Here is a 72,089-nt window from a genome sequence, read left to right as displayed (position 1 = left end):
CTCCCCTCAATTACCTCGAAAGGTGCTTTTCCCGTGGAAGTATGTACAGTGTTATTGTAAGCATACTCCACTAAGGGTAAGTACTTCTCCCATTGGGATCTTTGATCTACTTCCGTTACATAGGCTTTTAGTAGATTGAGAATGGTTAGGTTAGCTATTTCAGTTTGGCCATCCGTTTGTAAATGATAGGCCGAAGAGAAGTTTAGCCTTGTCCCTAAATTCTCAAAGAGACCCTTCCAGAAATTACTGGTCATTCTAGGATCTCTATCTGACACTATGGACATTGGCAAGCCATGGTACTTGAAAATTTGTGAAATGAAGAGGGTTGCCATTTGATGGGCTTTGATAGTCTTTTTGACAGGTATAAAATGAGCTTGTTTACTGAACCTGTCTAATATCGTCCATATTCCCATATTCCCATGGATAGATTTAGGCAATCCAAAGATAAAATCCATGGATATGCTCTCCCATGGTGAATTAGGGATTGGCAGGGGTTGAAGCAATCCAAGTTGCTTCCCTCTATCAAATTTTGTCTTTTGGCATACCATACATTTAGAAACATACTCTTGTATGTTCACTTTCATGGTAGGCCAATAGAAAAATGTTTCAATTCCCTTTAAGGTAGACTGAATCCCTCTATGCCCCGCATAAGGTGGAGCATGTGATTCATACATTACTTTCTCATGTAGTGAGTTAGTAACACATAGTCTATTGCCGTAGAGAAGATAACCATCTTGTAAAGTAAATGGTTCTTCTTTCTTCCCTAATGCAAGGGCTGAAATCACATCTCTAAAATCGGGATCAATAGCGTACTCATCTATCATTGAAGATAGATCATTGTGAGTGGCTATGGAAACCGCATTCACTCTCGGTCATCTTGAGAGTGCATGAGCTACTTGATTATGCTTTCCAGCAATGTGACCAATATGAAAATGAAATTACGAAAGGAAATTTGCCCACCTCATTTGTTTGTCGGAGAGCTTGGTCTGCGTCATGAAGTACTTAAGACTTTGGTGATCCATTCGCAGAATGAAAGGAGTCCCCAATAAATAGTGCTTCCATGAGTCTAAGGCATGTAGAACTGCAAGGAGTTCCTTTTCATATATGCCTAGAGCTTGCTCAACAGGGTCGAGCCTTTGACTCTTATAGCCTATGGCGTGCCCTTCTTGGAGCAAAACAGCTCCAAGGCAATCACCACAAGCATCACATTGGACCTCAAATGGTTTTGAGAGATGTGGTAGTGTAAGCACAGGTTGAGAGATAAGCTTTTCGAAAGCATTGTTCTCCTTAGCAGACCATGTATACCTAACGCTTTTCTTTGTTAGGTCATGTAATGGTCCCGCAATTTGTGAGAACTTTTCTATGAAGCGTCTATAGTATGCACACATACCTATAAAGCTTCTTAGTTCATGAAGATTCCTTGGTTTAGGCCATCCTTTTGTTACCTCTAACTTTGATGGATCCATTTGGATGCCATCTTGAGAGATAATGTGACCTAAATACTGAATCTCTTGCAAGAAAAATTCACTTTTCTTTCGATTAACATAAAGTTTATTCTCTCTCAAAACTTGAAATATTACCTGGAGATGTTGCTTGTGTTCGTCTAATGAATTAGAGTAGATGATAATATTATCAAAGAACACTCCAGTGAAGGTTCGATGAGGCATGAATAGCTTCTCCATCAAGCGGTTGAATGTGGCTAGTGCATTGGTCAAGGCCAAATGTGGTGCAAAATGCGGTCTTTACAATGTCTTGATCAACTATCCTTATTTGATGATAGCCACTTTTTAGGTCAATCCTACTGAAGTAGGTCGATCCTTGTAGCTTATCAAATAGTTCTTCTACCCGTGGAACGGGAAACCTATTCTTGATAGTGATCCTATTTAGTGCTCTATAGTCGACACACATACGATATGTGCCGTCTTTATTTTGCACTAATAGCACAGGTGAGCAAAATGGAGATGAGATAGGCCTAACCATGCCCTTCTCAACTAACTCATGCACTTGCCGCATAATCTCCTCTTGTTGAGCTTGAGAAACTCTATAAGGAGGTTTGTTAGGTGGTGAACTTCCTGGAAGAAGTTCAATTGCATGGTCATCATTACCTCGTTTAGGAGGTAGCTCACAAGGGATGTCGTCAATAAAAACATCTTGAACCCCTTGAGAAAATTGGATAACTCTAATTCCTTTTGGTTGCTTTTATTTTCTTTTGCTAAAGCATTAGGTTCATTTTGAGAATCTTTAACAAAAATCATGTACACGGAAATAGAGCTCTTTATTGACTTGTTGAAAGCTGGTGTATGTACAATGGGGATAGTGTTACCCATTTCCTTAGCATCTATATACATGTCTTTTTCCCTGAACTTAAAGGAGATTCTCCTTTCAGGAAATTTAACATTGGTAGCCAGGCGGTCAAACCATGGTGCCCCTAGGATTACATCCTCATGCTTGAGAGGAGAGATAAAGAAGTCCTCTTTGTCCACATAGCTTTGAACATGAAGCCTCAATGTCCCGATTAAGGGAGTGATTGAAGCTTCTTGCTCTTTGAAAGCATTGTCTACGGGTAGGACATCTCCCATCTCGTAGGCTTGTATGCCTAGCTTGGTGGCCAACTCTATAGATATAAAATTGTGAGTAGAACCAGGGTCAAAGAGAATAAAAGCATCATGTTCTCTTACCTTTCCCCAAGCATGGCATAGAGGAGATCCTTTGTGGTGAGTTTGGTGAGTCTCCTCCTCTTGGATTTCAACCAAGGAAGCTCTAGGAGGATCTTGGCTGTTGTTCTTTTGGGGACAAGTGCGGTACACATGCCCTTGTTCGCCACACTTGAAACACCTGTTATCCTTGCGATAACGCTCAAGCTCTTTAGGAGAGACTTTGTTTTTACCTTTGTAAACTCCCTTCTCTTTAGCTTTGTTGGAGTTGCCCTTAGGAGACTTTTGGACATTGTCCTTCCCCTTAGGCTCGTTGGAATCCTTGTTTTCCATGGGCTTATTATTTCTTTTAGGCCCCATTTGGAAATTGATTCGAGAGGCCACCATAGTATGGTGTTTACCGCCGATATGGTACGTGGCCTTTGGGAGTTGACATACTCCGCCATTTCTTCGGTTGCCCGCACAAAATTGTTGCTTTTGCTCTCCAAAATCCAACTTTTTGAAGACAGTGGCTTTGAGTTGTAGGTCCCAAAACTTGTCTACATATTTGTGGATGGATTCATAGGGAGAGAGCTTTAAGCTTCACCATTCGGTGAGTACTTTGTCTTTGGCATCGGTGGCCAAAAACTGCTTCATAACGGAAGCTCTTAAAGATTTCCATGTTCGTGGAGCTTCACCGTTGGCTCGTAGGCTAGACCACCATTGCTTGGCGGACTTTTGAAAGTGCATAGCTACATGGCGTAGCTTAGAGGACTCCGTGAAGCCCTCATCTCCAAACGCCGCATCGAACTGTTGGATAAAGGCCAAGACTTTGTCCGTAGCACCAAAGGTACCATCATAGGTAAGGAAAGAGACGCTCTTCCCTCCCTCTTTGAATTTCTTCAACTTGGACGACCTCTTCCATGCGGCATAGGATTTCCTATGGTCTCTTCTTTTTGATGGTTCAAAGGTTGCACCATGAGTTTCTTCAGAAGGTGAAGAATTTGAAGAAGGTGGAGAAGATGGTGACCTCTTTCTCGCCTTTTTCTTGTCTTGACCTTCATTGTCTTCACCATCACTTTCATAAGAGGAAGAGGATGAAGAAGATGGAGAAGAGGGTGTCCTCTTTCTCGCCTTTTTCTTCTCTTGCTTTTTATCATCCCTCTTTGAATTATGGTGTGGGGAAGAGTGCGATGGTCTTCTCCGCTTTGGTGGTGATGGAGAGCGTTTAGCCCGCCGTCTTCGTGGAGCAATCTCCACCGAGGTGGCGGGAGACTCACTTCTTTCTCGTTCCTTCGGTGGAGGCTCTTGAGTTCTCCTTTGGGAAGGAGATGCATCATCAAGAAGTAAATTCTTGAGCCCTTTGTATGGATTCTCTTCTTCTTCCCGAATCGGAGAGAGACCTCTTTTGGGAGTCTCACAAGGAGGCTTCCTAGGTGTTCTCTCGTCATGGTGATGAGCTTGGAGAATCCCGTGAGCACGGAGCTGCCATTGCACTTCACTTTGGAGAGATGGATTGCCCATGGCTTGTTGAAGCTTAGAAACAAGATAGTTAACAAGCATCGGAGCATCATTAGTAGCTTGCTCATTAGCAAAATCAAAGTTATCAACATTAATTTCACTCTCTTTACTATTGTCAGCCATTCTAACAACTTGTAGGTGCAAAATTTTTAGGTGTACGTTGGCACTTCAAGCCCTAGTTGCTACTCCTTTTTACCCCTTTAGAAAAAGCACTCGAGCTACTGTACCCGCGGCTCGAATACCATTAATTGCAAGGAATAGAAGAGAGAGTCTTTCAACACCACAACAGCACCGGCTCCTGTCAAGCTTCTAATAGCTCAATAGTGGTTAAGCCGTAGGCAAGCCCTATAGGACTCCACTATTAAGACCATAGCTCTCGACGGTGATGCCCCGTTAACTGCACGAAGGCAGGCGCACTGCAAGGCTAAAAAATCCCTATTCTACTTACTCACAGGCAATTAATAATACCAACCATTTATGGCTAGCTTGAGGACCTCCCTTCTTGAGCAAGAAAAGAGAAACCTTGTGCTCTGATACCAATGTAACATTTAATGGCCTAAAAACTTGTGTGTAGCGGAAATTAGCGTAAACATAGTGGGCATTTCATTAGAATAGATTCCTAATGAGAATTACAAGAGTGCTTGGGTGGAGAGAGCAACAAAAAGCATAACACCTAGTTAGATAGCATCAACAATACTTTCAAAAGAGAGAGAAATTAAGCTATTGACAACAGTTGAGGACCGGATTTGCATGGAGCCGGTCCCCCCTCCAAAAGGCTTTGCATTATGGTTTCTCCCATCAAGAGAGACATTGTACAATACAATTCTTTGTGTTCCTTCAAGACTAGCTAGTGCAATGAAGATGAAAGCTTCATGCACTAAGCAAAACACTTAGCAAACACAACATCAATTATCCCCGGTCTCAGACCCAAGACATCACACACCTTCGAAGATGGTGAGAGCTAGCAGGGTATGAGAGTAGATTGAGAGGAAGAAGGAGTATCTTACGAGAAAGATGTACATCTCCTCACATAATCACTCATATTAGCATAGCTTAGCTTAGTAATTAGCTTGGTAGAGGAGATGAGCATGCATTGAATCTTGGCTCTTGGTTGGATTTGCATCCACATGCCAAGAGTGTGTCGATGTAGGCTTCTATCTCACAATCTTGGAGTAGGTGATGAGCTCTCCATTAAAGCTTGGGAAGAGATAGTCTTCTTTTCTTCACACATAGACTGTGTGTGAGTGTGTGTGTGTGGTAATGCCTTGCAAAAATTAGGCCCCTCTCTCTCTTGGGCGAGCCCTCTTGCTATTTTGCTCATGCTCTACCCTCATTGGACCTCCCCAAGTCAACAATCCAATGACTATTAAGCAACATAAGTGATAGCCTTCTCACATGTGTCCCCCTTTCCCATTTTGTGAGAGGTTTAGGTAATTTAATAATTCAACTAAACTCTCATTGGACCCCTTTGCCTCCTGGCCAATAGGAATCAGGCAAGCCATTGGGCTGCTGAATGCTCATTGGACCCCTTGGGAGACTGTCCAATAGTCATCTAGGAGACTTAATTCTCATTGGTTCTTTTATTAAGTGTTTTTAAATTAATTAAACTAGATTTACTCTAGCCTAATTCTCATTGGTCCACCTCCAAGGTCATCCAATAGGAATTGGGTACACCTTGTGGGCATCTGGCCTAGGGAGCTGACATGTGTCCCTCATTCCCTTTGTGTAAAGGGAGCTTGTGTGTGTGTGTGCGACTTTCTCTCTCATCCCCTACTCCCAAGGCTCGCCCCCTCCTATGTAGGGATTTGTAAAGACTTTTTGGGTCACACACAAAGCATCCAATTCCCCTAGGGTTGACCTTTGGACACAACCTTTGAATTTTGGAACCTTAGCATTTTGGAAGTCTTAATGGGCTGAACCTTAGGGTCTTTTTAGCGCATTGTTGCACATGGCTCTTTTGCAGATGGCCCCCCCTTTGGATCCCTATTTTACCTCCTTTGGATCCCTATTGTGGCCGGTCTGCTAGCTTAACCAATATTCTAGCTTTTTCTCCCTTGGCACTTCCCCACATTAAATGATCAGTTTAATATGAGAAAATCATTTAGGAGAATTAGATATTGATTATTATGACATCTTCTTCTTCAATAAGGTCCACAACCATTGTGAAAAATGATCCAAAATCTCCTAAGTATGGAGATAGCAACACAACCACTCAACCAACGACATCGAAAACCATGATCATGGCATACTTGGTATCATTGCAAGAGACTGTAAACTAATAAAGCAAAGACTTACGGGCACTTGCAATGGAGAATGGCACACTAAGGGTACTTGTGGTTGAGAATGAGAATCTCAAGAGGACACATTAGATGCAAACAACACATTTGATGCAACTTGAAGAGGGAGTCGAGGAATATAAACGCTCTCTTGTGGACTTGAATGCTTTGAAGGAGCGTATGAGCAAAGTAGAGCATGACCATGTATTGAAGAAATTTGACACCATGAGCCGGGATGTATACAACATGAAAAATGTATTCATAAACAAGTCTTTGGCTGATGTATGTGGTAACAATGTGGTTCTTAATTCCTCACTTATGCAAGCTATGGCTCAAACAAAGAATGTTGAGAATGTGGATGTAGAGGAGTTGAAGGAACGAGAACAACGTTCCAAGTACATTGTTATTCGTGGAATTCTCAGAGAGAAGTTAGACACACCTCCTTCTCTTGCCATTGTTATCAAATATTCCTTCAAAACCCACTTTGGCATGTCCGGAGTTATGGTCTATGGAACATAAAGTGGGTAAGCAAGGATATCCTCACTCGGGAGAACTGCCAATTATATGCACCATGCTAAATGAGACCAAACGAATGATTATCCTTGATAATAGTTAGATCTATTTGAGGGATACAAAATGTTTTGTATGTGAAGATCGCACTATTAAGCAACAAAATATGCATCGCAAGGCATATGCGGAAAAGAATAAGAAAAACAAGGAGATGTCTCACGAAGAAAATGTGCCCAAGGAGGAGGCAAGTCCCTCGAGCAAATAAGGATGTGCGACCTATGAGGCCGAGTTAACAATTGAAAATATGCTTTGGGAATTTCAAATGGATACCCATGGAATGCAGGGGTTGGCATCGATGAACTAACAAGCAAAGCCGATGTTGTACTTCTTGTTGAAACTTGGGAGCATGATACACAAAGGATTAACGGCTTGGAGGGTTACAATGTACATTCATTGATGTGGTCAAAGAATCTCAAGCAACGAAGAGGGCAAGGAGGGGTAGCATGTATGGTTAAGAAAGGATTGAAAGATTTTGTATTAATTGTGAAAGAATGACAAGTACAAACGTTATGTATGGCTGAAAATTATGACACCAAAATGAGCACCATTTTTGTAGCCGGTTGCTACATTCCTCATCATGATTCCCCCTTGTATGCTTGCATGGATAGAGATCATCCATTTTTTGATTTAGAAGAGGATATTGCTTATTTCAAAAATGAAGGTGATGTTAATTGTATTTCGGGATGTGAATGCTCGCACAAAAACATTGCAATGCGATACTCAACAATTAGATATGCCATACATTTCGAGGGAGTTGGAGGAAGTTCACTTATATGATCGTACTTCAATGGACGAGAAAGAGCTGGATCACTATGGAAAGTTACTTCTACACATGTGTAATAGCACGGGTATGCTCATTGTTAATGGTGTATCTTTGTGGAGTGAAACTAATGGATTTACATATAGAAAACATAATGGGGATAGTGTGATTGACTATATGCTACTCTCTGAAACCACATGTATCGCATAAAGAGTTTTATGTTTGGCCGATGGACCCCACAATCAGACCATCAAACCTTATGTATTGACCTTGCATGTGGAGAAGCACTCCATGTAGAAGAATTGTTGGTGTCAAGAACCCCTTGAGCCCCCTTGCCACTAATTTCCACACCCCTTGGGAGGTGGCACCAATGGCCCACATTAGGCATCATGAGGCAAGTGCAATCTGGGCCGTCCGATCACGTTTTGAACTAGGTGTGAACATAGTGTGAACTCAAGAGGTATGTGCACCACACCAAATTTAGTGTGAACTTGATGTGAGTTAAGTGTTGTGAGCTTGGTGTGAACTGAGGGTATGCACACCACACCAAATTTGGTGTGAACTCAATGTGAACCAAGCGTGAACTAGGTGTAAACTTATCCACGATGACCTAATCTTTAAATTTTAAAACACATGCACCTTTCAACGAGCGTGGGATAGCTTAGCAGTTAGAGTCGATTCCAAGGGAGAGAGAGGGAATGAGTTAAAGCCCTGGATCCAAAAAGTGGGAATCTTTTGCATTCTCTAGGCAATCCAGCGATCACAGTCAACTAGTGACCGTGAGCCGTTGATCCTACCTCCCAAAAGGAGGTGTCAATTAGTGACATTGCTTGACCCCGGTGGACATCCCACAACATGTGGCGCCATTGAGTGTTTCGTCTTGTGTTCATGTTGGCTTTGCTTGATGGGGCACTTGCAATGGAAAATTTTGGTAATTTGGGGTATGCTTCCTTGTGTTGTGGGCATGTGGTAAGCCCCCTTGCTTGGTGGCTATTCTCTTTTTGTTTTGTGAAGTTACGTATCTTCATAAGGACTAGTATGTGACCCATGCATTGCTATAGGGGCCAGAGAAATAATGCATCTATTCTCATAGGGCTATCTTCTCTCCAAGTGAAACACTATCAATACTCTCTTCTTACATGTATAATCTATTGCATTTCTAAAAATAATGCATGGCACAACCTCTTGACAGATTCTAACAAACATGAATATATGTCAAATGTTGCAAAGCATCCCTAAGATGCATTGCAAGGGCCATAGTGACTATAGGCTGATCTGCTCAGAGCCTCGCCATCCGAGCGAGCGCTACTTTGTAAAGGATTGAGCTGTTTACTTCAGTAAGCTACTAGGTACTTGTAACTAAACTCGGATGTATCCCTCTATCCCTCAAGGCTTGAAATGATATTGAGATTGATTTGTATATCTAGCTTCAAGTTTCAAAGAGATGAGTTGGCTTTCTTTTAATATCAAGAATGTGATTGACCCTCTATTTTTCTCTCTAGATGCCTCGCTTTCATCTATATCTTTGTTTTGTGCATAAGCATGATAACAGTGCACATCATCACCTAATCACAAAACAATGCATAAGAATCTTACTCTTACTATGATAAGGTGCATACTATTTTATAATGAACACTTTCATACCATTTTCAGAAATTGGCACTGCAGTTGAAGAAACGGTCCCAAGTTGACACATGGACACGGTGAGCGATCTTCTTTTATTGAATCTCTTTTTAAAAAAATTGGATGGCTATCATTGGTCTCTCTCTCTCTATATATGTGTGTGTGTGTGTGTGTGTGTGTGTGTGGTCCTAAACTTGAGACCATCGATTAGACCTTTGAGATCTCATTTGATTTGTTCCCACAACATTCTAAATCCTCCTATTATCAAGACTTCACACACACACACACACACACACACACACACACACACACACACACACACACAAGAAGAAGAAGAAGAAGAGAGTTTTAACGCCGTAGGAAACTATTCCAAGAGACCTTAAATATCTAGCCGATGAGGAGTTGAATTCAAGACTTGTTATTCAAGAGGTAAATGGCATAACCAATCTACCACACTTGGGTGATAGAAAGGTTATACCATTTTCCTCTTTTTATTAGCATACACACACACGAGAAGAAGAGAGTTTTAACGTCGTAGGAAACTATCCCAAGAGACCTTAAAGATCTAGCCGACAAGGAGTTGAACGAGAGAGAGAGAGAGAGAGAGAGAGAGAGAGAGAGGGGGGGGGGGGGGGGGGGGTTTAAAGTTACATGAACAATATAAAAAGACATTAAATCTCTACACAACAATTCTTTAACAATTGAATACCTATGGCAAGAGAGAGAGAGAGAGAGAGAGAGGAAGAAGAAGAAGAAGAAGATGAAAAGAGAATTTCTAATGCTATAGGAATAATCCCAAAAGATATATCCAACAATTCGGCTGAGAATAAAGTTATATAGTCACTATTTGCAATGCGGTAATCATGCTTTTGTTGTATGCGGATGATGTAGTGCTTCTAGCACACACTTTAGAAGATGCACAAAAGCTTATGGTTGTCCTTGAGAACTTTTGATTGCATAGTGGGCTGATTGTAAATGAATCCAAAACAAAGGTTATGCTTGTGAAAACCAACTATAAGGAGAAGCCATGCATTGTGTACAACAACGAGACACTTGAAGTTGTTGAGAGCTTTAAGTACCTTGGCCTTGAGGTTCCATCCAATCACAAGTGGCATGAATGTGCTATGCGTCGTTTGGAAGCGGGAAAGAGAGCATATTATGCATTTGAGAACATGTGTAATGCGGGAAACATCAAGTGTTGGGTTCTCAAGAAGTATCTTTTTGATGCATTGGTGACACCGGTTCTTCTTTATGGAGTTGAAGTGTGGGGCGGGAGCATCTCAAAGTCTACTTGGAAAGAGTTTGAGAATGTCCAAAAGCGTTTTCTTACAAACTTTCTCCAAGTTAAGACACAAACACCATATATGCTCTTACTTCTTGAGTCGGGATCTCTTCCAATTGAGGTTATGGGCATGGAAAGGGTTGTGGAGTACATGATAAAGATGCGTCAAAACCCCTCACATCGACTTCCTACAATTGCATGGGAAGCAAGCAAAAAAGTTCAAAAGACGCATAAAAGCAATATCTTGAGCACGGGATGGATGCAAGACATAAAGAAGTGGTTTGGGAGATGGGATGCATTACACTTGCTACATGATGCTTCAATTGACTCTCAAGTGAATGAAGCTTTTCTACAACGCCAATGTATTACGGCTTGGGAGAAATCCGGTGGGTCACGCTTCATACATTACACCACCTATATTGCCCCCAACTACAAAACCATGTTCTTCGCTGAGAGAGGAAACCGTACTCACACTTACATGCTTGAGCCTATTCCCTTGTCCGCGATACGCACTATCGCAGCAATTCGGCTTAGCTCCCATTTCCTTCGATGCGAGATAGGGCGTTGGGGCAATGGAGAAGAGTCAAATCGATTGTGCACATTATGCTCACTGCAAGTTCGAGAGTCTGAGTACCACACACTACTAGAGTGCTCAGCTTTTGATCACATCCGAACTTTCTTCTCTCACATTTTCAGCCATAACTTAGACCTACACACTTTCCTCTCCCAGCCAAAGTGCGGGCTCTCCATTGCGACTCTCATCACTACAATTTTGGAGCATCGAGAGTCACTCATCAGCCATACACATACTACATCACATGTAACTTTGGTCCCATAGGTCATATTTGATCTCCAAGGACGATAATAAAATCTATCTATCTATCTATCTCTCTCTCTTTGATTTTATAGACACCCTTGCCTATCAAAATTCAAAGAATTAATAGATTTTAAATTTTGGCCCACACTTTAAATCTTAAATAAAAAGGACAAGATACCTTAGAACTAGTAATAGACCCATTAACTAAGCAATCTCTCTCCGCATTCAGGGTGCCAACATGAGGGTTGGTTTTTGCCAAGCATTTTATCCATTTTCAAAACATGTTGTTTATTTACTACGGATAAAAAATGTTAGCTACCCTTTAAAATACTATAATGCCAAAGAAATCATAATATCTTGAAAATTTGAAGGGCAACAGTGCCCTTGGTGAGACAAGGTCCTTCTGAGCTTAACGGTAAAATCTCTCCCTCTCTCTCTCTCTCTCTCTCTCTCTCTCTCTCTCATGGTCAATAATGTGTATAACAACACTTTCATTTGCATGCATGTCTTAAAATAGAGAGACAACACCAAGTCAATGCATGGATAGGCAAGCGTCTCTTTTTTCTCAATCTCTTTAAGGAAATACAAACTTACAAAAATTTCTAAGAACCATTAATATTGATCTTGAACAAAATACCCTAAAAAAGATAAAGCTAAATATACCTTCAAAAATGAAATTTCCATTAAATAAAAGAATCTCCACTAAGATGGCCTTTTTTTGTTATGTGCATTTAAATTATAATAAGAACTATAAAAAGAGGAAACTATAATAACCATTGAGAGTGGTAGATTGGCTATCACAATTCCCTCTCAAAAACCGGATTACAAATTAAAGACTTGTCAGGTTAGAAATTTGAGGTCTCTTGATATGTGTGTTTCTATAATGTTAAAACCTCTCTCTCTCTTGCCATAGGTATTCAATTGTTGAAGAATTATTGTGTAGAACTTTAATGTCTCTTTATATTGTTCATGTACCCTTAAACCTCTCTCTCTCTCTCTCTCTCTCATTTTTGATAGAAACCCTTGTTTATCAAAATTTAGAGAATTAATAGATTTTAAATGTGTCCCACACTTTAAATCTTAAATATAAACAGGACAAGATACCTTAGAGCTGGTAAAAGACCCATTAACTAAGCAATCTCTCTTCCCATTCATGGTGCCAATATTAGGGTTGGTTTTAGCCGAGCATTTTATCCATTTTCAAGGCATATTTTTCATTTGATATGGTTGAAAAATGTTAGCTACCACCCTTTAAAATACCTATAATGCCAAAGAAATCATAATATCTTGAAAACTAGAAGGGCAATAGTGCCCTTGGTGAGACATGGTCCTTCTGAGCTTGACAAGTAAAATCTCTCTCCCTCTCTCTCTCTCTCTCTCTCTCTCACTCACACACACACACACACACACACACGAGATGTGATGGTCTCTCTCTCTCTCTCTCTCTCTCTCTCTCTCTCTCTCTCTCTCTCTCTCATGGTGGTCAATAACGTGTATAACAACCCTTTCATTTGCATGCGTGTCTTCAAAGAGAGACAACACCGAGTCAAAGCATGGATAGCGAGCATTGTCCTTTTTTTCAATCTCTTTAAGGAAATACAAACTTACACAAATTTTTAAAAGCCATTAATATTGGTCTTGAAAAAATCCCCTTGAGAAGATAAAGCCAAATGTATCTTCAAAAATTAAATTTTCATTAAATAAAAAATATCCACTAAAATTACCTTTTTTTGTTATGTTCATTTATACTAGTAGGTCCTCCCAATTTTGCTTGAGGGTTTATTAATTGGAATCTCAGAAGATCCCTTGAGTTGAGCCAAAGAGTAAAAGGTAAGCTTTGGCAGCTGGCACGTGAGCATAAAGGGGATGATGGAGGTGTCGCGCGAAGTTGGGGATCTGTTTTGTGTGCGAAAACAGAGATAGTGCCACCCGGTTGTTGGTTATACACGGTGCATAGGGATCAAAGGCGGCTATCTCTCTCTCTCTCTCTCTCTCTCTCTCTCTCTCTCTCTCTCTCTCTCTCTCTCTCTCTCTCGCTCGCTCGCTCGCTCGCTCGTTTTCACTTTGCAGGTGTCTTGTCTCTTTGCATTGCACGACAGAAAGTTGCAATGGGAGGTGCGATGGGCAAGATGTGAGTGTGATGGTTGCGTAGAGCAATATGTGGGCAATTGATAGGATGAAGGCAGGGAGAGAGTAGCGAATATGGAAGAAGCTGATGACTTGAGGGCTCGGAAGAACTTGGGGGCAACACCATAGCAAGAGTTGCAGGGGAATATGGACAATAAGGATCAAGGTGACGATGCTTGTGCCATGGCATTGGCAAAGGATGGAACAGCAGGCTGAGGCCAACGTGTTTGCTGCGATGGTGTGTTCGACTTGATGCGTGAATGGGCATGGCAAGATTTCCCTTGGTGTGCTTCCCTACATTGCGACAACTGCGAGCCATGGTCGAGTAAAGAGAACGTGTAGTCAGCGAGGACTAGGTGAGGCAGGGACGGCAAGTGCAGGAGAAGGAGCACGGTGCAACTAAAATTGCAGGAGGGAGGCATGGGCGAGGTAGGGGAATCATCGACAACACTGCAGACTGAGCGATGCATCAAGGCAGGTTTCGAAGACGAACTGTTCACGCAAGAATGGGCTCCAGATTGCTTTTGCTTCAAATTGAAAGATTCTTTAGAATCGAATCATACAAATTAATGAGTTTGTGTACAAGTTAGACCCACTAGTTTGAAGTAAAAAGAGGAAACTATAATAACCATTGAGTGTGGTAGATTCGTTATCACAATTCCCTCTTAAAAAGAAGCTTCTAAATTAAAGACTTATTAGGTTAGAGATTTGAGGTCTCTTCATATGTTCCTATGATATTAAAACTTATCTCTCTCTCTCTCTCTCTCTCTCTCTCTCTCTCTCTCTCACACACACACACACACACACACACACACACACACACACGCTGGCGCACAACCCTTGAATGACCCTCTTTGTCTCATTCCATCAATCTTTCTTCCTTATGGGAACATTCCAGCTTGTAAGGAGCTATAACTCTCTCTCTCTCTCTCTCTCTCTCTCTCTCTCTCTCTCACACACACACACACACACACACACACATACACACATATTGGCGTTCAATCTCTAGTCACCCTCTCTATCTCACTGCATCAATATTTCTCTTCTTTCGAGCAAATCGAGGCTTGTAAGGAGCTGTAACTCTCTCTCTCTCTCTCTCTCTCTCTCTCTCTCTCTCTCTCTCTCTCTCTCTCTCTCTCTCTCTCTGTGGGAATTGCAATTGGAAGCATGTCATACAATTTGTCTCTACTGTACATGTAATACACTTCTAACAATTGATCCTTGTTGAACAATGATACAATATGCTTAGTTGCATGGCCTTGACCCTATATGTGGAAGAAATTTTTAAGATAAACAATCCTTCAGAAAACGATGTCTCAATATGAAAGAAATATTCAAGAGTTCTATGTCAAAAAGAAATTTCTTATGTAGCACAAACGCAATAGCCTTTGAAAGTTGTTGCAATCACTATCTCAATATTTAAATTCTAGTGGTAGTATAATTTTGCACACACCACCTAAGTTCATGAGTCCAAAGCCGCATTCTCAGATAACACTTCTCATTTCCCTCAAATGCAACACCCTTTGCTTTATTTTGAGCCTCAAAAAATTGACCCCAATAGCCAACAGTGTAACCATCTCAATCCAACACAACAATTTCACCATCTTTTGGTGTTTGCAACCTCAGATCCTTGAGCAGTACTGAAGAATCTGTCAACGTATATTAGGATATTTTATCTTTGGCTTCTCACAATCTTTTCCTCACAAAATTAACATGTCTATAAACTCAAACATCGACACTCTCTTATTTTATGCAGTATTTGAAAGCCAAAGTAGTGAGTGCTAGTTAGATAAAGCATTTCTAATATATTGCGAAACACCTAACTTCCTTTTTCCTTGAAATGGTATGTAGTTTCTTTTAGAAGATTTCCATGGAATCTCTCTCTCTCTCTCTCTCTCTCTCTCTCATGTTGGTGTCCCAGTTGAGGATGTAATAGATTTTTGACAGGTGCACCTCTCCTCTTTGTGCATAGCTTGTGCCAAAGTTGACAAGAGAGTGACCATGGATATACTGAGCATCTAGCTTTTCCATACCTCTATTCACATTTTTAAAAAAAAAGATTTTAGTGTATTTTTAATCAGCTAAAATTGTAAAACCTTTACTACATTCCAAGCTTGCCTTGAAGAAAATTGATAAATTTTGCAATATTTAGAATACCGACAATCCTTAATATTTAACCTAGAAAATAAAAGAGTTTTATTTGTGCCCTTATTTATTAAATTACTTCATTTAGGAAAAACAATATAAGTAGATGAAGCATTTCTTATCGTAGAATTGACTCCCTTTTTTTTAAACAATATCTAAGTGCTTTTGAAGGGCTACCAAGTTGTTGGGGAAACCGTCTCTCTTTCTCTCTCTCTCTCTCTCTCTCTCTCTCTCTCTCTCTCTCTTATGTTGGTGTCCCACACAAGGGTGTAATAGATTTTTGACAAATGCACCTCTCTTCTTTCTTCATAGCTTGTGCTCAAGGTGGCAAGAGAGTGATGCTTGATGTATTAAGCATCCCGGTTTTTAGTGCCTCTGATGCCCTTTCATTTGGATCTAATAGAGACCTATGTTTATGAAAAAAAGGGTTTAGTGTATTTTTAAAACGGCTAAAATTGTAAAACCCAAGCTGCATTTCAAGCTTGTCTTGAAAAGAACAATTCTTCAATTTTAGTTTTTGCAAGTTTTAGTGTAAATACCAGCAATTCTTCAATTTTAACCTAATTATTGGAAGAGTTTTTAGTGTGCCCTATATTTAGTTTAAAATTACTTCAATTAGGAAGAGAGATTTGGAACCCTCTTTGAGACCTCTCTCTCTCTCTCTCTCTCTCTCTCTCTCTCTCTCTCTCTCTCACACTCACACACACACACACACACACACACACACACATGTGCTCTTCCATTTCAAAACCAATGTTTGTAAAAAAAATTGGGGTTTAGTGTCTTTTTGATGGGCTAAAATTGAAAAATCCTAGCTAGATTCCAAGGTTGCCTTGAAGTAGGTTGGTAAACTTTTGCTAGTGTAAATACAAACAATTCTTCAAATTTTGAACTAAAAACCAAAAGAATTTTTATTGTGCCCTTATTTATTCTAAAATTACTTCAATAAGGATTTTTTTTGGCAAGTCCTACTTGAGACCTCTCTCTCTCTCTCTCTCTCTCTCTCTCTCTCTCTCTCTCTCATGTTGTCCCACATGAGGTATAGATAGTGCCACTCTAGCTTCAGGGCCATCCAATTCTTCCAGTTTGTGCAAACCTATAGCATGTAATGTCAACTGTGTGAACAGAAGGTGCACTTGAATGGTCAGCATGGTAGTAGGAAAGTGTGTCTCGAACATGCAAACGACCTCCGGAGTGTTTTGTTTGGCGGATGGTATAGAAACTGCATCGATCTTCTTCTGGGAGATCCATTGCACCAATTTCGCAACTTTGTGAAGGTTAAACATTTTCTTACGCTCTTTAAAATAAAGTATAGAAGTTGAAGGCAACATGTGGATTTGTGTAGAAAGAAAAAGTGGTTTGTTTTTTAAAGAGGTACAACTGAAATTTGAGAGATGTCGTTGGATGTGTATCGAACCTGGGTGTTTACACACGTACACATCCACTCCCCCTTCTTTTTTTTGCAGAGCTCACAATTGTGAGTGATTGTATTAGAATGCCATCAATAAATATACAAATCAATCTCAAGCTCATACCGAGCCTTGAGGGGCACATGGTTACATCAGAGCCTAGTTAGAAGTACCTAGTAACATATTATTACCAAAAGCCCATTCCTTTACACAGCAAGGCTTGACCGGATGGCAAAGGTCTCTTTAAATCAATCATCCAAGTTTTACATTTTACTTATCACATGTATTATCGCCTTTCTTTCTTGTACAATCTCTGAGAAGCTAGCCATAGAGAGGTCGCTTTCAAAGAAACGACAGTTCTTGGCCTTCTAGATATTATTGAAGAAACAAAATCTTACAATTTGAGTGCAGATTAGAAGTGCGGGACTTCAAAATTGTTTCCCACCAAGTCACATATCCTTCTTGAAAAACCCTATCTTCCACGTTCTTTGTATCCATTTTCACACCTTCCCTGTCGGGCTTCTTATTGTTGGGCATTCCATGAAAAGGTGGGTGAGGTCTTCGCTAGCCAATCTACACCTGAACATCTATCAAACCCGATACCAAGTTTTTGAATCTTGACACCTGTCGGCAAAGCCCCCCAAAACCCTTCCATAGAAATACCTTCAAAAAATGAGGCCATTGTGGATTCCAAATGTTCTTCGTGACCTCATCCCATCGAGCTTCCAACCATTGTTTCTTCCATTGTTTGTTCAAAAAGGCAAACCAATCAGCCTCATGCATTAAAATTTGGTAAATGCCCTTGGTATGAGGCTTAAAGAATTGGATACTCATGGGCCATTTCCAAGCTTTCCACTCAAAAGTAGATTTTTAGATCGGCATCACAATGTTGTCCAGGCCTTCTACAGCTCTATTGACAAGTAGATTCTCAGTGCCATTGAGTTGAAATTGCACGACCAGCTGGTGAAAGGATTTTTAGCACTTGTTGCTTCCATCCTAGAAGTGGATCAACTGCTAGAGTCATTTATTGTTCATATTTCTTGCAATTTCTCTCAAATAAGGGTGTCAAAATTACATCAATAGCCCCATGTTGCTCTATTTCACTTTCACACCAGCTCTCCCGTGATGCCACCAAGTCTCAAGCTAGACCACCTCGGGGCTAATAGTTTGTCGTGCACCTTGATCCCTTTCCATTGTCCACATTTAGAAAAAAAAATTGCCCTGTCTACCATATCCTTGGTCATGATAGCCCAAGATTAGTCTTGTTGTGCGATTGAGACCACAAACTTTGCACACAGGGACGCAACATGAATAACAAGGTTGAGAATTTCAAGGCTAAGCTTGTAGTGCAAGCGAGCACTCATCTTCAAAAAAGGACGTCTCAAGACGATTGGCTTCCGGTTGGGGAATTTTTATATTGACACTCTTGAGCAAGTTTGCTCTGGCTTCATCTTCTTGAGAGCAGGTCTTTGGTTGGCCAATGATTTGGCTTAGATGATCAAGCATCATCCTTGCTATTTCGTCTTGGTCTTGCAATAGCATTCTCATTCTCATCTGTGAGCGAGTGGACGGAGCCTCGACTTTTCTTGATTTTCGAGGCCCTAAAAAAGTGTGCTTGATTAGCTGCCTCTGGCTGAAGGAAGGTCTCCCTGAATATCAATCTCGCCCTCCTGACCTCCTCGAGCTACTACTCGGTCAAGTTGGCTTTAGGTTCCAGCCACCTTTGTGTTCTTCTTTGCCAGTAGTTTTTTTGGAAGCTAGACGAGCAACCTCCTCTTTGATCTGCTTCCAATGTTCTTTTCGAGCCTTTTTCATCCTAGAGCCTCGACTTTTCTTGATTTTCGAGGCCCTAAAAAAGTGTGCTTGATTAGCTGCCTCTAGCTGAAGGAAGGTCTCCCTGAATATCAATCTCGCCCTCCTGACCTCCTCGAGCTACTACTCGGTCAAGTTGGCTTTAGGTTCCAGCCACCTTCGTGTTCTTCTTTGCCAGTAGTTTTTTTGGAAGCTAGATGAGCAACCTCCTCTTTGATCTGCTTCCAATGTTCTTTTCGAACCTCCTCTTTGATCTGCTTCCAATGTTCTCCTTCTAAACAGAGGGTCTTTGAACCATGTGCCCCAATAACAAGTAGCATCTTACTACCTCTGGGGGCACGTCCCTCCCCTTTGGCTTTCCCGAGTTTCATGTATAAAGGTAGATGGACTAACAAGCTCTTTGTTGTCAGCACCTTCATCTCAAGTAGCGACAAGATCAAGTCAGCTTGGTGAGAGCAGTAGTACATGTCAATCCGAGAAGCCGTGTGGGCATGATGTAGCCTTGTGTATAAGAATCCTCATGTTGTTCCAGGGACCCACCTCCCACAAGTCCATCATACCCATTTCTCATAGAGAACCAGCCATTGAGTGCTTTCAGAACCCTGTTCTATCCTTACTATTCTCCACCATATTAAAGTCACATACCAATAGCCACTCTCCTTCAATAGAGGAATCCCTAATGTGCATTCACAATTTGGCTCTATCATTGGCATTGCAGGGGCCATATATGTTTACTATGGTGATAGGTTGATTTGCCCAAATGACTCTCACTCCCAAGACTCTCCCAGAGGGGTGATTAGGACCACTTTGGGCTCCAAGTCCTTGCCCTAAAAAAATGCCCTTGATTAGCGGCCTTTGGCTAAAGGAAGGTCTCCCTGAATATCAATATAGCCCTCCTGACCTCCTTGAGTTGCTGCTTGGCTATGGTGGCTTTAGCTTCCAGCCACCTTTTGTGTTCTTCTTTGGAGACCAACCCGGAAGTTTTTTTGGAAGTTAGACGAGCAACCTTCTCTTCGAGCTTTTTCCAGTGTTCTTTCCGGGCCTTTTTTATTCACAGGTCCGAGCTTTTGATTGTTTGTATACTCTAAGCAAAGAGGTCCCAAGCTTTAGGTTTTTCAAGGTTAATATCTTTATTAAGTTTACTCACATCTTTCTTGGTAATCCTTCTAAACAAAGGGTCTTTGAACAGGTGTGCCCTAGTAACAAGTAGCTTCTTACTCCCTGTGGGGGCATGTCCCTCCCCTTTGGCTTTCTTGAGTTTCATGTGTAAAGGTAGATGGTCTGACAGGCTCTTTGTTTTTAGCATCTTCATCTCAAGTAGCGACGAGATCAAGTCAGCTTGGTGAGAGCAATAGCACCTATCAAGCCAAGAAGTCATGTGAGCATATTGTAGGCTTGTGTATGTGAAGTGAAGCATGCTGTTCTAGGGACCCACCTCACACAAGTCCATCATAGCCCATTTCTCATAAAGACCCAGCTATTTAGTTTTTTCAAAACCTACCAACAAATAGGCTGATCTTGTTCTATCCTTGCTCTTCTCCACCATATTAAAGTCACCATCCCTAAGGTTCATCCACAATTTGGCTCTATCCTTGGCATTACAGGGGCCATATATGTTTACTAGGGTGATACGTTGATCTGCCCAAATGACTCTCACTCCCACGAATCTCTGAGTGGGGTGATGTAGGACCACTTTGGACTCCAGGTCCTTGTCCACATTGGTCAGGTCAAGATGATGTCATTCCGATGGAAGGATCAACATTGCGGTCATCACTCATAGACGTAAAGTCAAGATAAGCCTTGACAAAGGGCCCAAACCAAGTGGATAATAAGGCAAGGTCGGTCGAGAAGTCCCCTTGATTAAAGATAAGGAAAAACTGATAGATCTACCAACAAAAGGAATCAATTTTGAGGTGAAGACACTCAAGGCAGGGGAGCCTCAGGGCTCGAGCTACACGATTATTAACAAGGTTGGTTACCGGTGCTACATCTTTCAAACCAGGCATCTCTTTTGCTAACATTTTGAAGGGTCCTAACTGTCTGGATACCGGCTTTGTCAGAATTGTTGAGGTAGAAAGTGATGGAGGCCAAGAAAAGCTGAAAAATATTAAGGCTCGTCTCAAACAAGAACTTAAAGAAGTTAACAGGCAGATAGAGGTCGGCCCCAATGGAAACAAAAGAACTAGCAGAGTGTAGTGGGCTTCTTGAAGATGAGTTTGTGGATCGAGCCTACAGTGCTCTAAAGAAGTATCTATTGCAACACGTGGAGGTGGCGGAGGTGGTCACTATTGTGATATTATTTTCACTCATTAAAAAGCAGCTAGCCATGCAAGCTAAGCTCACGCTTGTGTTTGGCTTCAATGGGAGAGTTTTGAATAGGTACAAGCTAATTTAATGGATACAAGGACCACAAATCATTGGGCATGGAGAAGCAGTAGAAAATACTTCCTACCTCGCTAAGGGCTTCTACTCAATTAAGTTCAAGGAGAACTCTCACATTTCAAAGATTCTAGTACCCTAGAAGCCAATATTTGATTCGGTTGAATTTCTCCAGGGGATCCATCCAGTCGGGGTCAAATTCATAGGGTTACCTAGTTGGCTCTGGGATAATATCAGGCTACTTGCCAGTCAGCTGGTTACCCCCATGTTTGTCCCCAGCAAGAGGGGTCTAGGCAGATCCTCTAATGAGATGTGCATAGGGTGGAATGTATCTAAGAACCCACCAGACAGCATGGTGATCAATGTTGGAGCGGGGTTAACCATTCCACTCAATTTTGGGACGTACTTTGGGGCTTGCTTTGAGTGTAACAAGTTTGGGAGCTTTGCTAAGGAATGTCTCATGAAGGTCAAAATAAATACCGATCTGATAGTGCAAGACTCTAGTTAAGGAGGCGACAATCAGAACCCTGCCAACGGATCATCTAATAAAGGGGGCGAGGTTCATTTAAAGTGTAGCATGTACGGGAACATTGCGGAGACAGAGCTTCACATTGAATATCCCCCAAGACCCACATTATGAGAACGGCTTTGTTTTTCCTGCTTCTTCACCTAATCTTTTGATTGTCACAACTTCGTCGGTGGTGCAAGCCCCAAGTCTGAAAAGGGTCAAATAGGTGAAGGCAGTGGCCAGAGAGGCCAGGTCACTAGAGGGTATTGGAGCCTCGAAAGGAAAAGGCTTTTCTTCCCCCCCCCCCCCCCCCCCCCCCCCCCCCTTCCCCCGAGATCAACTAACAAGTGGGACTTGTTTCATCCCACTTCACAACCCCTTTAACGTGCTTTAAGAAAAAAAATCCCCTCGCCAAGGTGATCCTCTAGATTCTCCTGGAATCAAGGACGAGGTGATGGGCAGGAATCAAACGTCGAGGAACTTATCCCATTAGGAAGAGGATGGGGTCTAAGAGGGCCTCTTTATTTGCCATGAAATTATGAAGGTGATTAACATTTTGACAAATAGATGCACGCCATGTGTGAAAGAATGGTGGGTGTGTAAGAAAGGTCAAAAGATGCACTTCCTCCCCTCCCCCCCGAAAAAGAAAAGAAAAGTGGACAACTTTATGATTTTTGGCCTTCCATAACTCCTACCTATAGTCTCTAATTTGAGTGGAGATTATAGACCTGTGATCTATACACTAAGCTCTTTCCATAGATATGCTATATGATATGGTTTTTCTCGCTAGATTTCAAATTTCAATTTGGGAGGGAAGTTTGAATTCGAATAAAATAGTCGTTTTGTATGTTTGAATGCAAAAGTTATCCTTTGATTGCTCTCTTAACACTAGTTTGGTACCAAAAAGGACACTTTAAATAAAATGGTATATGAAATCTAAAGAACATCTCAAGAGATGCTTTTACAAACGTATAAAATGTTATATTAAGTACCCATAAAAATTATAATCCATCAATTTTGTACACAATCAATAACAACTACACCCATGAAAAGCACCTACACAAAACAACAGTCAATGTTTTACTAAAACTCGTACTCTAGTCTAAGACAAAAATGAGCAGGGTGCATGCAATAATTCATGGTAACTACTTGTATATGTGTTTGAAGTTTTTGTAATTGTCATGTGAAAAAAAAATCTTTGTGAATAGATTTAAATATAGAAATTTGTGTGTTCAAATTTGCAACGTTTACCAATTAAATTAATGACCACATAAAACATTTAGTTCATCTAAATTTTCAATGTCTTATGATACATATATATTAGATCTACAACTCCATTACATAAGGAATGATAAGGTGATACTATTTGATGGTTAGGCAAGCCACATTTGGTGATTTATGTCATATTCCAAAAACTACGCATGTTGTAATTTTTTTATTTATTTATCAAAGATTAGCCTTAAAATAAAATCCACTTTTGGATTGTTCCATTCTCGTATATATATACCTCATATGGACACAATTAGGGACTTTATATACACACTTTCATTAGTTTTTTATAGCACATGATTTTTTTGCAAGAAATTATGCACTATATTTTTTTTTTAATGAGCTTGAATTACAAGGTACTTGTGAGTTTGAAACCTTAAAAATTCTTAGTTGATGGGTATTGTCCTATAGATACATTATAAACCTTAAGTTTTGCCCCATAACCTCTTCATGTTAATGAAAGAGTCCTTGAAAGACCAAAATTTCTCTCTTTGTCATCATTTTCAAGGTTTTTTTTTTTATTATAACAAAAAACTAGTCATAGAACTAAGTTATGAAGCTCTATTTCTTGCTATGATAAGTTTTTTCATATTCATACACCTTTCAATTCATGCAAAATCTTATTTTGATGAGAAGTTATATTCAATTTATGGAAATTTTGTAAGAATTGCATTGAGTTCTTATGATTTTTCCATCTCAAAACTTATCATCATAATCTTATTTTAATATTAATTTTGGCAAAATTAAAATTTGGCTATGTTCTTTGTATCGTAACTAACCTAAGGAGTTGCTGAAAAAACAGGATACTTTAGTGTCTGATTACAGAACTAATGTTAATACTAGAGATTTGACGCAAATAAAGAGGCCCTCCTAGACCCCATTTTCTTCCTAATGCGCTCTCCCAATGATGGAAGTTCTAGCTATCTAATCATGAAATGTGAAAGTATTGAAGATAAGGAAGTTAATTTTTGGGACATCCAAGAACATCATTTGGATGCTCACAGTAAAAAAAAAACAAGTGAAAGTGTAACAGTGGCTTTCTAAAACAATAAGAAAGTGATTAGGTTGACTTTAACTAGAATTATGTAAGGTGAAGCATTATTCGGGAATGTCTCTTTTGTTAAGCGACAAAGTTTCCTCCTTGCAAAGAAGCAAGCTGAAAATACTAGTAGAAATGCAAGATTTTTGAACTAAGTTCTCACATACTTCACCAGTTTTTCTTCCCTTTACCATGGTTTTGTCATATATATATATGTGTGTGTGTGTGTGTGTGTAGAAGAATTATGCAAGGTGAAGCTTCACTTTAGCATTCTAAAAGAATAGAATGCAAGAGAAGTCAAGCCACGTGAGGATGTGAAATAAAAGGTAAAATAAAAAGATTCATTTAATATTTTAAAATAAAAATAACATTTAAGGTAAGTCTCAATCATCACGAAAAACACTGAAAGTATGCCTAACTCAACCCCTTTCTAAGGTTTCTTTTAGAAAGCCAAAAACAAGCATTAGGAAAGAAGTTGGTGTTCTATGAAGAGAGGACACCCACACATTCACCTTAACCACTAGGTTACAACCCCATTGGCAAAAGGGAATTTTTTATGGCAATTGGACTTCAGGAAGCAAAGTTGAAGCACCCTTCAATTGGCTTTCAAAAGGAAAAGTAAAGTATGTCTTGTAAAGGAAAATTAAAGTCAACTCTTTTTTTAGAAACTTAAAAGGTTGAAAGTTAAAGGTTGAAAAGGTTCACAAGTTTCAAGTTTCAGGGTGAGACAAGTGGAGGGCTTCTTTGGCCTTGAAATTTTTAAGGTGCATTATATATAGTATAAATATAGATGGCTCCTTGCAGGAGAAGAGAAGCCAATGAAAGATGAAGAAATGATGGACACCCCACACCCTCTTCCTATAGTAAATATAAAGTCTTTTGGGTTTCCAATACCTTAAGCATTTAGACTTCCCAATAGCTTTAAGCTTTTCATCTTTTATTTATGCATTTTGAATTGTTTGCAAGGTCTTTCATTTTTCCAAAATTGTAGAACCAAAAATGTGCATGTGGGGGACTTATAAAAGTTCAAAGAAATAATTCCACCCTTGTACACCTCAAGACGCTATCTTTTTGTAAAAAACTTTTGAGCAAGCATCCACCTCACTAATAGGAACCATGGCCATCATGCTAGCACGATGCTTTCAAGGAACCACATCATGTGCTATTGGTCCTGCAAAGTGACCTGTGTTTCCTTTGTTGCTAGCATGTGGCATATGCCCAAATTGTATTGCAAGAAAAAAAGTTAGTTGCTACGGATTTTTCCATTTCTTGCTCCTCTTATTAGATAATGCCAATGGATTAGTGTGTGTGTGTGTGTGTGTGTGTGTGTGTGTGTGTTTTACTACCATTACATGTGTTATCTCTATCAGTTTGATTGCAAAATTGGGGTTCAAAACTTGGCATGCTAGATTGCTTAGTGTGGATTTGTACAGAACTATGGATGGCGGAGTGCTAATTTCATGTATGCCCCTCTGTGGCTTCATGTAAATTTTCTTGTGGCTCCTGTACAGAGTTAGAGATCACTAATTAAAACAAAAAAAAAACACTCCTTTATAGTGCGCCTTTGCTAGGCCTTTGCTCTTTGGGTTGTTTGTTACTATATGTTCGAATTTCTATGTGTATTTAATCATCGAAAAGTCATGGGTAATTCCTTGGAGGCCATTTCTGAAATCAAAACATGTTTATATGAGGATTTTGAGGAAGCTTAAAAAGCTTGGAATGGTCAGGCACATGCTCTTGAGGTGCGCATTCCCCGTGCAAGACCTCATGGACCCGGTTGTATAGTATGCTATGAATGCATTCATCTTGTTCTTCATAGGGAAAATGCCTACTACACAAGATGTTGGGCAATGAGTTGATTTTCTTCTTAAACGTCACATTATCCGTGGCGTTTATTTTGGTGCTCATGGATTTTATGAAGTCCTATTGGCAGACACTGACGCACAGCAATTTGTTGTTGGAGATGTCTCCTCCCTTTTTTAGCACGCAGATGACCCATGTTTTGTGTTGGAGGGAGGGGGCTACACAGCTAGGGAAGGTGATTTGCCCCTCAAAATTGGATGCGAATAGCAATAGGTTTTGCATTCTTTGGGATAATGATAAACCAACTTCGGAAGGCATTATGATTAATTCGGGGGACCAATGGGTGGGTTAATGCCCTTTCAAACTTAAATGGGGCAAGTTTGCAAACTCTTGTTTCAGATGCGGCAACACATGCAATCGAAATGTCCTAAACCTATGTTGCAACCCCCTCCTTCACTAGTACCATAATCTGCTCTTGTCCCTATGGGAAAATCCAGTGGAGAGACTAACAAAAATGGAGTTTCCACAACTAATGTGGTTCCTAATGTGGAAAAAGGAAAAACCAAGTCCTCTCAACCAATTGTTCCTGGTAATTGCAATGCAGTGAAAGGGAAGAATGTTGGGTCCAATGACAATTGTGCTTGGGTGGTGCCCAAAAAAGCAGTGAAGATTCAAACTCCACCCTCATCTTGCAATTATGTTCCACTTGTTAATGCGAATAAGAATATCGTTTAAACAATTCGCATGTAATGATAATCGCACGTTGATTGATGCATGGGAAAAAGTGATGCATTGTTACAAGGATGTACTCATTGGTGAGACTTTGAACCCCCATGCAAACTTTGTGGAACATTCATCTCTACTAAACTAGCGGATTGGACCTACCACAGGTGTGGTGGATGAAGATGTGTCCATGGGCACCTCTACTTGATCTCTTACGTTCCTTTGTCACATTTACATATGTTGTTTCATGCATATTTGCATTAGATGCATCACGTATAATGTGTGTGGGTTATGCAGATGATAAGTGGTGGCTAATCTAACACTGTGTGAATACATGTAAGGAAAATATAGTTGTTTTGCAGGAACACAATCAACATGAGTTTGTTGGTGAATGTTCCTATTTTGTTGGATATTGAATTGCTTATGCTATTTGCATGATTACTCAAGATTATTGATGTGGGTCGTCATGAACTTCAGCCACTTCTAGTGAGTAACGACCCATATGGCCACTAGATGATTGTGCAACGTTTGTCGAATGGCCAAACTTATGAATTTGGAGGCATCAATGCATACACAACTTGGTGTTATCTTCATTCAGATGTTTCAGGGTTTACTTTTCAGCATAATGCTCATTCATGTTACTGTGCACATTTGGATCGTTGGTACATACTCAACTTGCAGCAGTATGATGAATTTGTATGTGATACAAGAATGGATCACACCTTGCAGCTTTCGGATCATCACCTTGTTTTTTTGACTTTGTACTTTGGACAATCCCTTGTTGCTGATTGACCCCTTTTGCAGAAGCATTTGCTGCATATTAATAATGCTTATCTTACTTATGAGAAGTTTTGAGATATAATTTTTGGAATTATTCCCCCTTTGTTAGCCCACATGCATCTTAATCTTGATGCTACTTGGTTTCGCTTTGTTATCCGGGTGTAATGTGCTATTCACAATTATGGTAAATAGTACGTGCATAAGACTCGGGAAAATGTTAATGATGCCAAACGGGTTTGTCAACGGCTGCAGGTAATGACTAACTTGCGGCCTTTGACTAACTCTCAAATGTCTGAGTTGTGTGAATCTTGTGTATGTATCTAACATAATGACAAGTGAAAACTTGATAAATGGCAGATGCGTGCTCGTCAAAAGGATTTTATGGACAAAGGATGCGTCTCAAAACAATTGTTTAAGCATTTGCATCACAACTCAAGACATTAAGTGTGTAATGCTTCCTTCTAGTGCTTGGACTTCATCCAAGCAGGAACTTGTTGATGCCATGGTCTTGCATTATAAGCATGTGTTTGATGCTCCTCCTCAACCCTTTGTGGAAGTTTGTCAAGCTTGACAAGTGTTGCTCTCTTATGTACACCCAATTCTTTCTTCGCAGGATGCATAATGCCTTGAGGAACCTTTCACTGATTCTGAATTGTATTGTGCGTTGCTTGCATTGGGCCGTTGGCGATCCTCTGGCTGGGATGGACTTACTATGGAATTATTCATCTCCTTTTGGGATGCTCTAAAAGAGCCTTTTCTTTTCATGATGAATGCGGCCCGGGAGAAACAAGATTTTCCAATCTCATGGAAAGAGGTTTGCTTAAATTGTTGCCTAAGCAAGCAATTTGTGAGCTATTTTCTGATTGGCAGAAAATTACTTTGATGCATGTTGTTTACAAGATATTGGCTAAGTTGTTGGTGATCCAAATTAAAGATCATCTTCTTACTAGACTTATTAGGCCCTATATGGTTTCATTCCAGGTTGCCAAATCACTGGCAACTTGGCTAATATTCTCATTGGGATGGAATATGCAAAATACATGCAGCAAGATGTACTTGTTATGCAAGTTGATATTGAAAAGGTTTTGGAAACTATGCAATGGGATTACATTGCTAATCTGATGTGATGTCTTGGATTCTCTAATGTGCAACGGAGGTGAATGATGGTTTATGGTTCAGGATGAGTGATCAGTGAGTGCTCAAGATTCCTTTTACTGATGAGAAGGGAGAGCCTTCATTGCCTTAATGAGAGAATGTGCAATGACCAAAACAAAGAGAGTGGAAAACTATGAGTGCAAAGTGCATGAGAGTGCTAGAGAGAGAGAAAGAGAGATGACACCATAGGGGGTCCCTAAACCCCCTCAAAGGGCCCCCCCTCTCTAATGCTCGAGAGCTATTTGATTTAGATTGCACAAAGGTCTAGTACAATGCTTCTAGATATTGTGGTACTTGACAACGATGATGTCGATGACGATGACAAAGACTCAAGGTTGAAAATGAAAAACACTAGGCTGAAGGCTCGCTGAAAATTGAGCATTGTCCTAGGGCTGAATTCTGCAACTCTGCCGACGACAATGACGGTGAGGGCGACGATGAGGGCATGCAAAGATGCTAATGGCTGAAATCTAAAAATGCTACTGAAATCTGAAAACATTGGCTAAATTTGATGGCGTTAATGGATTTTGGTGAGGATCTACTACTGGATGGGTGACGTACGGTGAGGCTCTACAAAGCTATCCTTGCCAATAGAAAACATCGATGGCTGAGATCTACGAACACTGGGTCATGTTGAGAAAAACACTAGGAAGGCTGGTATGCTATCGGAGCTGCTGGTCCTCCTCTGTCTTTTGGCACCCCTAGCCTCCTTATATACCTGCAATTATATTGGGTCAAGTAGCCTTCATTTCAGCCCCACGATTGGAAAATGATAAGCCACTTAATAATAAAATGGCCTATAAGAGGTGTTTCACATGCATTTGCAAAATTGAGTTCATGAGGTGGAAAATGATAATGCTACATACTAATGCTAATGATCATGGGTTGTGCAATCAGAGGGTATGCATTTAATCTAAGTGCTTTTACATGCACGGCCTGCATACAGGATCACAAGGTTGCCAGAGCACTTCCTAGGCTACCTAACCCTAGAAGTAGGAATAGCTTGTCCACCTGCACATAGGGTTAGATGTGCATGTGACATCCCTCTCTTTTCAAGGTGAGGTACTAGTACCGAGTTGTATGGCTTCCATAGAGTCCGTCAAGAACTCTTGCGATTTTGCAAAATACTCATCGCCAACCCACTCTGTTCTTTCTTTTCTAGAGTGATATGCATACATCCGTGCTCATCCATGAGTGAATCATGTGCATCGTGCAGTATGGCATGCCTCTGAGAAGGTACCACATAAAGACAATGACAAAAAGACAAGAGACCGTCACGAATGAGAGACTCTGACAATGCATACTGACTAATCGTGCAATATAGCATGCCTATGAGAAGGTACCACATAAAGACAATGACGAAAAGACAAGAGACCATCACGAATGAGAGACTCGGACAATGCATACTGATTAATCATGCAAAGAAAAAATACAACCAAAATGGGTTTTTTGGAACTCGACTCGAGAGCCAAGATCGGTCTTGCATGACTACTAATATCTGCAATGAGGTTAGCTGTACTAGAAACACAATCATCCAAACCACCAAATTGCTCACGAAATTGGAACCATCTAGCTTGACGGTCACGAGTGGCTCAGTCTTTGAGAAGTGTACCTGTAGGATGAACTCCTACATGCGTTGGTCTCTCTATGCCTCTCTCTCTCTAACTCCATAGCCATGTTGTAACATTTAATGGTCTAGTAACTTGTGTGTAGCGAAAAATAGCATAGACATAGTGAGCATTCCTAATGAGCATAGCAAGAGTGCTTGGATGGAGAGAGCAACAAAAAGAATAACGCCTAGTTAGATAGGCATGAACAATACTTCAAAAAGAGAGAGAAATTAAGCTATTGACAATAGTTGAGGACCGAATTTACATGGATGTTAACCCTCACGGCTCACAGACACCCCATCAACTACAACGGACGTGTATTATGTATTTGGTAGAGTCAGGTACCGGGCTTGTCGGACCAATAGGAAAAGGGTAAGAGTGATCGCCGATGAGAGGCGCACTCTAACTGGGACATTCAAGGGATTAGTTGGCTAAGCATGGGCGCCCAAGTGTGAATGGGGTGAGCTCATATAAAAGCCAACTAAACCTAAAATTCACTCGTTCTCTCATTTGTGCAATAGAAGAGTGCTCTTGCTCCATCTCCATCTCCATCTTCTTCTTCTTCACCTCCTCGTGTGTGTGTGCATGTGAGAGAGAGAGAGAGAGAGAGAGAGAGAGAGAGAGAGAGAGAGAGAGGGAGAGTGTGTATGCGATCGAGCATTACGAAGGCACGACGGCGGCGAAGCGGTTGAGTGCGGCACGACTGCAGCTTCTTCTTCATCGCGGCCAGGAATCCTCCACGGCAGGAGCATAGAGCGGTGAGTGACACACCATTGCCCTCTTTTGAGCTTGCTAGATTAGTCTTGTTGTGTGCTTGGAGCCATTTGTGGCTCGCACACGGTGTATCGGCAAGTCCCTTGCTTCGACAGTGCGGCAAGGAGCGCACATTTTTGGCGCCGCTGCCGGGGAATCGCCCTGCACTAAGCCCAAGAGGCACTTTGTGCTTCTCCTATGAGTTGTTTGTAGTAGGAAAGAAGAGGAAGAGGAAGAGGAATGAGTTGTTTTTCTGCAAGTTGTTAATTTCTGTATTGTCTGCAAGTTCTGTGATTTCTGCATAATGTTGTGTTTTCTGTTTGCACACAGTCTTTGCACAATTAGTAGTCGTTAGCTTGTTTGCAGTGAATGAATGAGTAGGAAGGCAGTTAGCAATTTCTGCTTGCACACAGTCTGCACACAGTTTTCTGTCAAGGTTTGCCTGCACACAGTCTTTACACAGTAAGGTAGTGAGAGAGGAAGTAGGTGGACAGTTAGCTCACTCTCAATAAGCAGTTAACAGATTAGTTAGTAGATTAGTTAGTGGTTAGCAGCACTGTTAGTAAGTAGATAAGGTAGTGAGCTGTCTGTGAGCTGTGAGCTGTTGACTGGGAGGGTAGGTAGGTGACAGTGTGTGGTCACCAAAACCGCGCGCGGTCGTCGCCCAAAAATAATAATAATTATTATTATTATAAAAATTATAAAAATTTTATTTTAAAAAAAAATAAAAAGAAAATATTTAAGCGTGAGTGACTGGGGGGCTACACTAAAATTTTGATCGGGATCGGGATCATTTGCCCAAGCCCAAGCCCAAGCCCAAGCCCAAGCCTCAGTCCTCAGTCTTATGATATATACTAGACTCACTCTTATATATATACCCTACCGCCTCAAGAGGGAATGAGAGCATGTGGGGCAAGTCCTCCACTCTCCTCCCTTCTCTTCCCACTTGCACCCTTAGACTTTCTAATTTGGGCCTAGTTCCCTACTAGAAATTGACGGTTTTAGGAATTTCGAGGGCATAAAGTGACCAAACGGAGGGCTGTAAAGCACAGCACGTCCCTCTTACCGAGACGCTCGTTTTGAGCTATCATACGTTCTATTCTATAACTGGGTCAAAAAAAAAGGACCAAAAAATCAAAAAATAAGAAAAGACTTGGGTTGCAAAACACCCAAAATTACTAGGTGAGCAACCTTCACGGGCCCTCACTGACACTTCTAGGGGATCCAAGTCATATGAACCTATGCTCTGGACGAGTGTTAGAGCACGAGCATATTGGTAGTGCCTCCATTTATGCGGGCACCCATTATTCCTCCACCCTAAGTTCTGGACCTTCGGCCGGGACTCAAGGTAGCGCAACCCAAGATCCTCATATCGCGTCTAGTGATTCTTCCTCTAACTACGAAGTCATGGAGGGGTATCCTACACAAAATCCTGATAGTTCAAGTCAAGACATGCATGCCATGGGCTCACAGCCCGGGTCCAGCGTGTTTAGCCGCTTAAAAGAGACCCTTAGTAGAGCTACTCGCTCCGAACATGCGGTTAATGAAATAAATGAAGGGAGTGGGGAAGTAAATTCGTCATTCATGCCTAAAATGGACCCTATGCTTCTTGAGAGTGTGCATGTGAATGTTCCATCCACTGCACCTCCTGATCCTTTAGGACTATCTCCCTCTGAGGTTTTACTACCCGATGGTAGGAGTCTTGCCGAAGTGCAAGAGATCGAACGCTATATGCAAGCAACAAGGGAGAGGGAAATTGAGAACCTACGAGGGCTAGAACAAAGTTGAGCCCTGAAAGCAAAGGCTCCTATGACAACAATCATGCCAGCCAAGCAACCAAGTGCTCCCAAGGTAGCAGTCACGGAGGGGCAAGCTATGGGGAGCAATAATGCTTCCACTTCAAGGGAAACCTCCAGCACGCCAGGCCTAGATGGGATATTCCTAAACGAAAATTGGGAGTATGACCTACAAGCAGAAGCTTTAACTGATCGGTACACAGGACACACCTATCATGTGGGTTGGTTAGATGTTCTACAATCCACATCGGGTGCTACTAGCATAGATGAGCAACAACAGAAAGTCTGTGATGTCCTCCATAGGATTGTCGAGTTAGAAAGACAGAACACAGGGATCAACATGCCTTCAACAGGCCTAATGAGATTCTTGGATACGGGAAAGGCCAACCAACCAACCCTGTCACAAATGGAGACTCCCTCAGTGAGCCCCATTGATCCTCCATATGTTGTTTCGCGAGGATCCTCAGTACAATCTGAGCCCACAAGTGGCAGCTTTACCTTCCCAGATCTAGCTCATCTTTCTCTTAATGACACTACGGCTACCATGCATATCCCAATGGTGAGCATGACAAGAAGTACACCATGGAGTTCATTTGTTAACACGGCGCCGATGCCTAGTAGCACAGTGCCCCCAACTATACCTACATGTATGTATCAATCATGTGCACCTGTCGTACCTCAGCCTCATGTAGCTCCTACACCTCCGATTATTCCAAGAGCTTACAATCCACAATGGAATTATCCAAGCTCTTATACAGGTGGAGCCATGCCATTTAATAATAACATGCCATATCAGGCACCCCCTATGCCTAGGGCCACGCCTGTAAACTTTGGACCACCGTCTGGTACACCACCATACGAAATTTGGGACCCAAGAGACGCGTATGCCAAGGCCAAGGCCAACTCCCATCTCACATGTGGTTCTAGGAGCACATACACCCATTATACCTTCTCAAATAGGAGATTTGGCAGCATTTTCTCAAACTATCAGTCGCTCTATTGCGAAAAACATGCGTAGTGCACCTGATAGAGAGCCTAGGAGCAAGGCAGTTCAAGTAGCTAAGCTCACACAGAAATTCAATGGAGACGGAGATGCTAGAAAGCATATGGAAGTCTTTGAACATGTGTGCGATTCCTTGGAAGAGCACAATGAGCTACATAAGTGTAAGGCTTTGAGTTTGACCATAAGCGGAAAGGCTGGAGATTGGTATAGAACCTTAAGAGTAGAAGAGAAAATGATCTACTCTACTCTTAGGAGACTGTTCTTAAAAGAATATATACGAGAGGGAGTACTTTGGGGTGTAGCCTCTCAGCTCCAGAAAGCCCAACGAGAAGAAGGTGAATCCGTGAGAGACTTTATTAGTCGCCTAAAGAATTTGAATTCGCGATGCAATCCAAACGAGCGATTCAACAACAACCAATTGCTCGATAGATTCATTAGGGGACTACGACATGAAAGTATCTATAATGGCCTAGTCATTAGAGGTATCACTACTTGGGAAGCAGTCACCATGAATGCAATCCAATTGGAGGATAATTAAATGATTGCAGGAGAAAGAGTGTCTGTCGAGCCGAAGTCAAGTAGCTCGCAAGCATCAGGGCATGAGCCAATGAAGATAAAGCCAATCGTGAAAGAGCAAACGATATCTGAGATGACTTTGGCAGATCTCACCAAGGCCATCCAAGAAAGCCTTAGGGGTAATCGTGCTCCACAAAACACTCATATGTATCCAAGAAGGGAGCAACAATGGTGGTCAATTTGCTTGGGCCCACATACTACGAGTGAATGCCCTACTTTCAGAGTAAAGTTTAACGGGACTTGTAACGCGTGTGGTAGGTATGGCCATCAAGCGAAGGATTGCCTAATTCTTAAACGCATCATGGAAAATAGACCGCCTATAGCTTGGGCAGACTCACCTCGAGTTCCTGCATTGATGCCTACCCCACCCATGGAGCAACAGTTGCCATTACAGCACATGGTCCCTAGAACCCAAAATGTGGTCCAAACCACACCGTTGCCACCTCCAATGCTAGGACCGCAACCCCCTCATCCAAGAGTTACACCTATGAACCAAATAGGTTGCGAGTCATCTAGTACTTATGTAGATTGCGAAGAGGACATAGACTCTAGTATCACCTATGGAGTCGACATGCTTGAGGAGTGTCCCATGTACTATATGGAAGACCATTGGGGACAAATCAAACCGGTATATCAAGCTACTGCGCTAGCAGCAAGAGGCCAAAACATTAATAGTTTTACCAAGAGACCACCTCTTCAGTGCTACGAATGTGGTGGACCACATCGAGTAGCTGAGTGCCCCATTAGAATGCAAAAGAATGCCGCACTAATGCAAACAAGTCAAGGGAGTGCATTGGCAATGCCAATACTCACTTGTAATTGTTGTGGCATAGATCATTTGATCGCACAGTGTCCTAACAATCCAAACGCACCGAAAATCACACCATTGAACATAATAGAGATCGTTGATGGGACACCACCAACTATAAACATAGCACCAGTGAATGCACTCACACGGTCGATGCTCCAAAAGCAAAATTACATCCTCGAAGAGAGAGATGCTGCATCCATTGGCCGAGCGAGAAAGAAGAAAACACGAAGAAAGAAATCCCTTAATGCTTCTAGCTCAAAACCTAGTTCAAAGACTAACATAGGGACAGGAGAGGATCCCGTGTATATGAATGACCCTGAGGATGACTCAGATTCGATAGAGACCTCGGAGACCAAAACTATTACTACAAAGGAAAAAGCCAGTGAGGAGGATCATGAGAGGGAATTACGACGAGCACCAAAAGAGAATTCAAAGTTAGAACCACCATCATGTCCAAACTATATAAAGACCCCGAGCTAGTCTCAGCTCTTCGAGCCTTCCTCAATGGAGAATTACAGGCCGGATTACCACAGTTTGCACATATGAACAAACCTGACTCGGTAATGAATGATGAGGAACATTTAGCACCACCATCTGACCTAGCGGGACATGAATCTGTAATTGAAGTACCCGTTAACAAGTTGGGGCAATACTTTGAAGGTGATGAATCTAATGCTACTCTGCCAATCACTACTAAAGGATTAACTGTAAAGGGAGTCCTTGACGGTGGTGCGGGAGTCACCATGGTGACAAAGAGTTGTTGGGAGTCTATGGGGTGACCTCACCTTGAAGCCACAAGTGTAGTGGTAAAAATGGCAAATGGATCTATTGTTACGCCTATTGGAATGCTAAAGGATCTCAGATTCAAGGTCTTGGGATACAAGGTAAGGCAAACTTTCATTGTTATGGATTTTTCCAAGCATCCTATGTCATTTGAGATGATCTAAGGGCGTCCATTCATAAGGGAAGCAAAAATGGTGCATGAATGGTCCAAAAACCACGTCTACTTACAGTTCCAAGACTCTGTCATTCGAGTTGATCTTTTAAGTGGTCGAACGCATCCTCTAGGAAATAAATTCATCATTGATAATCGATCAGACACAACAATTCACTCAGCTCCATTACAGTATTGTTACACGTGTAACGAAGACACGGATATTGGGGAGAACTCTCCTTATATGGATATCCTACCCGGAATGGCTGAGTCAGACAATGTCGATTGGGTACACCTAGCGGCAACTATAGATACATGGGGAGCTAGAGGAACAACCTAGGTAACACCAGATGGGGAAGAGATACCACACATTGCACCAGTAAACATGTTAGGTGTAGCGCCTGTAACATCCGATGATAAGAAAGAGGCACACCTACCTGAGAGTGAAACCGATGATTCCTCAAAGGCTTCAGGCCAATACACATCAGAAACGGAATCTCAGGGAGAAATGGATTCAGAACCTGAGGAAACATGGAGTGAGCCAAGTATAGAAACTGAACACTCTCAAGGTCTAGTACGACCATCTATGGTAATTTATATGAGAGTGAAGAAGATACAAGCGAAGACCTATCAAGCGAGTCGAGTTCAAACATTTACCAAAATCAAAACCTTAACAAGAAACAAAGGTCATATAAGAGACGACGATATCGAGAAAATATGAGAGCTAGGATAAACAAGGAAAGATCTACTGCAGAATGGCTTAGCTATCTAGGGGCATGTGATGCTCATCGAAAGCTAGTAGACAATTGGGGTGAACATCTCCAGAGTGTCATGTGGTGCAGCCCGCGACCCATTGACCTCGCTCAATTGGAGGTTACAGAGCCGAAATTGAGTTGAACTATAAGAAGACGTCAAAACCGAGAGTTAGCACAACAACAAAAGGAGGCAGAACTAAAAGAAAGGTTTCCGTCAGGACAAGAGCCTGCTGACTTACATACAGCTCCTGAACATTTTAAATCTTATACCACGGGGGAGCGAAAGGTTGTGTATGCCAAGGCCCAACGAATACCTACCAATGAAAGCAGTGGAGTCTATGATGGTCCAGCGGTAGTTAAAGAGATAGAATTAGCAGAACCAGGTGAGGAGTCTAAACCAGTCTTTATTGCTCAAGACCTTACCAAAACTGAAGAGGCTGTACTTAAGGAGCTCCTCAAGGAATACAAGGATATCTTTGCTTGGACATATCATGACATGAAGGGCGTTCCACCTTCTGTGGTGCAACATACAATTCCCATTATCAACACTGCTAAACCCGTCCAGCAACGACCCTATCCAATGAATCCTAAGTACGCCAAAATTGTACAAGAGGAGATTGAAAAACTTATCCAATGTGGATTCATATACCCTATTGAGCACTTAGAATGGGTTTCTCCAATAGTCATTGTGCCAAAAAAGAATGGGAAACTAAGAGTGTGCGTGGACCTCAAGAAAGTTAATGCAGCCACTAGGAGAGATCATTATCCCTTGCCATATTCAGAACATGTGCTTGAAAGAGTTGCGGGCAAGGAAGCTTATAGCTTTTTAGATGGGTACTCTGGTTACAATCAAATCACAATTGCATTAGAGGACCAAGCTAAAACTGCTTTTATCACAGAGTTTGGAGTGTTTGCATTTCGTGTTATGGCTTTTGGCTTAACGAATGCCCCTGCTACATTCCAACGATTAATAAACACTGCGTTTAAAGAATTTCTAAGGGAGTTTTGTGAAGCTTTCCTAGACGACCTTTGTGTTTATTCTTCTTGGGAGAAGCATTTGTTATATCTACGAAAAATATTTGAAAGGTGCAGATTTTATCGCATCTCATTGAACCCTTTCAAATGCCAATTTTGGGTTAAGCATGGAGTCATTCTAGGGCATATAGTGTCCAAGAACGGGATATCCACAGATGAGAGTAAGATTAAAGCCATTGCCGATTTGCCACCACCTACGAACTATAAAGGAGTTCAAAGATTTATGGGCCATGTTGGTTATTATCGAAGATTTATTTTAAACTTTGCCGAGATAGCGCGTCCATTGTACAAGCTTCTTATCGAGTTTCACTGGACGGAAGAATGTCATCAATCTTATGAGTTATTAAAGAAGGCCCTAACAAGTGCTCCAATCCTGCGAACACCTGATTGGAATGTACCTTTTCATGTGCATATTGATGCATCAAATTTTGCTATTGGGTGTGTTCTAACTCAACCAGGAGAACATAAATTGGACTACCGTGTTAGTTTTGCAAGTCGCCAATTAAATGATGCCGAGATGAACTACACTACTACAGAGCGCGAAGGTCTAGCTATGATTTACGCAGTAAAAAAATTTTGCTATTACCTTCTTGCTACCAAGTTTGTGTTTTATGTTGATCATCAAGCATTGCTATATTTGGTAAACAAGCTGTGTTCCACAGGTCGAATTACACGATGGTTGTTAATTCTTCTTGAGTTTGACTTCACCATTTAAAGGATAAAGACATCAAGGTTGGTGATAAAGTTCTTATGTACGGGGTACGTAATGAAAAGAAGAAATTGAAATACGCTGGTAAGGGACCATATCGAGTGTGTGAAATTACCCCGCAAGGTACCATTCGTGTGGAGACTCTAGATGGAGTTGAAACCATTGGATTCCTTAATGGGAGTAAATTCAAAAGATATTATGATCCTCTAAGCCAGGAAGAGTTGCAAGCCATCCATCAAAAGAAGGCTGCCAAGGAACAAGCAGAGCTTAAAAAAATCCAAGCAAGAGTTGAGGCTCGAGAATGACAACAACGTCTTAGACGCCAACGAGAGGCTAATCTGGGAATCACGCAAGCATTTTTCGAGGACACAGATGACGACTCATTAGAATCTGAGCCACCCCTACGATACCCAATTGAGCTAAATAGCCCCTATGGGAAAGTACTATACAATGCCTTATTAGATACGGGAGCTAAATACAATTTGTTATCCTATGGAGTTTGGTGTCAATTAGGGAAACCGACCCTATCCCTGAGTACGATGCAAGTCAAGGGCATTAATAAAAAGAAAACTGCTATTCTTGGAGTCCTTCAGACCCCTGTTGTCTATGACAATGGAAGCATAGTGCAGAGGTTTCTAGTCATGCCCGCGGGAGCTATGGAAGGCAACGTAAACCTGGGACGCACGTGGATGTTGGCAACCAAATGCACTATTGATTGGGATACTGGTAGTGTCACGACGCGACCACCGACTCTTACCCCTATCATTCAAGAAAATTCACCTACGTTGCAAACTCTAGCAAAGTTGAAGGATAGCCAACATTCACAAGCCAAGGTGGTTAACTCGTCTTTGCTGGCTACCCATGAATCTAGCACTTCAACACTTGTAGTTGCAGCAAGCAGTAATATTGCAAGTACTCAACCTGCACGACCTAAGAGTACATATCAATGGGTCCCCAAGGCCTTACTTCCAACTACCTCAACCCTCCCATCCATTCCAAGAAAAAATTTCCCGGGAAAACCAAGAGCGCGCCCTAGGAGAGTCAAGACCAAATCACGATGGATTCCAAAACAACTATTAGAAGCCCAAGGCTACTATGATGGAAATGAGCAAATTTGGGTACCTAAACGTAAAATGTGTCCTTCCCTATCGACAACAAACCCATATGATTCAAACAGTGTAACGCTAAAGCCAATGGCAGACCGTGGGAAGGGAAAGATCACAGAATGCTACACACCTAGTCCAGAGCTAGTTTGGGCTCCAAGGCAAAACCAATTTATTCCACCTAGCTCAAGAAGGGAGGAGTTCCATGAAGCTTCTAGCTCCTCATGTAATACATCCATAGAGGTAAAAGCTTCTACACAGCCTCAATCTATAGTAGTGGACCTCCATGAAGCTACAAAAGAATCCACACCTCCCAGTGTTCAAGAATCACCTGATGAACCACTTCAAGTTCGATCCTGGGAGAGTACCTTACCACCCTTGCAACTTGACGAGGCACCTAGGGTAATAGAAAACTACTGGCAAAAATCCTCACCTATTACCAACTGGAACAATTGGTTTCAAAGGGTGACGACATCATTTCAAACGGTATGATCTACCCAAGGAAGGGGGGAGTGTTTGTGGACATCCATCATTCACTTGCTTCCCTCTCAACCTTTCTCCCTGAGCTCTTAATCTCCAATCTTAGGGAATGTATATATAAAGCCTTATACTCACAAAAACAAGATAAAAAAGTAAAAGAGCAAGAGCAAGAGCCATAACACAAAATCATAAAAACAAATTATGCACAAGAACACGACCCTTGTAATATTTGCACTCTAACCATCATCAATTTGCGTGTACAGATATGGATAGTACGCTAGAGTCATCCACTCCTGCCTTGGGTGAGAGGTACCCTCGTTACTTTTCACAAATATTTCACACGGTCTTTCCAGTGCTTGCATGTGAATGGGATTTGATAGGTACGCTAGCATGTGAGAGGAATTTTAAGGAGTTAGATTGGCTGATACGTCTTTTGACCACGTCTGATCCATACTTAGTAGAGAGCGTTTCTCCCATTGCACAAGCCTACCCTTTTGACCAAGATGCCTATAGGCGTCTAGTGACCTTCTTAGTAAACATGGGCACCTATGATGAAGAAGAAAATTTACATGACTACACGGATGGCACATATGGTCTCATGGATGATGACTTTGTTTATCTCGACGAGGATAGGGGTTTAGCCTTAGGGTTTCCCCCCAACCTCTACAATATCCTATTCCCTTGACTCTCTAGGGGGAGTGCAAATAATTAGGTTAGGGTTCCTTATGTTTTTTGTTGTGTTCAATAAGTGTTGGTACCTTTTCCCACTAATGTGCCTCCTGGAGGTATTCCTTTTGTTTCCTCGTGTGTACAGGAGTGTGTTGCTATTGATAGGATTTGGACCTTCATGGAATCTTTATCTCGACTCACTCTTCAAATCAAGCGCGACCATCAACACAAGGTGTTTCTTGTCCATTAGCATTGCCCCTTATCTTTTTTGCATCTATGATTGTCTGCTTTAATTGTGATTGGTAGCCTAATATTCACCGCATTTGCTTAGTATCAAACATTTAATTCAATGTAATTTTTTGTCATAATCACTTGTCTAGGTTTAAAAATCAAGCAGTCCGACTAAGCTAGTTTGACCAAGTTAGGTGTTAGAGATCTTCTCTTAATACCATGGGGAATGCCTTCCTAATAATCAATGGTTACTTAGGTTCTTAATCCGATTTAGGCAGCATTGTGTGAAATGTACTAGGGCTTTCTAGAGGGCTTGACCCTATTGACCTTTAGCTTAAGTATTATAAAGGGAGTTTACTAGTGTGATGAGCCTGGGGAGGTGTATCAGTGTTATATGACCCCCCAAAGTTACAAAATTAAAATGCTGAAAATGAACAAACAAAAAATCAAAGTGCCACACTGTAAAATCTTAAGCTGGAAGAGAAATCTCAGCTTGATTTGGTACTTCACTCACATGTATTGCCTATGGTACTAGAGCCCTAGAGGTTCCCAGTATGGGCGCTTTTACTTGAAAAGCAAAAAACCCAAGGCATACAAAATAAGCACACACATCAAAATTGAATCACTGTGAAAAGACTTTGGGGGGTCAAAGAAAAGTAATCAGTCAGGCGATGATTTCATGAGAAATTCCTTTTATGGTAGCTTAACTACAAGGTCTTCTAGATATAGCCTCTAGTCAGCCCTCGAACATGAATACTTGGCTCTCGCGATTAAACAACTTAATTGACCACAGAAAATTAAGAAGCTTACCCATGGTATTAATATTCGATCTCTAGTGCCTTTCGACCGTCAAATTAGCGACCTCATACTTGTTTAATTTTTTACCTTTACATCTATTTATGCATTTGATTACATTGCAATTTAATGTTCATTGCTGACAAATTGTTTGAAATTATTTTACCAATCAATTTGTCTACCTAAAACATATGCTTTTTAACCACTTATGAGAATGCAATTACTGTGCCAATGTTGTTTGATTTTGCAGTGACTGAAGAAGGCTAAGGACATTCATCTCAAATGCTCATCCACCTCGACGAACGAGCTTCAACTCAATAGCTTCCGAGGACGGAATCTACATCAGGAAGGGGGACATGTTAACCCTCACGGCTCACGGACACCCCATCACCTACGACGGACGTGTATTATGTATTTGGTAGAGTCAGGTACTGGGCTTGTCAGACCAATAGGAAAAGGGTAAGAGTGATCGCCGATGAGAGGCGCACTCTAACTGGGACATTCAAGGGATTAGTTGGCTAAGCATGGGCGCCCAAGTGTGAATGGGGTGAGCTCATATAAAAGCCAACTAAACCTAAAATTCACTCATTCTCTCATTTGTGCAATAGAAGAGTACTCTTGCTCCATCTCCATCTCCATCTTCTTCTTCTTCACCTCCTCGTGTGTGTGTGCATGTGAGAGAGAGAGAGAGAGAGGGAGAGTTCCAGGAGCACATACACCCATTATACCTGCTCAAATAGGAGATTTGGCAACATCTGCTCAAACTATCGGTCGCTCTATTGCGGAAAACATGCGTAGTGCACCTTATAGAGAGCCTAGGAGCAAGGCAGTTCAAGTAGCTAAGCTCACACAGAAATTCAGTGGAGACGGAGATGCTAGAAAGCATATGGAAGTCTTTGAACATGTGTGCGATTCCTTGGAAGAGCACAATGAGCTACATAAGTGTAAGGCTTTGAGTTTGACCCTAAGCGAAAAGGCTGGAGATTGGTATAGAACCTTAAGAGTAGAAGAGTAAACGACCAGCCCAATCTGAGTCCAAAAAAGCATGTAAATCTGGCGGCAATGATCCCCCCTTGGGATAAAACAAGACAAGATGTAAAGTGCCACTAAGGTAGCAAAAAACCCTCTTGACAGCCTGCCAATGCTTAGACCTTGGGCTATGCATAAATCTGCTGACCTGTGAGACTACAAACTGAATATCCGGCCTCGTGTTGCATACATAAATGAGGCAGCCAACAACAGTTTGATAAAGAGTGACATCAGTAGGATCACCAGCATCATGTAGACTCAACTTCAAACTTGTTTCCATGGGAGTGGCAATAGGTTTGCAATCCTGAAGTCCAAACTTACATAGCAATGTCTCTATGTAACTTTTTTGACACAAGGCAATACCACCATCACACTGCTTAAACTGTATACCCAAGTAATGATGCAACAGCCCCAAATATTTCATCTGGAAAGTAGCATTCAAATCAGCCTTAAATTCAGCAATATGTCTCTCATTTGGTTAAGTGATCAGCAAATCATCTACATAAAGAACCACAATGAGAAGTACATCACCCTCACACTTTACATACAATGTGATTCCTGTTGGACTGTTATGAAAGCCTTGTTTGACCAAATGAGTGTCAGCTTTCTCATACCAAGCACGAGGAGATTTCTTCAAGCCATACAAAGCCTTGTTACATTTGCACGCTTTGTCCTCTTGTCCTTTCTTGACAAAATCGCGAGGCTGTGTTACATAAACTTCCTCAAATATGTCACCATTCAAGAAAGCAGTAACAATGTCTGATTGATGTACATCCCAACCAAAATGAGCTGCCAATGCACATAGAAAACACACAGTAGTCATACGACAAGTGGGAGCAAATGTCTCTTCATAATCTATGCCTTTTTGTTGTGCATAACCCTTTGCAACAAGTCGAGCCTTATGTCGATCGATCTCACCATCTGGCTTGCGTTTCAACTTGTAAACCCACTTCGTGCCAATGGCCTTTTTGCCATGAGGCAAATCACATAAAGTCCACGTGTCATTTTCTATAAGTGCATCATATTTGATTGCATGGCAGCCATCCAATTTTTTGAATTCTGTGCTTCATCAAAAGACAGAGGCTCCTCAACATCATGTAAGCTAGACACAGCCAAAGCATAACAATCTGATGCATAAGATACATGGCGAGAGCCTGAACGAGTACAACTAGACAAAGGTGCCTCCAATTTATTGTCACGCAAAGTGTGCACCAGCCATTTTGGCATACCTCTAGCCTGCTCATTTTCATCCCTTTCCTCATTAAGTACATCATGTACATCTGCATCAGTATAATAGGCTGATCTGTAACATTTTCAGAAACTCCCATAGTCTATACATTTGCCTCCCTGGAACTTACATTCGTATTTCCACCACTGAAAAGAGGCAACAAAGTATCATAAATGTCCTATGAGCTTACATTATTGTCTCTAGTGCATGACAGCAAGGGCGGAACAAAATCGTCCACAAACACTACATCCCGTGAAACCAGAATCTGTTTTGTTTGCAAATCATACAACCTGTAACCTTTGCTTTCAGCACTATAACCAACAAAAATACATTTGACAACCTTATCATCCAATTTTCTGCACTGCACTTGTGGCACCAAAGCATATGCCAAACAGCCAAAAACACGCATGTGCTCAATAGAAGGTTTTCTATCATGCCATGCTTCATATGGAGTAATAGACTGCAAAGCTTTCGTAGGACACTTGTTTAGTACATAAGTGGCACACATGATGGCCTCAGCCAAAAAGAAAAGCTTGACTTATGACCATACATAGTGCCATTTTCATAAGTGACTTGTTTTTCCTCTCAGCAACACCATTTTGATGAGGTGTATAAGGCACTGTACATTGGTGTTTTATCCCACGACTAGCCAAAAATGCATTGAATTCATGAGACATATACTCCCCCCCTTGATTGGAACGGAGGGTGCCCATAGTAAATTTCGAGACATTTTCAACCATAGCCAAAAATTGTTTGAAGCACATAAAAACTTCGGACTTCGCTTTAAGCGGAAATACCCATGCATGCCTAGAGTAATCATCAATGAAAGTCACAAAGTAAAGGTAATTGCCCAAGGACGGAGTTTACATGGGCCCACAAACATCACTATGCACAAGCTGCAACTTGCATGTGGCTCGAACTGAACCATCCTTTGGAAACTTAGAACGCTGCATCTTACCCAAAATACAGCCTTCACAAACATGTTTGATAGGTGCTTCAAGAGGCGGCAAAGAAGCAACCCTATCAGATTTGGCAAACGCAGCAAACTGGCAAAATTCAGATGACCAAAACGTGCATGCCAAAGTTTTGCATCTAAAATAGCCCTTGAATCTGTAGCTGCATTTGCAAAATTTTGTCCACACTTGTCATACTACATAGTGAGCTTATACAGCCCACGGCACAAAAGCCCAAATGCAACAATTTCATCATCAAAACTGAGATCATGAACTATACATCTGTCATCCATAAATTTGACTACAAGTCCAAGTCTAGCAAGTGCAGATACAGACAAAAGATTCTTCTTGATCCCAGGTACATAAAGTGCATCAACAAGTGTGAAAGAACTACCATTTACAGCAGTAAGCACAATCTTTCCAACTCCCTGAACCGGATAAGAGGCATTGTTGGCACAAGTGAGTGAATTCCCATGAGGGACAGACTCGAGAGAGGTGAACAATTCACGATGTGAGGTAATGTGCTTTGTAGCACCACTATCAAAATACCACACATGTGAATCTGCAGTAACTGACAAGCATGCATCATGGACATCAGGATTGTAAGTGCACTCTACGCTAAAAGCCCATTCTGCATGAACATCAGCATTATAGCTCCTTTTACAAAAGACTCAACAATGGCTGCACTTGTAGTGGAACCAGCATTTGCAGTGGAACCACCGTCTTTCTTCTTAGCCTCTTTGGCCTTCAACTTAGGACACTGCTTGATCAAGTCATCATTAGCTTTACAATAATGGCAACGCATCTTCTTTTTGCCCTTATCACCAGAATTTCCAGATGAATTGCTGCCAGTAGAAGCATTAGGAATAGAAGTTTTGCCACTCGTAGCAGAACCATAAGAAGTGGATGCATTGCTGTTACCACCCTTTCTTTGAGAAGCAATAAAAGCCTGTTCAACTGCACGCTGCCTAGTCCTGTTTTTTCTGGAAAGTGACTCATGCAACAGCAATGTGCATAATGCATCAAACTTGACAACTTCAGGATTTCCTTGGGTCATCAGTCTACAAGTACTAGCAAAAGTCTGGTAGGAATCTGGTAAGGCATCAAGAACAGTTTCCACAAGGGAACTGTCTGAAATGACTTCACCTGCAGAAATAAGTTACTCATTAATATCCTTGACACCAGCAAGGAAAGTGTCCATATCATCTTCCTCATGCATAATCTTCGACTCCAGCCCTTTACGCAGCAAAGCAATTTTAGCCTCATTACGACTTGCATAAAGACCAGCCAATATATCCCAAGCCTGTTTTATAGATTTTGTTGAACGAATGTGAGAAACAATGGTGCGCTTCAGAGACAACGCAATCAATGCATGAGCCTGCGCATCCTTTACATCCCAACGAGATTGTTCTGTCGTAGGCAAAACAACTCTAATAGCAGCAATCCTTGCAGCAAGACCTGCAACATCCTCAACATCTCCTGCATCCTCAGAACCAGGACGTACATCAATGCCCTGCACAATATTCTAGATGCCCTTTGACACAAGAACATGCTGCATCATGTAAGCCCACATAGGGTAATTGTCCCCATCCAACCTGTTCTCAGCAGCAAACATCTTGAACACATCTGTGTTGTTGTCAGCCATGGTAAATGCTGCACCTGATGTGAAAACTACCCGAAAAGAGGAGAAACAAAGCGGGAACAACACGTTCTATATAGCACAAACCGTAGAAGACTGTAAGGCACCTGTTATGCAGAAAATGGCACTGACAGAAATTTTGCACAAAATGAAGAAATAGCCAGTGCAGACCTGCTTGTAGTGGAAACAGAGGCCGAAATGAGCCCAAATCAAAAATCTCAGCAGACTGCGCTCTACGAGCACACCCAAATTTTTTGTCGACCTGCGAACGCTTGCCAAACCTCACTGTAATCGGAGAAAGTGAGGAGGCGTGTGCTGGAGCAGCTGGCGACTAAGCCCGGGAGGATGTAACCTGCTTTGATACCAATTGTTGAAATTAGGATTGCAGAGAAACACGTACAGCTTGGAGAAGACGGAGGAAGATCAAGGCACACAATAGAGAGTGTGTTACTTAGTGTGCAATGGAAAGATAGATAGCTGTAGAGTGATGGGCGTATATACAATGCACGAGGGAAAAAACCTCCTAAAGAGGGAAGAAATGCCCCGGCGGTCCTAGTGTGTTCACACACATCACTACCACATGTTTATGGTAACACTTTGGATCCCTCTGTGGCTAGTTGGCTTAACCAATATTCAAGATTTTTCTCCCCTGGTACTTCCCCATATTAAATGATCAGTTTAACATGAGAAAATCCTTTAGGAGAATTAGATATTAGTTATGACATTACCTCTCTCTTGAAATCATAGTCGTCCTCAACTATGCGGTAGAGAAGGTAAATCCTAGTAGTCATTAGTCCTTTTTCTAGTGGTTAGAGGATCCCTATCTTACCCTACGACATCATTCCAGAATGGATGACTAATCCATTTGGCGCTTGAGAGCCTAAGCTTGCCGCAAGCATGTATGCGCATTAGTCCTATCAATCTTCCATTGTAGAGTGGCAAGCTCTACTTGGTGTTTGGAAGACATCGTCTTCACAAACTTGATCGTAAGCATGCATACTTCTTAACATTTGTGCACAATAAAGAAAAAGAGAGTCTTATAAGACAAACACTTTGGTCATTTTAAACATTTGTACATTTGGTTACTCTAGGGAAGCATTGTAAGCATTGACAAGGTTTATGTTATCATTTAATTGTATGCCTTTCATCCATCTAGCATCTTCAAAAGGATAGTTCTTTAACTTAATAAGATATCGTTGGATAATCTTACCGCCTCTCAATACCTTTTCATGTCAGAGAATGGACTTGAGCTGCAACACCTCTTCTTGGTCCTCGATCTCTGGTGGGTCTTCAATAGTTGGTTCTTGAGGTAGCTCTCCTTTGTAACGCTTTAGTATGCTCACATGGAAAGCATTGTGTATGAGCCAATGAGTGGGAAACTTAAGTTGATAGGCCATCTCATTGATTGGTCTAAGAATTTGCAAGGAAACATAGTACCTTTTTGCTAACTTAGCATAGTACTTTTGGTGTCCCGTAGGATTCTTGCCCGTCGTCGTGTGCCTTAATTTGGGAAATTTAAGTAAGACCCAATCATTTTCTTTAAAGGCTTGGACTCTTCTGTGCTTATCAAAAACAACCTTTTGCCTTTGTTGTGAGATAGAGATAGCATCCTTAATCTTTTGGAAAGATTCTTGTAGGTCTCGACTATACTCATCTGCAGTGAAGATCTTCCCGTGTACCTTAAGTAGCACTAGACTTTTGGATCTTCTCTCATTACCTCAAAAGGTGCTTTTCCCGTGGAGGTATGTACAGTGTTATTGTAGGCATACTTCACTAAGGTTAAGTACTTCTCCCATTGGGACCTTTGATCTACTTCTATTACATAGGCTTTTAGTAGATCAAGAATTGTTAGGTTAGCTATTTCACTTTGGCCATCAATTTGTGGGTGATAGGCCAAAGAGAAGTTTAGCCTTGTCCTAAATTCTCAAAGAGACCCTTCCAGAAATTACTGGTCATTCTAGGATCTCTATCTGACACTATGGACATCAGCAAGCCATGGTACTTGAAGATTTGTGATATGAAGAGGGTTACCATTTGATGGGCTTTGATAGGCTTTTTGATAGGTATAAAATGAGCTTGTTTGCTGAACCTGTCTACTATCGTCCATATTCCCATATTCCCATGGATAGACTTAGGCAATCCAAAGATAAAATCCATGGATATGCTCTCCCATGGTGAATTAGGGATTGGCAAAGGTTGAAGAAATCCATGTTGCTTCCCTCTATCAAACTTTGTCTTTTGGTATACCACACATTTAGAAACATACTCTTGTATGTTTGCTTTCATGGTAGGCCAATAGAAATATGTTTCTATCCCTTTTAGGGTAGACTGAATCCCTCTATGCCCCGCATAAGGAGGAGCATGAGACTCATACATTTATTTCTCATGTAGGGAGTTAGTAACGCATAGTCTATTGCCATAGAGAAGATAACCATCTTGTAAGGTAAATGGTTCCTCTTTCTTCCCTAGTACAAGGGCTGAAATCACATCTCTAAAATCGGGATCAATAGCGTACTCATCTATCATAGAAGATAGATCATTGTGAGTTGCTATGGAAACCACATTCACTCTCGGCCACCTTGAGAGTGCATCGGCTACTTGATTATGCTTGCCAGCAATGTGAGAAATATGAAAATGAAATTGTGAAAGGAAATTTGTCCACATCATTTGTTTGTTGGAGGGCTTGGTCTGCGTCATGAAGTACTTAAGTCTTTGGTGATCCATCCGCAGAATGAAAGGAGTCCCCAATAAGTAGTGTTGCCACGAGTCTAAGGCATGTAGAACTGCAAGGAGTTCCTTTTCATATATGCCTAGAGCTTGCTCAACAGGGTCGAGCCTTCAACTTTCATAGGCCATGGCATGCCCTTCTTAGAGCAAAACAGCTCCAAGGCAATCACCACAAGTGTCACATTGGACCTCAAATGGCTTTGAGATATCCGACAGTGTAAGCACATGTTGAGAGAAAAGCTTTTCTTTAAGCTTCTAGAAATCATTGTTCTCCTTGACAGACCATGTATACCTAACATTTTTCTTTGTTAGGTCATGTAATGCTCCCGCGATTTGTGAGAAGTTTTCTATGAAGCGTCTATAGTATGCACACATACCTATAAAGCTTCTTAGTTCATGTAGATTCCTTGGATTAGGCCATCCTTTTATTACCTCTAGCTTTGATGGATCCATTTAAATGCCATCTTGTGAGATAATGTGACCTAAATACTGAATCACCTGTAAGAAAAACTCACTTTTCTTTTGGTTAATATAGATTTTATTCTCTAGTAAGACTTGAAATATTACCTGGAGATGTTGCTTGTGCTCGTCTAGAGAATTAGAGTAGATAATTATATCATCAAAGAACACTCCAATAAAGGTTTCGTGAGGCCTGAATAGCTTCTCCATCAAGCGGTTAAATGTGGTTGGTGCATTGGTCAAGCCAAAAGGCATGACAACGTATTCATAAAGACCAAACGTAGTGCAAAATGCGGTCTTTACAATGTCTTGATCAACTATCCTTATTTGATGGTAGCCACTTTTTAGGTCAATTCTATTGAAGTAGGTTGACCCTTATAGCTTATCAAATAGGTCTTCTACCCGTGGAACGGGAAACCTATTCTTGATAGTGATCCTATTTAGTGCTCTATAGTCGACACACATACTATATGTGCCGTCTTTCTTTTGCACTAATAACATGGGTGAACAAAATGGAGATGAGCTAGGCCTAACCATGTCCTTCTCGACTAACTCATGCACTTGCCGCATAATCTCCTCTTGTTGAGCTTGAGAAACTCTATAAGGAGGCTTATTAGGCGGTGAACTTCCTAGAAGAAGTTCAATTGCATGGTCATCATTGCCTCGTTTTGGAGGTAGTTCACAAGGGATGTCGTCAATAAAAACATCTTGAAATCCCTTGAGAAAATTGGATAACTCTAATTCCTTGTGATTGTTTATATGTTCTTTTGTTAAAGCATTAGGTTCATTTTGAGAATCTTTAACAAAAGTCATGTACACGGAAATAGAGCTCTTTATTGACTTATTGAAAGCTTGCGTATGTACAATGGGTATGGTGTTACCCAAATCCTTAGCATCTATGTACATATCTTTTTCCCTGAACCTAAAGTAGATTTGCCTTTCAGGGAATTTGGCATCCATGCAGTCAAACCATGGTGCCCCTAGAATTACATCCTCGTGTTTGAGAGGAGAGATAAAGAAGTCCTCTTTGTCCACATAGCTTTGGACATGGAGCCTCAATTTTTTAATTAAGGGATTGACTGAATCTTCTTGCCCCTTGAAAGCACCATTGGCGGGTAGGACATCTCCCATCTCATAGGCTTGGATGCCTAGCTTGGTGGCCAACTCTGTGGATATGAAATTCTGAGTAGACCCAGGGTCAAAGAGAATAAAAGCATCATATTCTCTTACCTTTTCCCAAGGCATAGAGGAGATCCTCTGTGGTGAGCATCCTCTTCTTGGATTTTGACCAAGGTAGCTCTAGGAGGCTCATTTCGCGTATTCTTGTGGGGACAAGCACTATAAGCATGCCCTTGCTCCCAGCACTTGAAGCAGCGGTTATCTTTATGATAACGCTCAAGATCTTCAGAGTTTATTTTTTCCTTTATAAACTCCCTTTTCCTTAGCTTTGTTGTTGTTGGCGTTGCCTTTAGGAGACTTTTGGACAGTGTCCTTCCCCTTAGGCTCGTTATTACGGTCCTTGTTCTCCGTGGGCTTAAGATTTCTCTTAGCCCCTTGTTGGAAATTGATTTCTGAAGCCACCATGGTATGGTGTATGACCGCAGATATGGTGCGTGACCTTTGGGAGTTGACACACTCTGCCATATCTTCAGTTAGACCCACACAAAATTGTTGTCTTTGCTCTCCAAAATCCATCTTTTTGAAGACAGTATCTTTGAGATGTAGGTCCCAAAACTTGTCTACATATTTATGAATAGATTCATAGGGAGAGAGCTTCAAGCTTCGCCGTTCGGTGAGTACTTTGTCTTTGGCATCAGTAGCCAAAAAATGCTTGATGATGGAAGCTCTTAAAGCTTTTCATGTTCGTGGAGCTTCACCGTTTGCTCGTAGGCTAGACCACCATTGTTTGGCGGACTTTTGAAAATGCATAGCTACATGGCATAGCTTAGAGGACTCCATGAATCCCTCATCTCCAAACGCCGCATCGAATTGTTGAATGAAGGCCAAGACTTTGTCTGTAGCACCAAAGGTGCCATCGTAGGTACAGAAAGAGATGTTCTTTCCTCCCTCTTTGAACTTTTTGAGCTTGGATGACCTCTTCCATGCGGCATAGGATTTCCTATGGCCTCTTCTTTTTTCAATATCTTGGACTTGCGCATGCATGCTCTTGCTAGGAAAGCCATGTTGTTGCCTATCCTTGTGCAACAAGTTCAGCCTTGGACTCATATGCTTGCTTACTTGTGTCAGTTTATTGTCACTTCCTCTTTTGGTCATTGGCAATCATCTCTCTAGAAGGTAGTGTTTGGTGAGATGGAAGGGCACATTCTTGGATGTCCATTTACTTCCAGTTTGATTTCTCCGTGGAAAGATGTTACAATGCATTTATCATGGCATGGTTGACAGCCAGCAGGAAGGGAATTCACTTCATTTGGAGAGTCTCCATTGGAGTCATGCATTCTCTCTTGCTTTGGTTGACCGTTTGCCTTGGCAGGCATACTTTTTATCTTGTCGTGGCCTTTGACTGGTTGGTTATCTGGTTGATGAGGTGGTAACACTTTATAGTTTTCCCTTGTTGCTCGCCGCTTTGGATTAGGAATGCGTTACCATCAGCTTTGGAGAGAGCTTCAGCACATGCTAATTGATTTTTTGCCCATTTTGCCTTTTGTTGATGGTAGCGCATGTCTGATTGGACACTCCTTTTGAGACCCTTTCCACGTGTCAGGTTTATGCACTTCTTCTACCACGGCCCATAGTTGTTTTCAGATGTGCCCGGCTACTCAACCACCCTTTCGTACGGGTACAAGTACGGACAGAGTACGGAATGTCATTCCATACGGCCAGCCAGCGCAAGTCAAAAATTGGGGCAAATTTTAACGGGTTGGAATTTTTGGCCACGTGAGCATTATCGACTCCCTTTATATTGTTTGTAGCAGTCTATAAGGCGTATGCAGGCAATGTAGAGACTCAAGGAGCATGAGAGTTCATGGCAAGCCCATTCTCTCGATTCTCGGGTCTCACCCTCTCTTGCTCACCTTAGTCCTTCAGCTTCTCGCGTGCCCACAATCCCTAAATCATCGTGTGGCGTGACTCTTTCTCGCGAGAACCAAGACACTAAGAAGATGGGTCGAACCAAGCATCCCGAGTGGCAATATGTGCAACAAGTGAAGGGCCTCCCAAAAGGAAAATGGACTTGCAAATGTAATTTGTGGGCATTCATGGGACGGTGGTCCTTTGCATATCCGTGCACATATACTAGGCATTGCTGGCCATGTGATGAGGCCCCAACCGATGTTGTAGATTGTCAAAAGATTGCATGTAGATGCAAGGCTAGAGGGAGAAGATGCATTGGTCAATGATTTGGAAGGAGATGCCTCTCATGCTCAAGGAGGTGCTTCAATGAGTATGCATGCTAAGGGAAGGACTAATGTAAGTGGTTCTTCCAAGTCCAATGTGGGGTCCTCAAGCAAGAAGAGGAAGGTTGCGCAAGGGGGTTTGGCAAGTGTATTTGGCTTGGAAGCACTAAAGCAAGTAGACCAAGCCTTGCACAATTCTTTTTATGTTGAGGATGTTCCTACATGGAAAGTAAGAAGCCTTTACTTTTTTCATATGGTGAAAGCGATTTGACAAGAAGGTCCTTCGTATGTTCCCCCCTCTTACCATGCTTTGCACATCACAGAATTGAATGAGGAGATCAAATGCGTAAAGATTGAAATCATGGATGGTGCAAGAAATGGAAAGACATGGATGCTCTATTGTGTGTGATGGATGGTCTGAAACTAGGCGCATGCCTATCATTAACTTTCTTGCATGCTCTATTCATGGGTCAGTGTTTTAAAAAGTTGTAGACACATTTAAGGAAACAAAGACATCGGAATTCATTTTTAAGCATCTCAAACAGGTTATCAGAGAGGTTGGCCCAACAAATGTTTTACAGGTAAGCATGGACAATGCAACCAATTGTGTTGGTGCTGGGAAGATGATTGAAAGTGAGTTGAAACACATTATTTTTACCAGATGTCCATTGATTGGACATTTTGTTTGAGGACATTGGCAAGATTTCTTGGGTTGCAAAAGTGCTTGAGGATGCAACAAAGATTGTCCCATTTGTGACAAGAAAGTCTAATGTGTTGGCATTGTTTTGGCAACTTAGCAAGAAGGACTTCGTGACGCCGACCACTCAATTTGCGTACTAAGTTTTTATTATGTTGGCTAATCTTGTGGATGAGAGATGCATGCAAGGTGTGCGCAAGCTTATGATTGATGACAAATTTGTGAAGATGAAGAGATCCAATTAGGCTATCGAGGTCTCAAACATTGTGTTTAATGTATCCTTTTGGCAAGAGGCCAGGCTAATTTTGAAAATTTGTGCTCCCATTTTGAAAATTCTCCGTTTGGTTGATAGGGAAGGAGCCACCATGGGGCTTATGTACAAGCTTACGGATCGCATGGTAGAGAAAATTGAGATGCATTGATGTTGCCAAGATGAGAGAGATTAGGGATCTATGCATTGAAAGATGGAATATGTTGCACACACTGTCACATGCTGTTGGATACATGTTGCATCCTATATGGCAAGGAAGAGGGCAAGAAAGTGATGGTGAGGTGCATGAAGGATGGATGAAATTCTTGGATAGGTACACCAAGGGTGATTTGACCTTACAAGGCACCCTAATTTATGAGTTTGACATTTAGTTGAAAGCAAGTCATTTGCTCATCCAACTGCAAAAGATCAAAATAGGATGTAGGAGGGAGTGAAATGGTGGGAAAATTTTGGGGCTTGCACACCTGCTTTGCAAGCTCTTTCTTTGAGGGTGCTCTCAAGGGACATCTGCCTCTCCATGTGAGAGAAATTGGAGCACCTTCTCTCTCAATCATACCAAGAGAAGAAATAGGCTACTCATATCTGATACAGAGAAGCTTGTGTACATACACACGAACTTGAGGCTCATATCCAAAATCAAAGAGTGCAGCTATGAGAGAATGGAGGTCACATTGGAAATGCTCAATCAAGAAAAATATGAGGACCGCTTGCTTGCCTTGCAAAGAGATTCAGAGGCCATTGCAAAGAGTACTACAGATGCGATATAGCCTATTTCCATTGCTGGTACCATTCATATTGGGACATCATGCTCAATTGCTGGTGATGAGGATGAGGACGAGGACAAGGATGATGGTGATGTTGGTGATGACGATGAGAATGTGAGCTATGGTGAGAGTCAGAGCTCACTATGCACTTGGCCGCTTGCTTATAGTGTTGGACCTTTACTTATGGTGTCTATTATTGACTCTACAATTCATATTCTAGCCTCTAGTCTCTATTTATGTTTTGGATTCAGGAGATTGCACTCCCGAATTTTTTTTGGCTTGATTCTATAGTCCTGACTCCTTTTTGTTTGAAGGTTACTTCATTACTTTGAGGCTCCATCTCTCCACTTTTTGTTCTTTGTCTACATGCCTGATTGACACATGGTCATTGATTAATTGGTGTACCCACTGTACCGTGTGTAGATTGAGCAACAAGCTAGTCTCTAAATTCTAATTTCTAACGTTTCTATGGTTTTGTGTTTGTGTATTAAGTTTTAAACATGGTGGTGTAGTATGTAGGATTTTAATCATCCTATGTAGTAGGCTATCTGACGTGTGGAATTTTGGGTAGTCTAGTACCCGTGTGTGTCCGTCGTGTAAGACCATATTAGGTAAAGTGGGAAAATCCCAATTCCCAGGTTGGACAACTTTCAATATATCATGTATAAAATATAGAGATTTTGTCAAAAATTTGAGTTTTCTTAAGGTCTCATTCCACTTTATGCACATACAATACACAATGAAAACAACTAAAATATCATGGTTTCAATCAATTGGATTATTAGGAGAGGAGTATATTGCATCCATTATCGTTGTCTATGTTCTAATGTCCTACCTACAACTTATCTCAACATGGAGAGCTTGGTTTCTAGGTCCACCACTTGTCCAAGTTAATGTAAAAGTGACTCAAGGTTCACAACTTGTGAAAGCAAGGATCCATTGAGGAATACAATCCACTTGGCTATTTTTCCTTAATTTATTGCATGTGACATTTAAGCAAGGTCCACTTCTAATCTATAACTTCTTAATTTGAGGCATGGGGCATACATAAAATATGTAGCATATGCTCTATTGCCTCATAGGAAGGTTGGTTTCAAGGTGCACTTATCCATGCTAGCCTATCTTGGAGAAATGATGGAGCTTGCTTCTCTCCTTGTTTCAATGGAGACTAGCTTGGACAAGTGGTGGACCTTTGCTTCTCTCTATGTTTCAATAGAGTTAGCTTGGACAAGTGGTGATCTTGGAACAAAACCCCCATGTAAAACATATCATGGGTATTCCAAGTGATTAGAAAGATTACCATTTAAGATATAACCTTATAGGTTGGACAACTAGATCTTGGCTTGGAGAAATGGTGGACCTTTGATTCTCTCCATGTTTCAATGGAGTCTATCTTGGAGAAATGGTGGAGCTTGCTTCTGTCCATGTTTCAATGGAGCCTAGCTTGAACAGTTGGTGGACCTTTGCTTCTCTCTATGTTTCAATAGAGTTAGCTTAGACACGTGGTGGATCTTCAAAATAAACCAACTACTATCAATGTTGCCTAGCTTGGACAAGTGGTGGAGTGTTTCTCTACTCCATGTTTCAATGGAGCTTAGCTTGGACAAGTGTTGGACCTTAAAACAAAAACCCCATGTACAACATAGAATGGATTTTCTAGATTTCAATGGAGTCTAGCTTTAACAAATGGTGGAGCTTGTCTTCATCCATGTTTCAATGAAACTAGCTTGGACAAGTGGTGGACCTTGTAACAAACCCTCCCATGTACAACATATCATTGGTTTTCTAAGTGATGGGAAGGAATACCATTCAAGATATAAACTTATAGCTTGGATAAGTAGTTGACTTTAAAACCAAATTCATCATAATACAATGAAATACAGGTCAGCCAATTCCTAAATCTTGAGACCAAACCTCCCATGCTATTAGAGATAATATATTGGATAAGTGGTGGACCTTCTATTATTTTCCCATGCCTAGTTTAGACAACCGGTACACTTCGCAGCTATAAAGGTTGGACGAGTTGTGGAGCTTTGTTTCTATCCATGTTTTAATGGATCCTAGCTTGGACAAGTGGTGGACCTTGGAAAAAAGCTTCCATGTACAACATATATGAGGTTTTCCATGTTTTAATGGAACCTATCTTGGACAAATGGTGAAGCTTTCTTCTCTCCATGTTGATTTTGGAACTACCTTAGACAAGTGGTGGAGCTTTTCTTTTCTACTCTTCATAATACAATGAAGTATATGTTGGTTACATGGTGAATCTTAAGGCCAAACCTCCCATTTTACTAGAGATGATAGGTTGGACAAGTGGATCAACCTTCTATCATTTCTCCATGACTATATTGGACAATTAGTAGACATAACATCTCTCTATGTTGTCTAGAGATGAGCTTGGACAAGTGATGGACCCTGCTTCTCTCTCCCCTTGGTTTACTAGTTTGAAGACTCAGTATATATACTTTCTTAGATCTAGCTTGAACAAGTGGTGGACCTTGCATCCACAATCTTAATTCAGTATAAAAAAGTATATGAAAAAATAACATAGGAATCTTGGTTTGAAGGTCAAGCAATTAGGTTCCAAATGCACATAATAATATATTTTCCACCCATATTAAAAGAAAGTTAAATATGCACATAATAATATATTTTCCAAATGCACATAATAATATATTTTCCACCCATATTAAAAGAAAGTTAAATATGTTATTACCAAATTGACAAAGGTAACGTCCAAGAATTATATATTTCCATCTTGTCAGATCTAAATCTTCATCAAGGCGACATGCATGTATACATCAACTTTCAAGCCATTCAAGAATACATGCACTTAGATTCCATAGTTTTGTTTTCAAAGTCTTTTAGGTTCTAAAACTCTTTCACATAAAGTATGTAATGACAAAATTCTTGAAGCAAACATTTGTGCCCAAGAAAAAGATCCCTCTCACATATTTAAAGTCCATGAATTCTCTGATCCACACTTACAAGTTTTATTTTGACATCAAACATCAATTCTTTCATAGTTCCAAATAAATGCAACCTCGATATGAATTGACAAAAAATGAATTTCTTTTACTATATGACCCAACATAGGCCCCAATCAAATAAAAAATGAGTCCCCAAAAATTTGGGTGCACTCTAGCAATACATCAGAGTCCCCTTACAATAGGATGCACTCCAATAGTACATTGAAGTCCCCTTAGAGTAGGGTGCACTCCATTCAAGTGTTCATAAAATTGACACACCTTTTATAAATAAAAAAAATACTATATCAAATTATACAAATGTTGAAAGATACACACTAGAATAAAAAAAGCATCTTATAGCCATATTTATTCAATGCTTTCGTGTTGACAAGTACACACCAAGGACATAATTTGTCTCAGAATCACTATACTGATTTACAATTGTGTTATATGTATAGACTCTCTTATCTCTTGCATACAACCATCCTACCAACCATGGAATTATGGTTCTCTGCAAGAAGTTTTGAAGTTGCTCGGAAGTTTGCCTCCACATCTTTGGAAATATAAGATATGTCCCTGGCATGTTCCACATCACCCTATATGGAGTGTCATCAAAAATTAAGGTATTGTTTGCATCCAAATCCTCAAATATCTTCCAAATATCACTCAGATTTTTGTGATAAACCCTTGTAAATCCTAACATGATATTTGGATTTTGGCAATTTTTGTTACTCATAAACACCTTGAACTTGGTATACTGCTCAGGAAAACACTTTTGTTTGTGTGATGCGTTGCACCCTTGTTAAGTTATAGCAACTCCATATCCATAGCTCAAAGTATTCAGCACAAAAATCCAAAAAACTTTGTGCGTCTGGTCGCACCACATGATAAACTTCATCTTTGTCCTCCACAAGTCGCATGTGTTGAGCCCAAGATGGCATAGAATCTCCATGTTTCATTTCAACTGTCTTGAGAAGTAACCCCTTTAGATCCAAGATAAGTACTCTTTTGATGTCCTTGAAAGCAAGTGGTAGGTGATAAGGAGGTGATTCATTCCTTGGACAAGGTCTTGGAGGAGGTTGGATGGGTAATTCAATAGTTTTCTTCAATTTATGCCAGCATATAGCCAATCCATTTTTCTGTAATGGTTCTGAAATTAAAGAACAAGAACACTTAATGCAAACACAACAATAGACATGATTTTTACATTGTCTACCCTAAGGTTTTATTAGATACCAAAATCCATCTATGATCTACTCATTAATAGAAAGAAAGTCAAATTAAAATCCTGACTCTTTTTTATGCTACACTCTCTCTTAGTCTCAATACCATGGAGTTCAACTAGACTTAAGTCAACTAATAACTACTACTTGTTGTTAAAGGTATGCTTGAAGTGTATAAGGCTTAACCAATGCTCTAGTGTAGAATGGGTATTTAGGTCTCAAGGTCTACCACTTATCCAAGCAAAGATCCATTTAGATATGGAAACCCAATTTTTCTTAATATAATGATATAGAGTGGACAAGTGGTGAATCCTGAGACCAAGCCACTCATGCTACTAGGGATAATAGGTTGGACAAGTGGTGGACCTTGAATGTAAACCCCCCATGTACAAAGTATCAGGGGTTTTGGGTATTTCAATGGACTCTAGCATCTTGGAAACATGGTGGAGCTTACTTCTCTCCATGTTTCAATGGCGTCTATCTTGGATAAATGGTGGAGCATCATTCTCTCCATGTTTCAATGGAGCCTACCTTGGACAAGTGGTGCATGTTTGTTTCTCTCTATGTTTGAACAGATCTAGCTTGGACAAGTGGTGGACCTTGGAACAAAATCCCCATGTAAAACATATCATGGACATTACAAGTGGTGAGAAAAAATACCATTCAATATATAACCTTATAGGTTGGAAAAGTGGTGGACCTTAACACCCAATTATTATTAATATAATGACATAGAGTGGACAAGTGGTGAATCTTGCGACCAAACCTACTAGGAAAAGTACGTTGGACAAGTGGTGGACCTTGAATGCAAACCCCCCATGTACAAAATATTACTCATGCTACTAGGAATAATTTGTATTAAGGTCCATGTTTCAATGGAGCCTAGCTTGGAAAAGTGGTGGACCTTTGTTTCTCTCTATGTTTCAATAGAATTTTCTTGGACAAGTGGTGAACCTTGGAACAAAACCCCCATGTAAAGCATGTCATGGGCATTACAAGTGGTGAGAAAAAATACCATTCAAGGTATAACCTTATAGGTTGGACAAGTGGTGGACCTTAGCACCCAATTCCTCTTATTATAATGACATATAGTGGAAAAGTGGTGAATTGTGAGACCAAACCTACTAGGGATAATATGTTGGAGAAATGGTTGACCTTGAATGTAAATCACCCATGTACAAAATATCATGGGTTTTGCGTATTTCAATGGAGCCTAGCATCTTGGAGACATGGTGGAACTTACTTCTCTCCATGTTTTAATGGAGCCTATCTAGGAGAAATGGTGGAGGTTCCTTCTCTCCATGTTTCAATGGAGCCTAGCTTGGACAAGTCGTGGACCTTTGTTTCTCTCTATGTTTGAATATGGTTAGCTTGGACAAGTGGTGGATCTTGGAATGAAACTCCCATGTAAAACATATCATGGGCATTTCAAGTGGCGAGAAAGGATACCATTTAAGATATAACCTTATAGGTTGGACAAGTGGTGGACTTTAACACAATATAATGACATAGAGTGTACAAGTGGTGAATCTTGAAACCAAACCACTCATGCTACTAGGGATAATAGGTTAAACAAGTGGTGGGCCTTGAAATAAAACCCCCTAGAGTGTTTCAATGGATCCTAGCTTGGAAACATGGTAAAGCTTGCTTCTCTCCATGTTTCAATGCAGCCTATCTTGGATAAATGGTGCAGCATCATTCTCTCCATGTTTCAATGGAGCCTAGCTTGGACAAGTGGTGGACCTTTGTTTCTCTCTATGTTTAAATAGAGTTATCTTGGAAAAGTGGTGGACCTTGGAACAAAAACCCCATGTAAAACATATCATGGGCATTACAAGTGGTGAGAAAAAATACCATTCAATATATACCTTATAGGTTGGACAAGTGGTGGACCTTAACACCCAATTATTCTTAATATAATGACATAGAGTGGATAAGTGGTGAAATTGGGACCAAACCTACTAGGGAAATAGGTTGGACAAGTGGTGGACCTTGAATGTAAACGCCCCATGTACAAAATATCACTCATGCTACTAGAAATAATTTGGTATTAAGGTCCATGTTTCAATGCAGCCTAGCTTGGAAAAGTGGTGGACCTTTGTTTCTCTCTATGTTTCAATAGATTTATCTTGGATAAGTGGTGTACCTTGGAACAAAACCCCCATGTAAATCATGTCATGGGCATTACAAGTGGTGAGAAAAAATACCATTCAAGCTATAACATTATAGGTTGGACAAGTGGTGGACCTTAACACCTAATTCCTCTTAATATAATGACATAGAGTGGACAAGTAGTGAATCATGAGACCAAACCTACTAGGGATAATAGGTTGGACAAGTAGTGAACCTTGAATGTAAACCCCCCATGTACAAAAAATTATGGGTATTGGGTATTTCAATGGAGCCTAGCAACTTGGAGACATGGTGGAGCTTATTTCTCTCCATGTTTCAATGGAGCCTATCTAGGAGAAACAATGGAGGTTCCTTCTCTCCATGTTTCAATGAGCCTAGCTTGGACAAGTGGTGGACCTTTCTTTCTCTATATGTTTTAATAGAGTTAGCTTGGACAAGTGGTGGACCTTGGAATGAAACCCCCATGTAAAACATATCATGGGCATTTCAAGTGGTGAGAAAGGATACTATTTAAAATATAACCTTATAGGCTGGACAAGTGGTGGACTTTAACACATATTTCTTCTTAATATAATGACATAGAGTGTACAAGTGGTGAATCTTGAGACCAAACCACTCTTGCTACTAGGGATAATAGGTTGGACAAGTGGTGGACCTTGAATGTAAACCCCTCATGTACAAAATTATGGGTTTAGGGTATTTCAATGGAGCCTAGCTTGGAGACATGGTGGAGATTGCTTCTCTCAATGTTTCAATGGAACCTATCTTGGAGAAATGGTGGATCATCCTTCTCTCCATGTTTCAATGGAGCCTATCTTGGACAAGTGGTGGATGGAGTTTAGCTTGGACAAGTGGTGGGTCTTGGAACAAAACCCCTTTGTAAAACATAGCATGGACATTACAAGTGATGAGGAAAAATATCATTCAAGATATAACCTTATAGGTTGGAAAAGTGGTGATGGACCTTGATAAGTGGTGAAGGATACCATTTAAGATATACCCTTATAGGTTGGACAAGTGGTGGACCTTAACACCCAGTTATTCTTAATATAATGACATAGAGTGGATAAGTGGTGAATCTTAAGACCAAATCACTCATGCTACTAGGTATAATACGTTAGAGAAGTGGTAGACCTTGAATGCAAACACCCCATGTACAAAATATCATGGTTTTAGGGTGTTTTCAATGGAGCCTAGAATCTCGGAGACATGGTAGATCTTGATTCTTTCCATGTTTGAATGGCACCTATCTTGGAAAAAATGATGGAGGTTACTTCTCTCCATACTTCAACGGAGCCTAGCTTTGACAAATGGTGAACCTTTGCTTCTCTCTATGTTTGAATAGAGTTAGCTTGGACAAGTGGTGGACCTTTGCTTCTCTCTATGTTTGAATAGAGTTAGCTTGGACAAGTGGTGGACCTTGGAATGAAACCCCCGTGTAAAACATATCATGGGCATTTCAAGTGGTGAGAAAGGATACCATTTAAGATATAACCTTATAGGTTGGACAAGTGGTGGACCTTAATACATAGTTCTTCTTAATATAATGACATAGAGTGTACAAGTGGTGTATCTTGAGACCAAACCACTCGTGCTACTAGGGATCCTAGCTTGGACAAGTGGTGGACCTTGGAAAAAAGTCCCCCTGTACAACATAGATGAGTTTTTTCATGTTTTAATGGAAGAGAGATTCGACAAATGGTGGAGCTTGCTTATCTCCATGTGGATTTTAGAACTAGCTTGGACAAGTGGTGGAGCTTTGCTTTTTTACTCTTCATAATACAATGATTATAGGTTGGTTACATGGTGAATCTTAAGGCCAAACCTCCCATCTTACTAGAGATGATAGGTTGGACAAGTGGTCAACCTTCTATCATTTCTCCATGCCTATAATTAGACAATTAGTAGAACTAGCATCTTTCTATGTTGTCTAGAGCTGAGCTTGGACAAGTAGTGGACCTTGCTACTCTCTTCCCTTGGATTATTAGTTTGAAGACTCATTATATATACTTGCTTAGATCTATATAATTACTCATTAGTTAGGTTACAAGTGGGTATGTAATTTGTTAGCCTCAAGGGACTTTGAATATTGAATAGTAAGACCAAGTGCTGGTTTGAAGATCTTTTGCTTATCTAAACTAGACTCTAACTCAATAATAAGTTTCATAAGTTCCACGAATTGTCCTATCTAGGCTCCAAAAGAGTCTTAATTGGTTTGTGCTAGATTATAACTTCCTTGATGGGGTAGAATCCTAGAAAAATGAGGCACTATAAGTTTTACCTTAGCTCAAATGGATTTTTCACTTAAACTCGACTGCAATTTGGCTATCTAGTCTTTGTCTCGATGGAGTTTAACACTAGATACATAGTAGTGATATTTAAGCTTCATGTCTCTTCACTTGATCGAGATATGAGACCATACTTTCAAGGTCACCACTTGTCTTACCTAAAGACCAATGTGAGACATGGGAGCAAGAAAGCCATCCGATATTGTTTTAAGGACTATTACATAGGCAATCAATAACTTAAGTAAAGAAAAAAAACTTGGATCTTTCACAATTAATAACTTAAGTAAAGCCAAAAAGACTTGGATCTTTGACAGTTTTTTTCAAACTAAAAAAGCACAATCTCATGCTAACAAAACTATAAATCACAATTGAAAGGTTTGAACAAGAAAAAGATCAACAATCTTAATAAGAAGGATACTTTTCATTTCATTTGATGATTACAAACTAAAATAAAGTCTCTCAAGAAATTGATAAACAAAAAATGTAGGTGACTGCTTCATTATTTTGAGCAAAATATCAAAATCTCTATTGATTGAGCTCCATCTAGTAGTATCCTTTGTAAGATCCTGCAAGAAGGAATAAAAAAAAGATTTGTTAGATACCATGCACATGAGTGTTCAAGCATGTGTATCAAGAATATATGACATGTCACTAGTACCTTAGGGTTGCTTTCTATCCAGCCTTAGAAGATTGTTCTCAGCTTTCACCTTATTTATATAAGCCTTTGCTGTGGTTGCCTTCAAAACTCCTTTTGTGTTACAACCCAATTGCCTAGCTAAAGTGGTCAATTGTGACGCCTTCATGCTTTCAATGGGTGTACGCTCCTTTGCCAAGATCTCTTGTATTTGGGCTCTTCTCATTTCATTGCGGTGGCTTGTGTCACTTGCATCTTCAATGATAGTTTCATCTCTGTCACCTTTTGCAGGTGGTATTCTTCTTGTAAAAAACACCTTAGCTGACCAAACATCATTTTTCTGCTTCCAATACTCCATGATTTGTTTGTATTCACTATCATTTGTCACTATAGGTTGTCCATAACGATTAGAAGCAATTAAATCACGCACATCCCTTCTCTCATCAAGCTGAATCAAGTATGGCAGTAGCTCCTCCAAGAGCATATTGTCAACCATCTTCTCAGCATCAAATTGTGGTGGAAAAATGCAATTGTTTGCTGGTGAAATACATCCCTTGTAAGGAGAGTCATCAATAAGCACTGTTCTTTGTGGATCACATTCAAACCCCATGGCAATTTTGGCTAGAGGCTTGAACATTGCCTCAACGTTTGGATTGTCGGGTCTAAACAATTTTTGAGTTTGAGCGGTGTAGCAAACATCTTGCGACCAAATTGCAAAGAAAGGCAATGTATCCTCAGCTAAGTTGTTTAGTGCTGCAAGGATTTGATACACATTATTCCTAGTAGCTGTCGACCAAATTGCAACATTAAACCTTTGTAAAATAGTCTTCAAGAATTGGATGCAACCTGGCCTGAGTATAATATATCTTTTTGAATCCATTTGCACTGAGTTGTGGTGTGAGGATGGTTGAGGGGAACGTTTCAACAATAGACCATTTAAATCCAATATAATTGTAAGCATGGATTTCTCAACATCTACGCTACATGACGTAGTACCAATTGGCAATAGCTCGTGAGTGGACTTTTCAGTCTCTTTTGATGTATGTTGCATTTTTGAAGCATCGATTTCTTGGTTCTCATTATTGGAAGCTTGCTCAAGTTGCACAACACTAGACTCTAGTATAGAAATATCATCCATCTTGGGCACTTTAGAAACCATAGAATCTATGGATTCTATAGTTGTTGACTGAACCATAGGAGCGTTATCCATCCCAGTTTGTGAATCTAAGAAAACACACACACAAATGGTATCTCAAAACCACTAGAATTTTATTCACCATATTTATATGTAGAACTCCTAGTAAGAAATTTATTTAAGGTAAAGTCGTTGTTAGAATCCTTGCAACCATTTTCAGCATTCGTACACCAAACACCACTTGTCTAAAATACAATCTACTAACTCAACATTTTCCATCCTACACTTTATTAAAGATGAGTACTTAAAGTGAAAACTAAAAGCCACCCTTGTTGAGGAAACATGGATACAAGGTCCACCAAATGTCCAACCTAGACTACAAGAAAATAATTAGAGATTTGGCTTAGATTTGGATTCAAAGGCCACCACTTATTCAAGTAAGATAACTCCACTTGTTTAAGACAGTAATGTTTGAAGCCCCACCACTTGTCCAACCTAGACATTGATTAAATTTTGGTAAGATTTATCACAAATCTAGAGTAGAATCAAGATTCTATGGCCAAGGTAGTCAAATATGTTAGACAACACACAAAGCATAAGAGCACTCTAGATTCTCGTTGAGCATAAACTAAACAATAATCAAATGTTATATTCACTTGAGATTTCATCCATGAAAAATGAAAATGATGCATGTACTTGAGATTTCCATCCATGTACAATACTTTACAATGTCAAGTAAAGTTATAGTCAGCAAACAACTCTTCTCCTGCTTCAACTTGACAAATAGTCTCAATGCATACATGGCCATATTCTTCTGACTTGATGTGTGAAGAGGTGCATTTATGCCAAGGTGGCAAATTTGGATCAAATGTATAGCGTACGTTGGGACAGACATTTGTACTGTGAGAACTATTTATATAGCCCGACACGTTTCCTTCTTCTACACAACCAATAATGTATGATTGATCTTCCTCTTCTTCTATGTTTGGATCCTCTAGAAGAGAATATTATAAGCTCTTGGAAATATTTTGCATATCTTTTTCCAGTCTTGAAATCTATACTTATGCCCTCCATAGTTTAGAATAGTCAAACCACTTTCCAGGGTAGTATGCACAAATAGCCCATAACCAGCTCCTTCAATACATGAAAGTCGCACTTCAAAATCCACACCGTTAATATGGAAAATTACATCTTTGGAATAGGAAAAGTTGGTGTCCCAAAAGGATCTTCATGCCAATCATAGTGTGAAATACATCTAGATTTTATATCACTTAACTCCTTTGTGTCTGCAAAAAGAAGAAAATATTATGCATAAAATAATGACAATATCAAAGAAAGATATCATTATTTTATAGTCCAATAGGTCCATTGTATGGAAGACTTAGAGTGCCTCTTACATGGTGCCTCCAAGGTTTCCAAAAAATAAAATCATTGGAAAAAAAAGGCCACTGTGTCTCCAATCTATTGCCCATTTGAAGCATAGAGAGAACCAAGGTCCACCACTTGTCCAAGCTAGACATGGAGCATTGACACAAGATCCAACACTTATCCAAGAACCCTATAGTATATGTGGTAACATGGGATGCATTGATGCAACAAAAGTAGTCTAGCCTCCTCATCCATCTCTTTTTTCTTGTAGCCTAGAGGGATTAGTTTCAAGGTCTATCACTAGTCAAAAACTACACATAGAACATTGATACAAGGTTCCACCACATGTGAAACCTATCATCTCTAGTAGCATGGATGGTTTGATATCAAGGTTCATCGCGTGTCCTACCTATACTCTATTGTAGCATATAGATTCTGGTTTGGTGGTACTACACTTGTCCAAACTTGGCTTGTTGTTGATATCTGGAGGTAATCAAGGGTCCTCCACTTGTCCAAGTTAGGCATATAAAACAATTGCAAGGTCCACCATGTGTACAACATATGATTGATTATAGCATGCATGGTCTTATTTCATGGGCAACCATCTTCTCTCCAACATGTGTCCAACCTCGGCTCCATTGAAGCATGGAGAGAAGCAAGGTCCACCACTTATCAAAGCTATTATTTTCTCCCAGTGCTTTCAAAACCCATAATACGTTGTACATGGGGGGGGGATTCTTGTTTCAAGGTCCACCCCTTGGCTAAGATTGGATCCATTGAAACATAAAGAGAAGCAAGCTCTACCATTTGTCCAAGCTAGGAGCCATTGAAACATGAAAACCCCATAATATGTTGTATACGAGGGGTGTTTTTCAAGGTCTACCACTTGTCTAAGCTATGGTCCATTGGAACATGGAGAGAAGCAAAGCTCCACCACTTTTCTAAGCTAGGATCCATTGAAACATGGAGAGAAGCAAGCTCCATTGTTTGTCTAAGCTAGGCTCCATTGGAACAAGGAGAAAACAAGCTCCACCACTTGCCTATTATTGCATAGAGATTCTGGTTTGAAGGTCCACCACTTGTCCAACCTTGCCTTCATGTATGGAGATAATCAAGAGTGCAATGCTTCTCTAAGCTAGGGACATAAAAGAGTTTCAAGGTCCACTACATATACGATCTATGATGGGTTGTAGCATGGGAGGTTTCATTTTAAGGTTGACCACTTCTCCAGCTCCGCTTGTCCAACCTCAGATCCATTGAAGAATGGAGAATAAAGGTGTACCAACTCTCCAAAATAGGCAGGACAATCTCTATAAAACCCATGAATTGTTAATATATGCTATGCTGTGGAGTTTTGTTTGAAGTTCCACTCCTTATCCAAGCTACAATCCATTGAAGCATGGAACTAAGTAAGATATATCTCTAGTCCAAGATAGGATCCATTGAAACATAGAGAGAATCAAGGTCCACCACTTGTCCAAGCTATGCATGGGTAATTGATATAAGGACCACTACTTTTCACCTATACTATGCTCTATCATGGATGGTTTCATATCCCACCAATTTTCCAACCTATTTAGTAGGTTGTATTATGGGGGTTTGGTTTCAAGGTACTTCACTTGTCTGAGGTGGGTTCCATTGAACCATGGAGAGAAACTATGTCTACCACTTGTCCGAAATATGCTCCTTTAAAACATAAAAACAAGGTCCACCACTTGTCCAAGCTAAAGTTTCTCTCCATTGAAGCATGGAGAGAAACAAGGTCTACCACCTGTCCAAAATATGCTCCATTGAAACATAAAAGCAAGGTCCACCACTTGTCCAAGCTAATATAACAAATGGGTGTTGGTTACAAGGTGTACCACACTTGTCTAAACTAGTCTTCATGCAAGGTCTACCACATGTCCAAGCTATATGAGCTTGTTTTGAAGGTCTACCACACCTCTTGAATTAGGATCCATGTAAGGTCCACCTTTTGTCAAGCTATGCATTTAATGAGTACTAAAACTAAGTAAATTGCAGTACTTAAATACCTTTCCAAGCTCATTAAGATTTTGGTCTCTAAGGCCGGCCACCACCACATGTCTAATCTATGCTCTAATTGATTACTTATGCTATTTCTCTCAAAGTCCAAACATAAGCTCCCTTCTAGCAAGGTTAGTTTAAATTTAGGCTCCAGCACCTGTCTAAGCTAGGTTCAATTTATGAAGCATCACCATTTAACCATGCTACGATCTAATGTATCATATCAAGGGGGTATTGATAAAAGGTCCAAAACTTATTGAGTTCAAGCTCTTAAGTAATTAAGTCTTTGTGAGTATTAAATGTTTTAGTTTTAGTCTACAGATCCACCATTCAAAAACTCAAGTAATTTACTATTTACATTCAAACCTTGAATGCTTGAGATAAAAAATACAAGCTCAATCAATACTATATAAAGCAAAATCTAACATTAAGAGTATCAAATCAGTAACAAGAAACACTAACATGCACAAGAAACTCAAAACATACGTGTCTCCATTTCCAAAAAGTCCTCCATTGACAGAGGATGGTGTTGTTGTTGTTCTTCTTCTCTTTGTGGAGAGCACTCCTCTGTAACAGGCACAATGTCGCCTGATTGCGAAGTGGATTGTTGAAGTCCAGCCCATTTTTCTATATCTTCATGAGACTTAACAAAGTCTAGCAGCATGGTCTCCACTTTTTTTGCCTCCTCCACACTATCAATTAAGCAGATGACTTCTTTTTTCTGTTGTATTCCTTCTTGTGCAACCAAGGAGCCATCACCAAAAACATCAACAAGCTTGCGGTCTTCAAAACAATATGTACGAATGTAGTGCTTGACCAAAGCTCTTTTTTTGGCCTCCAAATATTGCAAATCTGACATATCGTTATCTGCTACTTGAAGAAGAGAACAATCAATTGGCATGGGATGTTCCTCTGATCTTCTTCTCAGGTCTTCAAATGCATTGCCTTGTCCCAAGAAGGCAATAACTGTTAGGAATTGAATTGCTCCTTTGCAAGGAGCTGATGGAAAGTGATGCAATGCACCACAACAATGGTAGCTCAGATTATCTCCCATGGCGTGAAAGGCACATTGCAATTTTGTGAAGTTAGTGAAATCCACAAATGCAAGAAAGACAAATCCAGGATCTGTTGACCCTCCAGCAATAGCCAAGATCCATCCAAAGCATTGTTAAATGTCTCCTCACTCCACTTCAAATTGCCTCCAACGTTTTTTGTCATATCTAAAACACATAAGCCAATAGGCACTTTATTATTGAAGTGGCGCATCAAGTAGAGATTGCCTTCCATTTGTAGGCTCACCACATAGATTGACCATGGCAAATCTCTAGGCTCAGTTTTCTCCTTTTGAAGGTGAATTGCCCATTGCATGTATTTATTGCTCCATCTGGAAAAGCCATTTTCTTTGTTCCACGCGTCAAACTAGATCTGATCCATTCCTCGCATAGCATTAAAATTGTTTTATAAACAACATCATTGATGTTATACATTTTGACCACCTCCTCCCAGTCTTTACATGGTGAAGACTCATTCAAATTGTTGAAGCCTTCAAGAAGTGCATCTTGAATCAATTTGTCTTGCTTCAACTGCTTGATTCGATCATACATGTCAGTTGCATCACCATCCTTTGCACTCTTTGACAGTAAAATCTTCTCATCTCTAATCTCTTTCTTGAATAGTCTTTACCTCTGATTCCTCAAGGCCACAAAGATATCTAAATACAGTTGTTGGGGGTTTCTTATTCTCCTCTTCTAGATTTTCAATGATTTCTATCCAGCAATCATAAACTAAATCAGAGTAGTGACCATGTGTGCCTGTTTAGCAATCCAACTTGCTGCTGCACTCATTCTTGCCAATCGAAGAAAACCTAAAAGAAATAGAGAAATAATTAAACTATTGAGCAAGATTTGTTAATTAAACACTATCAAAAAGACAAAGAAAATAACTTACATCCATCCGGCACGAGATGCATGTCCCTCTGCAATTCCACTTGCTGCCTTTGGTGGTCGTCCTGAGAAGATCCATTGACTCCGTAAATGTCTCAATATTTGGCTGTAAGGTTGCTTGACATACAATGCCTGAGCCTCCTCATTTGCAATGGCAGATATAGCAGTTGCAACAAATGGAGGAGCATTCACAACAATGCGAGCCTTTCTAAATTTATACACGCTAATCAGTCTTTCAAAGATCTCTTTGTTGTTTTGTTCATTGTGAAGCAAAACTTTTGCAGCATAGATTGAATGCTGCCCATCAAGAATCCAATAATGATAATCTTTAATTTTTTGCTCCTCTACCTCTTCTACTGCCAAAGGAGTCCCCTTCTTTGATTTTGCATTTCGAACAGGCATCAAATATGCACATGCTGCAGGCTGGTCGTACTCCGTGAAAATCCAAATAACACACTTTCAGCGTGTTTTTTATCCATAATACGTGCATTATAGTGATCAGGAGCAAGCCAACAATTTTGAATAGGGATATCAAATTCCTATATTGGAAAGGAAAATAATTTATGTACTTATTCATTCCACCTGTATCTTTTTCTTGTCCTTTCATGGCCTCAGCTTCTAAAACATCTGGATCCACAATTTCTCATCTTTGACATTGAACCCTCTGTTGATGAGGATGCCAAAGATGCCTTGTCTACATCCAAAATGGAACTAGTTCGCTTAGCTTTCTACTTTCTGCACTTTTGCTTGCTTCTTTGTGGATGGTGGTCGTGAAGCTTTCACCTTTTTTCGTTGTAGTGTGGCAATGATGGAGCTTTGAAGTTGATCTGCTGTGATATTTGGATTTGATTCTGCAAACTTCCATCCTCGAGAAAACATTGTCTCTTCTTTGTTTCTAGACATGCGCTCCAATGCATATGCTCCTGGAGATAGTTGAAATTCTAGATCATTGGAACTAGAATGTCAATGCATTCCACCTCTGGATGACTATCAACTACAGAGACAGATGCTTCCACAACTTGTCCAACATCTTCAAACAAGCTGTCATTCTCCTTTTTGGCAATAAATAGATGCACCTTATGAAATTGTGCAACCCTCTATACCATGTATGTCCAAATACCATTTCCTAAGATCATTGCAAGTATAGTCAACTGAGACAGCAACCCTTGCAACCCTTTTTTTTGGAGCCATCTTTCCTGAAACAAAAAAAACCAAATGTTATTTTTAACATATACTTTTTTGTAATGGATTAAGTTTGTGTGAATACAAGTTCCACCACTTGTTCAAGCTAGATCTAAGCAAGTATACATAGTGATCATTTAAGCTAGTAAACTAAGGGAAGGGGAAGTAAGGTCCACCA

This window comes from Adiantum capillus-veneris, chromosome 6 (assembly GCF_014529385.1).
Source record: "Adiantum capillus-veneris isolate H3 chromosome 6, ASM1452938v2, whole genome shotgun sequence".
Taxonomy (NCBI): domain Eukaryota; kingdom Viridiplantae; phylum Streptophyta; class Polypodiopsida; order Polypodiales; family Pteridaceae; genus Adiantum; species Adiantum capillus-veneris.
Note: the sequence above shows the minus strand (reverse complement) of the source record.